This window comes from Heterodontus francisci, chromosome 34 (genome assembly GCF_036365525.1).
Source record: "Heterodontus francisci isolate sHetFra1 chromosome 34, sHetFra1.hap1, whole genome shotgun sequence".
Taxonomy (NCBI): Eukaryota; Metazoa; Chordata; class Chondrichthyes; order Heterodontiformes; family Heterodontidae; genus Heterodontus; species Heterodontus francisci.
Genome location: NC_090404.1, coordinates 47,107,316 through 47,167,718, shown reverse-complemented (window position 1 = coordinate 47,167,718; position 60,403 = coordinate 47,107,316). Strand labels below are relative to the sequence as shown.

At 47.4% G+C, this 60,403-nt stretch overlaps 7 non-coding genes across 7 annotated transcripts; all 7 read right to left on the bottom strand.

The window, feature by feature from the left end:
- Nucleotides 1-6,650: 6,650 nt before the first annotated feature.
- Nucleotides 6,651-6,722, bottom strand: trnad-guc (transfer RNA aspartic acid (anticodon GUC)). Its single transcript has one exon. It is a non-coding gene; the product is annotated as a tRNA-Asp (tRNA).
- An 18,240-nt stretch (nt 6,723-24,962) lies between these two features.
- Nucleotides 24,963-25,034, bottom strand: trnad-guc (transfer RNA aspartic acid (anticodon GUC)). Its single transcript has one exon. It is a non-coding gene; the product is annotated as a tRNA-Asp (tRNA).
- A 3,255-nt stretch (nt 25,035-28,289) lies between these two features.
- trnad-guc (transfer RNA aspartic acid (anticodon GUC)) lies at nt 28,290-28,361 on the bottom strand. Its single transcript has one exon. It is a non-coding gene; the product is annotated as a tRNA-Asp (tRNA).
- Nucleotides 28,362-38,270: 9,909 nt separating this feature from the next.
- trnad-guc (transfer RNA aspartic acid (anticodon GUC)) lies at nt 38,271-38,342 on the bottom strand. Its single transcript has one exon. It is a non-coding gene; the product is annotated as a tRNA-Asp (tRNA).
- A 4,920-nt stretch (nt 38,343-43,262) lies between these two features.
- On the bottom strand, nt 43,263-43,334 carry trnad-guc (transfer RNA aspartic acid (anticodon GUC)). Its single transcript has one exon. It is a non-coding gene; the product is annotated as a tRNA-Asp (tRNA).
- Nucleotides 43,335-48,257: 4,923 nt separating this feature from the next.
- trnad-guc (transfer RNA aspartic acid (anticodon GUC)) lies at nt 48,258-48,329 on the bottom strand. Its single transcript has one exon. It is a non-coding gene; the product is annotated as a tRNA-Asp (tRNA).
- Nucleotides 48,330-51,578: 3,249 nt separating this feature from the next.
- Nucleotides 51,579-51,650, bottom strand: trnad-guc (transfer RNA aspartic acid (anticodon GUC)). The gene has a single exon. It is a non-coding gene; the product is annotated as a tRNA-Asp (tRNA).
- Nucleotides 51,651-60,403: the final 8,753 nt, after the last annotated feature.

Below are 60,403 nucleotides of genomic sequence, written 5' to 3'. Positions count from 1 at the left end.
CGGTGAATTGAACCCCGCTTTCCCGAATGACAGGCGGGAGCACTCACCACTATACTAACGAGGAAGCACACGGAAAATCTTCCTACAGTTTGCCAGAGATTGCCAGCCCCCTTTGGGCTTCAGAGATGTTGTGTCAGCTTGGAGGGGGCACGTTTCCATCACCATTTAGGCTTCTACTTTGGAGCCAGGCAGCCGACGCAGTACCACCGCTAAAGCTCTTGACTCAATCAATTCAATTTTATCCCTCATCCCACATCATTGATGTTACATCGCACAGTGATTTGCCTCCTCTCTGTGATGGCATACATTCAACACTTTCATCCAGTTCAGTCCTGTGACAGCTGCAGAGATCTGGACGGCGGATTCGAACTTTTGCGGGCTTGATATTGCACATCATCGGCCACTACAGGCAAGCAGGAAACGCATATGGTTTTTTATTTGCTTGTTTGCTTGTTTCTTTCTTTCTTTCTTTACTTGTTTGTTTTTCTCTCTTTTCCTGGCTTTGCAACAGAAGCAAGCACGATATGCAAAATACTTGGAGTTCAATGTTTTGGCCCACGCTGCATTATTCTTTTCCCCTTTCCCGACACCACACTTTAGAAAGAAATCCTTCGTGTGGGTATCGAGAAGGATTGGCACCATGGGCTCGCCGTGGATGACTTCAGGTACACGGTGTGCAAAAGTGCAAGGTGGGCGTTGTTCTCTCGTGCTCACGGAAGTTTTGATCTTGGTGTTCCAAACAAGGACTGTTTTGAGCGAGAAAGCTTTTTTGTGGCAGGAGGGAAGGGTTAGCCAGAGGACAAGAAGATAAGGTGATTCGCATTCGAAGCAGACGGACAAGGAAAGAAGGATTAGTTTAGGCAGCATGTTGTTGTGTGAGCTGACTGAAAGTCGTGTGCTTTCAGATTGAATGTTAACATTCAAGAGAGAATGGCACGATGCTGCAAGGGAATTAAAAAAAAAAATCAGGGCCGAGGGCTGATCACTCGAATACGTTGAGTAGCTCTTGCAAAGGGATCGCACAGGCTATGTGTATTGGGCATGTGGCATTCCCAACACTTTCTTCAGTGCCTCTGAGCACCTTGTCTCGTTGCGCTTGTTACTGAGCCATTCGAGGTTATTAACCTTTGCCACCTTTCACTTCTTTCCGTCCAGGTGGCCCTTGCTGAAGTTTGATGGCGTACTAGGTGTGTGACCTTCCTCCTCAGATTGTCTATCTGCCTTGAACAGGTGGTGGTGTGTGGCTGCTAGAGGGTCATTTTGCTGTCAGACTATGAACGCAATGGTGTTGCTGCCGCGTGAAAGATGTAGTGAAATGTGTTGCGTCGTGGCTTATAAAGCATGTTGGTTGTAGAAAGCGTCGCGGTTTAATGAAGCAATGAAATGTGCCAAGGAAAATGTGTTTAGTGCATTTTGAATGAGCCGCTTTGTGAATGCAAAGAAGAGAAAGTGGCCAGTCTGATGAGTAAAGAGCGGATGTTGTGCGGTGATTGTGATAGGCGGATGTGTGGAACATGTTTGCTGTTGATAGTTTTGATAAAACGGGTGGGGGGCCAAGTACGTGTTGTGGATGAGATTCTCCATGCGGCAGTGCAAAGCGACTTGGAATTCAGAAAGTTTCCCCTGACTGCTCTCGGGTGGCCTCAGCAAGGCTCACGCCTCCCCATTGGGGAATTGAACCCCCGTCGCCCGCGTGGCAGGCGGAGACACTCACCACTATACTAACGAGGAGGCACACAGAAAGGCTTCCTACAGTTTGCCAGAGATTGCCAGCCACCTTTGGGCTTCAGAGATGTTGTGTCAGCTTGGAGGGGGCACGTTTCCATCACCATTTAGGCTTCTACTTTGGAGCCAGGCAGCCGACGCAGTACCACCGCTAAAGCTCTTGACTCAATCAATTCAATTTTATCCCTCATCCCACATCATTGATGTTACATCGCACAGTGATTTGCCTCCTCTCTGTGATGGCATACATTCAACACTTTCATCCAGTTCAGTCCTGTGACAGCTGCAGAGATCTGGACGGCGGATTCGCACTTTTGTGGGCTTGATATTGCACATCATCGGCCACTGCAGGCAAGCAGGAAACGCATATGGTTTTTTTTTGCTTGTTTGCTTGTTTGTTTCTTTCTTTCTTTACTTGTTTGTTTTTCTCTCTTTTCCTGGCTTTGCAACAGAAGCAAGCACGATATGCAAAATACTTGGAGTTCAATGTTTTGGCCCACGCTGCATTATTCTTTTCCCCTTTCCCGACACCACACTTTAGAAAGAAATCCTTCGTGTGGGTATCGAGAAGGATTGGCACCATGGGCTCGCCGTGGATGACTTCAGGGACACGGTGTGCAAAAGTGCAAGGTGGGCGTTGTTCTCTCGTGCTCACAGAAGTTTTGATCTTGGTGTTCCAAACAAGGACTGTTTTGAGCGAGAAAGCTTTTTTGTGGCAGGAGGGAAGGGTTAACCAGAGGACAAGAAGATAAGGTGATTCGCATTCGAAGCAGACGTACAAGGAAAGAAGGATTAGTTTAGGCAGCACGTTGTTGTGTGAGCTGACTGAAAGTCGTGTGCTTTCAGATTGAATGTTAACATTCAAGAGAGAATGGCAGGATGCTGCAAGGGAATTAAAAAAAAATCAGGGCCGAGGGCTGATCACTCGAATACGTTGAGTAGCTCTTGCAAAGGGATCGCACAGGCTATGTGTATTGGGCATGTAGCATTCCCAACACTTTCTTCAGTGCCTCTGAGCACCTTGTCTCGTTGCGCTTGTTACTGAGCCATTCGAGGTTATTAACCTTTGCCACCTTTCACTTCTTTCCGTCCAGGTGGCCCTTGCTGAAGTTTGATGGCGTACAAGGTGTGTGACCTTCCTCCTCAGATTGTCTATCTGCCTTGAACAGGTGGTGGTGTGTGGCTGCTAGAGGGTCATTTTGCTGTCAGACTATGAGCGCAATGGTGTTGCTGCCGCGTGAAAGATGTAGTGAAATGCGTTGCGTCGTGGCTTATAAAGCATGTTGATTGTAGAAAGCGTCGCGGTTTAATGAAGCAATGAAATGTGCCAAGGAAAATGTGTTTAGTGCATTTTGAATGAGCCGCTTTGAGAATGCAAAGAAGAGAAAGTGGCCAGTCTGATGAGTAAAGAGCGGATGTTGTGCGGTGATTGTGATAGGCGGATGTGTGGAACATGTTTGCTGTTGATAGTTTTGATAAAACGGGTGGCGGGCCGCGTACGTGTTGTGGATGAGAGTCTCCATGCGGCAGTGCAAAGCGATTTGGAATTCAAAAAGTTTCCCCTAACAGCTCTCGGGTGGCCTCAGCAACGCACACGCCTCCCCGTCGGGGAATTGAACCCCGGTCTCCCGCGAGACAGGCGGGGACACTCACCACTATACTAACGAGGAAGCACACAGAAGGTCTTCCTACAGTTTGCCAGAGATTGCCAGCCAACTTTGGGCTTCAGAGATGTTGTGTCAGCTTGGAGGGGGCACGTTTCCATCACCATTTAGGCTTCTACTTTGGAGCCAGGCAGCCGACGCAGTACCACCGCTAAAGCTCTTGACTCAATCAATTCAATTTTATCCCTCATCCCACATCATTGATGTTACAGCGCACAGTGATTTGCCTCCTCTCTGTGATGGCATACATTCAACACTTTCATCCAGTTCAGTCCTGTGACAGCTGCAGAGATCTGGACGGCGGATTCGCACTTTTGCGGGCTTGATATTGCACATCATCGGCCACTGCAGGCAAGCAGGAAACGCATATGGTTTTTTTTTGCTTGTTTGCTTGTTTGTTTCTTTCTTTCTTTCCTTGTTTGTTTTTCTCTCTTTTCCTGGCTTTGCAACAGAAGCAAGCACGATATGCCAAAATATTTGGAGTTCAATGTTTTGGCCCACGCTGCATTATTCTTTTCCCCTTTCCCGACACCACACTTTAGAAAGAAATCCTTCGTGTGGGTATCGAGAAGGATTGGCACCATGGGCTCGCCGTGGATGACTTCAGGTTCACGGTATGCAAAAGTGCAAGATGGGCGTTGTTCTATCGTGCTCACAGAAGTTTTGATCTTGGTGTTCCAAACAAGGACTGTTTTGAGCGAGAAAGCTTTTTTGTAGCAGGAGGGAAGGGTCAACCAGAGGACAAGAAGATAAGGTGATTCGCATTCGAAGCAGACGTACAAGGAAAGAAGGATTAGTTTAGGCAGCATGTTGTTGTGTGAGCTTACTGAAAGTCGTGTGCTTTCAGATTGAATGTTAACATTCAAGAGAGAATGGCAGGATGCTGCAAGGGAATTTTAAAAAATCAGGGCCGAGGGCTGATCACTCGAATACGTTGAGTAGCTCTTGCAAAGGGATCGCACAGGCTATGTGTATTGGGCATGTCGCATTCCCAACACTTTCTTCAGTGCCTCTGAGCACCTTGTCTCGTTGCGCTTGTTACTGAGCCATTCGAGGTTATTAACCTTTGCCACCTTTCACTTCTTTCCGTCCAGGTGGCCCTTGCTGAAGTTTGATGGCGTACAAGGTGTGTGACCTTCCTCCTCAGATTGTCTATCTGCCTTGAACAGGTGGTGGTGTGTGGCTGCTAGAGGGTCATTTTGCTGTCAGACTATGAACGCAATGGTGTTGCTGCCGCGTGAAAGATGTAGTGAAATGTGTTGCGTCGTGGCTTATAAAGCATGTTGGTTGTAGAAAGCGTCGCGGTTTAATGAAGCAATGAAATGTGCCAAGGAAAATGTGTTTAGTGCATTTTGAATGAGCCGCTTTGTGAATGCAAAGAAGAGAAAGTGGCCAGTCTGATGAGTAAAGAGCGGATGTTGTGCGGTGATTGTGATAGGCGGATGTGTGGAACATGTTTGCTGTTGATAGTTTTGATAAAACGGGTGGCGGGCCGCGTACGTGTTGTGGATGAGAGTCTCCATGCGGCAGTGCAAAGCGATTTGGAATTCAAAAAGTTTTCTCTTTCCGCTCTCGGGTGGCCTCAGCAACGCTCACGCCTCCCCGTCGGGGAATTAAACCCCGGTCTCCCGCGTGACAGGCGGGGATACTCACCACTCTGCTAACGAGGAAGCACATGGATCCTCTTCCTCCAGTTTTCCAGAGATTGCCAGCCACCTTTGGGCTTCATAGATGTTGTGTCAGCTTGCAGGGGGGCACGTTTCCATCACCATTTAGGCTTCTACTTTGGAGCCAGGCAGCCGACGCAGTACCACCGCTAAAGCTCTTGACTCAATCAATTAAATTTTATCCCTCATCCCACATCATTGATGTTACATCGCACAGTGATTTGCCTCCTCTCTGTGATGGCATACATTCAACACTTTCATCCAGTTCAGTACTGTGACAGCTGCAGAGATCTGGACGGCGGATTCGCACTTTTGCGGGCTTGATATTGCACATCATCGGCCACTACAGGCAAGCAGGAAACGCATATGTTTTTTTTTGCTTGTTTGTTTGTTTGTTTCTTTCTTTCTTTACTTGTTTGTTTTTCTCTCTTTTCCTGGCTTTGCAACAGAAGCAAGCACGATATGCAAAATACTTGGAGTTCAATGTTTTGGCCCACGCTGCATTATTCCTTTCCCCTTTCCCGACACCACACTTTAGAAAGAAATCCTTCGTGTGGGTATCGAGAAGGATTGGCACCATGGGCTCGCCGTGGATGAGTTCAGGTACACGGTGTGCAAAAGTGCAAGATGGGCGTTGCTCTCTCGTGCTCACAGATGTTTTGATCTTGGTGTTCCAAACAAGGACTGTTTTGAGCGAGAAAGCTTTTTTGTGGCAGGAGGGAAGGGTTAACCAGAGGACAAGAAGATAAGGTGATTCGCATTCGAAGCAGACGTACAAGGAAAGAAGGATTAGTTTAGGCAGCATGTTGTTGTGTGAGCTGACTGAAAGTCGTGTGCTTTCAGATTGAATGTTAACATTCAAGAGAGAATGGCAGGATGCTGCAAGGGAATTTAAAAAAATCAGGGCCGTGGGCTGATCACTCGAATACGTTGAGTAGCTCTTGCAAAGGGATCGCACAGGCTATGTGTATTGGGCATGTAGCATTCCCAAAACTTTCTTCAGTGCCTCTGAGCATCTTGTCTCGTTGCGCTTGTTACTGAGCCATTCGACGTTATTAACCTTTGCCACCTTTCACTTCTTTCCGTCCAGGTGGCCCTTGCTGACGTTTGATGGCGTACAAGGTGTGTGACCTTCCTCCTCAGATTGTCTATCTGCCTTGAACAGGTGGTGGTGTGTGGCTGCTAGAGGGCTATTTTGCTGTCAGACTATGAACGCAATGGTGTTGCTGCCGCGTGAAAGATGTAGTGAAATGTGTTGCGTCGTGGCTTATAAAGCATGTTGGTTGTAGAAAGCGTCGCGGTTTAATGAAGCAATGAAATGTGCCAAGGAAAATGTGTTTAGTGCATTTTGAATGAGCCGCTTTGTGAATGCAAAGAAGAGAAAGTGGCCAGTCTGATGAGTAAAGAGCGGATGTTGTGCGGTGATTGTGATAGGCGGATGTGTGGAACATGTTTGCTGTTGATAGTTTTGATAAAACGGGTGGTGGGCCGCGTACGTGTTGTGGATGAGAGTCTCCATGCGGCAGTGCAAAGCGATTTGGAATTCAAAAAGTTTTCCCTTCCCGCTCTTGGGTGGCCTCAGCAATACTCACGCCTCCCCGTCGGGGAATTGAACCCCGGTCGCTCGCGTGACAGGCGGGGATACTCACCACTATACTAACGAGGAAGCACGCAGAAAGGCTTCCTACAGTTTGCCAGAGATTGCCAGCCACCTTTGGGCTTCAGAGATGTTGTGTCAGCTTGGAGGGGGCACGTTTCCATCACCATTTAGGCTTCTACTTTGGAGCCAGGCAGCCGACGCAGTACCACCGCTAAAGCTCTTGACTCAATCAATTCAATTTTATCCCTCATCCCACATCATTGATGTTACATCGCACAGTGATTTGCCTCCTCTCTGTGATGGCATACATTCAACACTTTCATCCAGTTCAGTCCTGTGACAGCTGCAGAGATCTGGACGGCGGATTCGCACTTTTGCGGGCTTGATATTGCACATCATCGGCCACTGCAGGCAAGCAGGAAACGCATATGATTTTTTTTTGCTTGTTTGCTTGTTTGTTTATTTCTTTCTTTACTTGTTTGTTTTTCTCTCTTTTCCTGGCTTTGCAACAGAAGCAAGCACGATATGCAAAATACTTGGAGTTCAATGTTTTGGCCCACGCTGCATTATTCTTTTCCCCTTTCCCGACACCACACTTTAGAAAGAAATCCTTCGTGTGGGTATCGAGAAGGATTGGCACCATGGGCTCGCCGTGGATGACTTCAGGTACACGGTGTGCAAAAGTGCAAGATGGGCGTTGTTCTCTCGTGCTCACAGAAGTTTTGATCTTGGTGTTCCAAACAAGGACTGTTTTGAGCGAGAAAGCTTTCTTGTGGCAGGAGGGAAGGGTTAACCAGGGGACAAGAAGATAAGGTGATTCGCATTCGAAGCAGACGTACAAGGAAAGAAGGATTAGTTCAGGCAGCATGTTGTTGTGTGAGCTGACTGAAAGTCGTGTCCTTTCAGATTGAATGTTAACATTCAAGAGAGAATGGCAGGATGCTGCAAGGGAATTAAAAAAAAATCAGGGCCGAGGGCTGATCACTCGAATACGTTGAGTAGCTCTTTCAAAGGGATCGCACACGCTATGTGTATTGGGCATGTAGCATTCCCAACACTTTCTTCAGTGCCTCTGAGCACCTTGTCTCATTGCGCTTGTTACTGAGCCATTCAAGGTTATTGACCTTTGCCACCTTTCACTTCTTTCCGTCCAGGTGGCCCTTGCTGAAGTTTGATGGCGTACAAGGTGTGTGACCTTCCTCCTCAGATTATCTATCTGCCTTGAACAGGTGGTGGTGTGTGGCTGCTAGAGGGCTATTTTGCTGTCTGACTATGAACGCAATGGTGTTGCTGCCGTGTGAAAGATGTAGTGAAATGTGTTGCGTCGTGGCTTATAAAGCATGTTGGTTGTAGAAAGCGTCGCGGTTTAATGAAGCAATGAAATGTGCCAAGGAAAATGTGTTTAGTGCGTTTTGAATGAGCCGCTTTGTGAATGCAAAGAAGAGAAAGTGGCCAGTCTGATGAGTAAAGAGCGGATGTTGTTCGGTGATTGTGATAGGCGGATGTGTGGAACATGTTTGCTGTTGATAGTTTTGATAAAACGGGTGGCGGGCCGCGCACGTGTTGTGTATGAGAGTCTCCATGCGGCAGTGCAAAGCGATTTGGAATTCAAAAAGTTTCCCCTAACAGCTCTCGGGTGGCCTCAGCAACGCTCACGCCACCCCGTCGGGGAAATGAACCCCGGTCTCCCGCGTGACAGGCGGGGATACTCACCACTATACTAACGAGGAAGCACACAGAAAGTCTTCCTACAGTTTGCCAGAGATTGCCAGCCAACTTTGGGCTTCAGAGCTGTTGTGTCAGCTTGGAGGGGGCACGTTTCCATCACCATTTAGGCTTCTACTTTGGAGCCAGGCAGCCGACGCAGTACCACCGCTAAAGCTCTTGACTCAATCAATTCAATTTTATCCCTCATCCCACATCATTGATGTTACAGCGCACAGTGATTTGCCTCCTCTCTGTGATGGCATACATTCAACACTTTCATCCAGTTCAGTCCTGTGACAGCTGCAGAGATCTGGACGGCGGATTCGCACTTTTGCGTGCTTGATATTGCACATCATCGGCCACTGCAGGCAAGCAGGAAACGCATATGGTTTTTTTTTGCTTGTTTGCTTGTTTGTTTCTTTCTTTCTTTCCTTGTTTGTTTTTCTCTCTTTTCCTGGCTTTGCAACAGAAGCAAGCACGATATGCCAAAATATTTGGAGTTCAATGTTTTGGCCCACGCTGCATTATTCTTTTCCCCTTTCCCGACACCACACTTTAGAAAGAAATCCTTCGTGTCGGTATCGAGAAGGATTGGCACCATGGGCTCGCCGTGGATGACTTCAGGTACACGGTATGCAAAAGTGCAAGATGGGCGTTGTTCTATCGTGCTCACAGACGTTTTGATCTTGGTGTTCCAAACAAGGACTGTTTTGAGCGAGAAAGCTTTTTTGTAGCAGGAGGGAAGGGTCAACCAGAGGACAAGAAGATAAGGTGATTCGCATTCGAAGCAGACGTACAAGGAAAGAAGGATTAGTTTAGGCAGCATGTTGTTGTGTGAGCTGACTGAAAGTCGTGTGCTTTCAGATTGAATGTTAACATTCAAGAGAGAATGGCAGGATGCTGCAAGGGAATTTAAAAAAAAATCAGGGCCGAGGGCTGATCACTCGAATACGTTGAGTAGCTCTTGCAAAGGGATCGCACAGGCTATGTGTATTGGGCATGTCGCATTCCCAACACTTTCTTCAGTGCCTCTGAGCACCTTGTCTCGTTGCGCTTGTTACTGAGCCATTCGAGGTTATTAACCTTTGCCACCTTTCACTTCTTTCCGTCCAGGTGGCCCTTGCTGAAGTTTGATGGCGTACAAGGTGTGTGACCTTCCTCCTCAGATTGTCTATCTGCCTTGAACAGGTGGTGGTGTGTGGCTGCTAGAGGGTCATTTTGCTGTCAGACTATGAACGCAATGGTGTTGCTGCCGCGTGAAAGATGTAGTGAAATGTGTTGCGTCGTGGCTCATAAAGCATGTTGGTTATAGAAAGCGTCGCGGTTTAATGAAGCAATGAAATGTGCCAAGGAAAATGTGTTTAGTGCATTTTGAATGAGCCGCTTTGTGAATGCAAAGAAGAGAAAGTGGCCAGTCTGATGAGTAAAGAGCGGATGTTGTGCGGTGATTGTGATAGGCGGATGTGTGGAACATGTTTGCTGTTGATAGTTTTGATAAAACGGGTGGCGGGCCGCGTACGTGTTGTGGATGAGAGTCTCCATGCGGCAATGCAAAGCGATTTGGAATTCAAAAAGTTTTCTCTTTCCGCTCTCGGGTGGCCTCAGCAACGCTCACGCCTCCCCGTCGGGGAATTAAACCCCGGTCTCACGCGTGACAGGCGGGGATACTCACCACTCTGCTAACGAGGAAGCACATGGATCCTCTTCCTCCAGTTTTCCAGAGATTTCCAGCCACCTTTGGGCTTCATAGATGTTGTGTCAGCTTGCAGGGGGGCACGTTTCCATCACCATTTAGGCTTCTACTTTGGAGCCAGGCAGCCGACGCAGTACCACCGCTAAAGCTCTTGACTCAATCAATTCAATTTTATCCCTCATCCCACATCATTGATGTTACATCGCACAGTGATTTGCCTCCTCTCTGTGATGGCATACATTCAACACTTTCATCCAGTTCAGTACTGTGACAGCTGCAGAGATCTGGACGGCGGATTCGCACTTTTGCGGGCTTGATATTGCACATCATCGGCCACTACAGGCAAGCAGGAAACGCATATGGTTTTTTTTGCTTGTTTGTTTGTTTGTTTCTTTCTTTCTTTACTTGTTTGTTTTTCTCTCTTTTCCTGGCTTTGCAACAGAAGCAAGCACGATATGCAAAATACTTGGAGTTCAATGTTTTGGCCCACGCTGCATTATTCTTTTCCCCTTTCCCGACACCACACTTTAGAAAGAAATCCTTCGTGTGGGTATCGAGAAGGATTGGCACCATGGGCTCGCCGTGGATGACTTCAGGTGCACGGTGTGCAAAAGTGCAAGATGGGCGTTGTTCTCTCGTGCTCACAGATGTTTTGATCTTGGTGTTCTAAACAAGGACTGTTTTGAGCGAGAAAGCTTTTTTGTGGCAGGAGGGAAGGGTTAACCAGAGGAAAAGAAGATAAGGTGATTCGCATTCGAAGCAGACGTACAAGGAAAGAAGGATTAGTTTAGGCAGCATGTTGTTGTGTGAGCTGACTGAAAGTCGTGTGCTTTCAGATTGAATGTTAACATTCAAGAGAGAATGGCAGGATGCTGCAAGGGAATTTAAATAAATCAGGGCCGAGGGCTGATCACTCGAATACGTTGAGTAGCTCTTGCAAAGGGATCGCACAGGCTATGTGTATTGGGCATGTAGCATTCCCAAAACTTTCTTCAGTGCCTCTGAGCACATTGTCTAGTTGCGCTTGTTACTGAGCCATTCGAGGTTATTAACCTTTGCCACCTTTCACTTCTTTCCGTCCAGGTGGCCCTTGCTGAAGTTTGATGGCGTACAAGGTGTGTGACCTTCCTCCTCAGATTGTCTATCTGCCTTGAACAGGTGGTGGTGTGTGGCTGCTAGAGGGCTATTTTGCTGTCAGACTATGAACGCAATGGTGTTGCTGCCGCGTGAAAGATGTAGTGAAATGTGTTGCGTCATGGCTTATAAAGCATGTTGGTTGTAGAAAGCGTCGCGGTTTAATGAAGCAATGAAATGTGCCAAGGAAAATGTGTTTAGTGCATTTTGAATGAGCCGCTCTGTGAATGCAAAGAAGAGAAAGTGGCCAGTCTGATGATGAAAGAGCGGATGTTGTGCGGTGATTGTGATAGGCGGATGTGTGGAACATGTTTGCTGTTGATCGTTTTGATAAAACGGGTGGCGGGCCGCGTACGTGTTGTGGATGAGAGTCTCCATGCGGCAGTGCAAAGCGATTTGGAATTCAAAAAGTTTCCCCTAACAGCTCTCGGGTGGCCTCAGCAACGCTCACGCCTCCCCGTCGTGGAATTGAACAGCGGTCCCCCGCGTGACAGACGGGGATACTCACCACTATATTAACGAGGAAGCACACAGAAAGACTTCCGACAGTTTTCCAGAGATTGCCAGCCACCTTTGGGCTTCAGAGATGTTGTGTCAGCTTGGAGGGGGCACGTTTCCATCACCATTTAGGCTTCTACTTTGGAGCCAGGCAGCCGACGCAGTACCACCGCTAAAGCTCTGGACTCAATCAATTCAATTTTATCCCTCATCCCACATCATTGATGTTACATCGCACAGTGATTTGCCTCCTCTCTGTGATGGCATACATTCAACACTTTCATCCAGTTCAGTCCTGTGACAGCTGCAGAGATCTGGACGGCGGATTCGCACTATTGCGGGCTTGATATTGCACATCATCGGCCACTACAGGCAAGCAGGAAACGCATATGGTTTTTTTTTGCTTGTTTGCTTGTTTGTTTCTTTCTTTCTTTACTTGTTTGTTTTTCTCTCTTTTCCTGGCTTTGCAACAGAAGCAAGCACGATATGCAAAATACTTGGAGTTCAATGTTTTGGCCCACGCTGCATTATTCTTTTCCCCTTTCCCGACACCACACTTTAGAAAGAAATCCTTCGTGTGGGTATCGAGAAGTATTGGCACCATGGGCTCGCCGTGGATGACTTCAGGTACACGGTGTGCAAAAGTGCAAGATGGGCGTTGTTCTCTCGTGCTCACATAAGTTTTGAACTTGGTGTTCCAAACAAGGACTGTTTTGAGCGAGAAAGCTTTTTTGTGGCAGGAGGGAAGGGTTAACCAGAGGACAAGAAGATAAGGTGATTCGCATTCGAAGCAGACGTACAAGGAAAGAAGGATTAGTTTAGGCAGCATGTTGTTGTGTGAGCTGACTGAAAGTCGTGTGCTTTCAGATTGAATGTTAACATTCAAGAGAGAATGGCAGGATGCTGCAAGGGAATTTAAAAAAAATCAGGGCCGAGGGCTGATCACTCGAATACGTTGAGTAGCTCTTGCAAAGGGATCGCACAGGCTATGTGTATTGGGCATGTAGCATTCCCAACACTTTCTTCAGTGCCTCTGAGCACCTTGTCTCGTTGCGCTTGTTACTGAGCCATTCGAGGTTATTAACCTTTGCCACCTTTCACTTCTTTCCGTCCAGGTGCCTTTGCTGAAGTTTGATGGCGTACAAGGTGTGTGACCTTCCTCCTCAGATTGTCTATCTGCCTTGAACAGGTGGTGGTGTGTGGCTGCTAGAGGGCTATTTTGCTGTCAGACTATGAACGCAATGGTGTTGCTGCCGCGTGAAAGATGTAGTGAAATGTGTTGCATCGTGGCTTAGAAAGCATGTTGGTTGTAGAAAGCGTCGCGGTTTAATGAAGCAATGAATGTGCCAAGGAAAATGTGTTTAGTGCATTTTGAATGAGCCGCTTTGTGAATGCAAAGAAGAGAAAGTGGCCAGTCTGATGATTATAGAGCGGATGTTGTGCGGTGATTGTGATAGGCGGATGTGTGGAACATGTTTGCTGTTGATAGTTTTGATAAAACGGGTGGCGGGCCGCGTACGTGTTGTGGATGAGAGTCTCCATGCGGCACTGCTAAGCGATTTGGAATTCAAAAAGTTTCCCCTAACAGCTCTCGGGTGGCCTCAGCAACGCTCACGCCTCCCCGTCGGGGAATTAAACAGCGGTCTCCCGCGTGACAGGTGGGGATACTCACCACTATATTAACGAGGAAGCACACAGTAAGTCTTCCGACAGTTTTCTAGAGATTGCCAGCCACCTTTGGGCTTCATAGATGTTGTGTCAGCTTGGAGGGGGCACGTTTCCATCACCATTTAGGGTTCTACTTTGGAGCCAGGCAGCCGACGCAGTACCACCGCTAAAGCTCTGACTCAATCAATTCAATTTTCCCCTCATCCCACATCATTGATGTTACATCGCACAGTGATTTGCCTCCTCTCTGTGATGGCATACATTCAACACTTTCATCCAGTTCAGTCCTGTGACAGCTGCAGAGATCTGGACGGCGGATTCGCACTTTTGCGGGCTTGATATTGCACATCATCGGACACTACAGGCAAGCAGGAAACGCATATGGTTTTTTTTTGCTTGTTTGCTTGTTTGTTTCTTTCTTTCTTTACTTGTTTGTTTTTCTCTCTTTTCCTGGCTTTGCAACAGAAGCAAGCATGATATTCAAAATACTTGGAGTTCAATGTTTTGGCCCACGCTGCATTATTCTTTTCCCCTTTCCCGACACCACACTTTAGAAAGAAATCCTTCGTGTGGGTATCGAGAAGGATTGGCACCATGGGCTCGCCGTGGATGACTTCAGGTACACGGTGTGCAAAAGTGCAAGATCGGCGTTGTTCTCTCGTGCTCACAGAAGCTTTGATCTTGGTGTTCCAAACAAGGACTGTTTTGAGTGAGAAAGCTTTTTTGTGGCAGGAGGGAAGGGTTAACCAGAGGACATGAAGATAAGGTGATTCGCATTCGAAGCAGAGGTACAAGGAAAGAAGGATTAGTTTAGGCAGCATGTTGTTGTGTGAGCTGACTGAAAGTCGTGTGCTTTCAGATTGAATGTTAACATTCAAGAGAGAATGGCAGGATGCTGCAAGGGAATTTTAAAAAAAATCAGGGCCGAGGGCTGATCACTCGAATACGTTGAGTAGCTCTTGCAAAGGGATCGCACAGGCTATGTGTATTGGGCATGTAGCATTCCCAACACTTTCTTCAGTGCCTCTGAGCACCTTGTCTTGTTGCGCTTGTTACTGAGCCATTCGAGGTTATTAACCTTTGCCACCTTTCACTTCTTTCCGTCCAGGTGGCCCTTGCTGAAGTTTGATGGCGTACAAGGTGTGTGACCTTCCTCCTCAGATTGTCTATCTGCCTTGAACAGGTGGTGGTATGTGGCTGCTAGAGGGCTATTTTGCTGTCAGACTATGAACGCAATGGTGTTGCTGCCGCGTGAAAGATGTAGTGAAATGTGTTGCGTCGTGGCTTATAAAGCATGTTGGTTGTAGAAAGCGTCGCGGTTTAATGAAGCAATGAAATGTGCCAAGGAAAATGTGTTTAGTGCATTTTGAATGAGCCGCTTTGTGAATGCAAAGAAGGGAAAGTGGCCAGTCTGATGAGTAAAGAGCGGATGTTGTGCGGTGATTGTGATAGGCGGATGTGTGGAACATGTTTGCTGTTGATAGTTTTGATAAAACGGGTGGCGGGCCGCGTACGTGTTGTGGATGAGAGTCTCCATGCGGCAGTGCAAAACGATTTGAAATTCAAAAAGTTTCCCCTAACAGCTCTCGGGTGGCCTCAGCAACGCTCACGCCTCTCCGTCGGGGATCTGAAGCCCGGTCTCCCGCGTGACAGGCGGGGATACTCACCACTATACTAACGAGGAAGCACACAGAAAGGCTTCCTACAGTTTGCCAGAGATTGCCAGCCACCTTTTGGCTTCAGAGATGTTGTGTCAGCTTGGAGGGGGCACGTTTCCATCACCATTTCGGCTTCTACTTTGGAGCCAGGCAGTCGACGCAGTATCTCCGCTAAAGCTCTTGACTCAATCAATTCAATTTTATCCCTCATCCCACATCATTGATGTTACATCGCACAGTGATTTGCCTCCTCTCTGTGATGGCATACATTCAACACTTTCATCCAGTTCAGTCCTGTGACAGCTGCAGAGATCTGGACGGCGGATTCGCACTTTTGCGGGCTTGATATTGCACATCATCGGCCACTACAGGCAAGCAGGAAACGCATATGGTTTTTTTTTGCTTGTTTGCTTGTTTGTTTCTTTCTTTCTTTACTTGTTTGTTTTTCTCTCTTTTCCTGGCTTTGCAACAGAAGCAAGCACGATATGCAAGATACTTGGAGTTCAATGTTTTGGCCCACGCTGCATTATTCTTTTCCCCTTTCCCGACACCACACTTTAGAAAGAAATCCTTCGTGTGGGTATCGAGAAGGATTGGCACCATGGGCTCGCCGTGGATGACTTCAGGGACACGGTGTGCAAAAGAGCAAGATGGGCGTTGTTCTCTCGTGCTCACAGAAGTATTGATCTTGGTGTTCCAAACAAGGACTGTTTTGAGCGAGAAAGCTTTTTTGTGGCACGAGGGAAGGGTTAACCAGAGGACAAGAAGATAAGGTGATTCGCATTCGAAGCAGACGTACAAGGAAAGAAGGATTAGTTTAGGCAGCATGTTGTTGTGTGAGCTGACTGAAAGTCGTGTGCTTTCAGATTGAATGTTAACATTCAAGAGAGAATGGCAGGATGCTGCAAGGGAATTAAAAAAAAAAATCAGGGCCGAGGGCTGATCACTCGAATACGTTGAGTAGCTCTTGCAAAGGGATCGCACAGGCTATGTGTATTGGGCATGTAGCATTCCCAACACTTTCTTCAGTGCCTCTGAGCACCTTGTCTCGTTGCGCTTGTTACTGAGCCATTCGAGGTTATTAACCTTTGCCACCTTTCACTTCTTTCCGTCCAGGTGGCCCTTGCTGAAGTTTGATGGCGTACAAGGTGTGTGACCTTCCTCCTCAGATTGTCTATCTGCCTTGAACAGGTGGTGGTGTGTGGCTGCTAGAGGGTCATTTTGCTGTCAGACTATGAACGCAATGGTGTTGCTGCCGCGTGAAAGATGTAGTGAAATGTGTTGCGTCATGGCTTATAAAGCATGTTGGTTGTAGAAAGCGTCGCGGTTTAATGAAGCAATGAAATGTGCCAAGGAAAATGTGTTTAGTGCATTTTGAATGAGCCGCTTTGAGAATGCAAAGAAGAGAAAGTGGCCAGTCTGATGAGTAAAGAGCGGATGTTGTGCGGTGATTGTGATAGGCGGATGTGTGGAACATGTTTGCTGTTGATAGTTTTGATAAAATGGGTGGCGGGCCGCGTACGTGTTGTGGATGAGAGTCTCCATGCGGCAGTGCAAAGCGATTTGGAATTCAAAACGTTTCCCCGAACAGCTCTCAGGTGTCTTCAGCAACTCTCCCGACTCCCCGTCGGGGAATTGAACCCCGGTCTTCCGCGTGACAGGCGGGGATACTCACCACTATACTAACGAGAAAGCACACAAAGACGCTTCCAGCAGTTTGCCAGAGATTGCCAGCCACCTTTGGGCTTCATAGATGTTGTGTCAGCTTGGAGGGGGGCACGTTTCCATCACCATTTAGGCTTCTACTTTGGAGCCAGGCAGCCGACGCATTACCACCGCTAAAGGTCTTGACTCAATCAATTCAATTTTATCCCTCATCCCACATCATTGATGTTAAATCGCACAGTGATTTCCCTCCTCTCTGTGATGGCATACATTCAACACTTTCATCCAGTTCAGTCCTGTGACAGCTGCAGAGATCTGGACGGCGGATTCGCACTTTTGCGGGCTTGATATTGCACATCATCGGCCACTACAGGCAAGCAGGAAACGCATACGATTTTTTTTTGCTTGTTTGTTTGTTTGTTTGTTTCTTTCTTTACTTGTTTGTTTTTCTCTCTTTTCCTGGCTTTGCAACAGAAGCAAGCACGATATGCAAAATACTTGGAGTTCAATGTTTTGGCCCACGCTGCATTATTCTTTTCCCCTTTCCCGACACCACACTTTAGAAAGAAATCCTTCGAGTGGGTATCGAGAAGGATTGGCACCATGGGCTCGCCGTGGATGACTTCAGGTACACGGTGTGCAAAAGTGCAAGATGGGCGTTGTTCTCTCGTGCTCACAGAAGTTTTGATCTTGGTGTTCCAAACAAGGACTGTTTTGATTGAAAAAGCTTTTTTGTGGCAGGAGGGAAGGGTTAACCAGAGGACAAGAAGATAAGGTGATTCGCATTCGAAGCAGACGTACAAGGAAAGAAGGATTAGTTTAGGCAGCATGTTGTTGTGTGAGCTGACTGAAAGTCGTGTGCTTTCAGATTGAATGTTAACATTCAAGAGAGAATGGCAGGATGCTGCAAGGGAATTTAAAAAAAAATCAGGGCCGAGGGCTGATCACTCGAATACTTTGAGTAGCTCTTGCAAAGGGATCGCACAGGCTATGTGTATTGGGCATGTAGCATTCCCAACACTTTCTTCAGTGCCTCTGAGCACCTTGTCTCGTTGCGCTTGTTACTGAGCCATTCGAGGTTATTAACCTTTGCCACCTTTCACTTCTTTCCGTCCAGGAGGCCCTTGCTGAAGTTTGATGGCGTACAAGGTGTGTGACCTTCCTCCTCAGATTGTCTATTTGCCTTGAACAGGTGGTGGTGTGTGGCTGCTTGAGGGCTATTTTGCTGTCAGACTATGAACGCAATGGTGTTGCTGCCGCGTGAAAGATGTAGTGAAATGTGTTGCGTCGTGGCTTATAAAGCATGTTGGTTGTAGAAAGCGTCGCGGTTTAATGAAGCAATGAAATGTGCCAAGGAAAATGTGTTTAGTGCATTTTGAATGAGCCGCTTTGAGAATGCAAAGAAGAGAAAGTGGCCAGTCTGATGAGTAAAGAGCGGATGTTGTGCGGTGATTGTGATAGGCGGATGTGTGGAACATGTTTGCTGTTGATAGTTTTGATAAAACGGGTGGCGGGCCGCGTACGTGTTGTGGATGAGAGTCTCCATGCGGCAGTGCAAAGCGATTTGGAATTCAAAAAGTTTCCCCTAACAGCTCTCGGGTGGTCTCAGCAACGCTCACGCCTCCCCATCGGGGAATAGAACCCCGGTCTCCCGCATGACAGGCAGGGATACTCACCACTATACTAACGAAGAAGCACACTGAGCGTCTTCCTACAGTTTGCCAGAGATTGCCAGCCACCTTTGGGCTTCAGAGATGTTGTGTCAGCTTGGAGGGGGCACGTTTCCATCACCATTTCGGCTTCTACTTTGGAGCCAGGCAGCCGACGCAGTACCACCGCTAAAGCTCTTGACTCAATCAATTCAATTTTATCCCTCATCCCACATCATTGATGTTACATCGCACAGTGATTTGCCTCCTCTCTGTGATGGCATACATTCAACACTTTCATCCAGTTCAGTCCTGTGACAGCTGCAGAGATCTGGACGGCGGATTCGCACTTTTGCGGGCTTGATATTGCACATCATCGGCCACTACAGGCAAGCAGGAAACGCATACGGTTTTTTTTTGCTTGTTTGCTTGTTTGTTTCTTTCTTTCTTTACTTGTTTGTTTTTCTCTCTTTTCCTGGCTTTGCAACAGAAGCAAGCACGATATGCAAAATACTTGGAGTTCAATGTTTTGGCCCACGCTGCATTATTCTTTTCCCCTTTCCCGACACCACACTTTAGAAAGAAATCCTTCGTGTGGGTATCGAGAAGGATTGGCACCATGGGCTCACCGTGGATGACTTCAGGTACACGGTGTGCAAAAGAGCAAGATGGGCGTTGTTCTCTCGTGCTCACAGAAGTTTTGATCTTGGTGTTCCAAACAAGGACTGTTTTGAGCGAGAAAGCTTTTTTGTGGCAGGAGGGAAGGGTTAACCAGAGGACAAGAAGATAAGGTGATTCGCATTCGAAGCAGACGTACAAGGAAAGAAGGATTAGTTTAGGCAGCATGTTGTTGTGTGAGCTGACTGAAAGTCGTGTGCTTTCAGATTGAATGGTAACATTCAAGAGAGAATGGCAGGATGCTGCAAGGGAATTAAAAAGAAATCAGGGCCGAGGGCTGATCACTCGAATACGTTGAGTAGCTCTTGCAAAGGGATCGCACAGGCTATGTGTATTGGGCATGTAGCATTCCCAACACTTTCTTCAGTGCCTCTGAGCACCATGTAACGTTGCGCTTGTTACTGATCCATTCGAGGTTATTAACCTTTGCCACCTTTCACTTCTTTCCGTCCAGGTGGCCCTTGCTGAAGTTTGATGGCGTACAAGGTGTGTGACCTTCCTCCTCAGATTATCTATCTGCCTTGAACAGGTGGTGGTGTGTGGCTGCTGGAGGGTCATTTTGCTGTCAGACTATGAACGCAATGGTGTTGCTGCCGCGTGAAAGATGTAGTGAAATGTGTTGCGTCGTGGCTTATAAAGCATGTTGGTTGTAGAAAGCGTCGCGGTTTAATGAAGCAATGAAATGTGCCAAGGAAAATGTGTTTAGTGCATTTTGAATGAGCCGCTTTGAGAATGCAAAGAAGAGAAAGTGGCCAGTCTGATGAGTAAAGAGCGGATGTTGTGCGGTGATTGTGATAGGCGGATGTGTGGAACATGTTTGCTGTTGATAGTTTTGATAAAACGGGTGGCGGGCCGCGGACGTGTTGTGGATGAGAGTCTCCATGCGGCAGTGCAAAGCGATTTGGAATTCAAAAAGTTTCCCCTAACAGCTCTCGGGAGGCCACATCAACGCTCACGCTTCCCCGTCGGGGAATTGAACCCCGGTCTCCCGCGTGACATGCGGGGATGCTCACTACTATACTAACGAGGAAGCACACAGAAAGGCTTCCGACAGTTTGCCAGAAATTGCCAGCCACCTTTGGGCTTCAGAGCTGTTGTGTCAGCTTGGAGGGGGCACGTTTCCATCACCATTTAGGCTTCTCCTTTGGAGCCAGGCAGCCGACGCAGTACCACCGCTAAAGCTCTTGACTCAATCAATTCAATTTTATCCCTCATCCCACATCATTGATGTTACATCGCACAGTGATTTGCCTCCTCTCTGTGATGGCATACATTCAACACTTTCATCCAGTTCAGTCCTGTGACAGCTGCAGAGATCTGGACGGCGGATTCGCACTTTTGCGGGCTTCATATTGCACATCATCGGCCACTGCAGGCAAGCAGGAAACGCATATGGTTTTTTTTTGCTTGTTTGCTTGTTTGTTTATTTCTTTCTTTACTTGTTTGTTTTTCTCTCTTTTCCTGACTTTGCAATAGAAGCAAGCACGATATGCAAAATACTTGGAGTTCAATGTTTTGGCCCACGCTGCATTATTCTTTTCCCCTTTCCCGACACCACACTTTAGAAAGAAATCCTTCGTGTGGGTATCGAGAAGGATTGGCACCATGGGCTCGCCGTGGATGACTTCAGGTACAAGGTGTGCAAAAGAGCAAGATGGGCGTTGTTCTCTCGTGCTCACAGAAGTATTGATCTTGGTGTTCCAAACAAGGACTGTTTTGAGCGAGAAAGCTTTTTTGTGGCACGAGGGAAGGGTTAACCAGAGGACAAGAAGATAAGGTGATTCGCATTCGAAGCAGACGTACAAGGAAAGAAGGATTAGTTTAGGCAGCATGTTGTTGTGTGAGCTGACTGAAAGTCGTGTGCTTTCAGATTGAATGTTAACATTCAAGAGAGAATGGCAGGATGCTGCAAGGGAATTAAAAAAAAAAATCAGGGCCGAGGGCTGATCACTCGAATACGTTGAGTAGCTCTTGCAAAGGGATCGCACAGGCTATGTGTATTGGGCATGTAGCATTCCCAACACTTTCTTCAGTGCCTCTGAGCACCTTGTCTCGTTGCGCTTGTTACTGAGCCATTCGAGGTTATTAACCTTTGCCACCTTTCACTTCTTTCCGTCCAGGTGGCCCTTGCTGAAGTTTGATGGCGTACAAGGTGTGTGACCTTCCTCCTCAGATTGTCTATCTGCCTTGAACAGGTGGTGGTGTGTGGCTGCTAGAGGGTCATTTTGCTGTCAGACTATGAACGCAATGGTGTTGCTGCCGCGTGAAAGATGTAGTGAAATGTGTTGCGTCATGGCTTATAAAGCATGTTGGTTGTAGAAAGCGTCGCGGTTTAATGAAGCAATGAAATGTGCCAAGGAAAATGTGTTTAGTGCATTTTGAATGAGCCGCTTTGAGAATGCAAAGAAGAGAAAGTGGCCAGTCTGATGAGTAAAGAGCGGATGTTGTGCGGTGATTCTGATAGGCGGATGTGTGGAACATGTTTGCTGTTGATAGTTTTGATAAAATGGGTGGCGGGCCGCGTACGTGTTGTGGATGAGAGTCTCCATGCGGCAGTGCAAAGCGATTTGGAATTCAAAACGTTCCCCCGAACAGCTCTCAGGTGTCCTCAGCAACTCTCCCGCCTCCCCGTAAGGGGAATTGAACCCCGGTGTCCCGCGTGACAAGCGGGGATACTCACCACTATACTAACGCGGAAGCACACAGAGACGCTTCCAGCAGTTTGCCAGAGATTGCCAGCCACCTTTGGGCTTCATAGATGTTGTGTCAGCTTGGAGGGGGGCACGTTTCCATCACCATTTAGGCTTCTACTTTGGAGCCAGGCAGCCGACGCATTACCACCGCTAAAGGTCTTGACTCAATCAATTCAATTTTATCCCTCATCCCACATCATTGATGTTACATCGCACAGTGATTTCCCTCCTCTCTGTGATGGCATACATTCAACACTTTCATCCAGTTCAGTCCTGTGACAGCTGCAGAGATCTGGACGGCGGATTCGCACTTTTGCGGGCTTGATATTGCACATCATCGGCCACTACAGGCAAGCAGGAAACGCATATGATTTTTTTTTGCTTGTTTGTTTGTTTGTTTGTTTCTTTCTTTACTTGTTTGTTTTTCTCTCTTTTCCTGGCTTTGCAACAGAAGCAAGCACGATATGCAAAATACTTGGAGTTCAATGTTTTGGCCCACGCTGCATTATTCTTTTCCCCTTTCCCGACACCACACTTTAGAAAGAAATCCTTCGTGTGGGTATCGAGAAGGATTGGCACCATGGGCTCGCCGTGGATGACTTCAGGTACACGGTGTGCAAAAGTGCAAGATGGGCGTTGTTCTCTCGTGCTCACAGAAGTTTTGATCTTGGTGTTCCAAACAAGGACTGTTTTGATTGAGAAAGCTTTTTTGTGGCAGGAGGGAAGGGTTAACCAGAGGACAAGAAGATAAGGTGATTCGCATTCGAAGCAGACGTACAAGGAAAGAAGGATTAGTTTAGGCAGCATGTTGTTGTGTGAGCTGACTGAAAGTTGTGTGCTTTCAGATTGAATGTTAACATTCAAGAGAGAATGGCAGGATGCTGCAAGGGAATTTAAAAAAAAATCAGGGCCGAGGGCTGATCACTCGAATACTTTGAGTAGCTCTTGCAAAGGGATCGCACAGGCTATGTGTATTGGGCATGTAGCATTCCCAACACTTTCTTCAGTGCCTCTGAGCACCTTGTCTCGTTGCGCTTGTTACTGAGCCATTCGAGGTTATTAACCTTTGCCACCTTTCACTTCTTTCCGTCCAGGAGACCGTTGCTGAAGTTTGATGGCGTACAAGGTGTGTGACCTTCCTCCTCAGATTGTCTATCTGCCTTGAACAGGTGGTGGTGTGTGGCTGCTAGAGGGCTATTTTGCTGTCAGACTATGAACGCAATGGTGTTGCTGCCGCGTGAAAGATGTAGTGAAATGTGTTGCGTCGTGGCTTATAAAGCATGTTGGTTGTAGAAAGCGTCGCGGTTTAATGAAGCAATGAAATGTGCCAAGGAAAATGTGTTTCGTTCATTTTGAATAAGCCGCTTTGTGAATGCAAAGAAGGGAAAGTGGCCAGTCTGATGAGTAAAGAGCGGATGTTGTGCGGTGATTGTGATAGGCGGATGTGTGGAACATGTTTGCTGTTGATAGTTTTGATAAAACGGGTGGCGGGCCGCGTACGTGTTGTGGATGAGAGTCTCCATGCGGCAGTGCAAAGCGATTTGGAATTCAAAAAGTTTTCCCTAATAGCCCTCAGGTGGTTTCAGCAGCGCTCACGCCTCCCCGTCGGGGAATTGAATCCCCAGTCTCCCGCGTGACAGGCGGGGATACCCACCACTATACTAACGAGGAAGCACACAGGAAGGCTTCCGACAGTTTGCCAGAGATTGCCAGCCACCTTTGGGCTTCAGAGATGTTGTGTCAGCTTGGAGGGGGCACGTTTCCATCACCATTTAGGCTTCTCCTTTGGAGCCAGGCAGCCGACGCAGTACCACCGCTAAAGCTCTTGACTCAATCAATTCAATTTTATCCCTCATCCCACATCATTGATGTTACATCGCACAGTGATTTGCCTCCTCTCTGTGATGGCATACATTCAACACTTTCATCCAGTTCAGTCCTGTGACAGCTGCAGAGATCTGGACGGCGGATTCGCACTTTTGCGGGCTTGATATTGCACATCATCGGCCACTGCAGGCAAGCAGGAAACGCATATGGTTTTTTTTTGCTTGTTTGCTTGTTTGTTTCTTTCTTTCTTTACTTGTTTGTTTTTCTCTCTTTTCCTGACTTTGCAACAGAAGCAAGCACGATATGCAAAATACTTGGAGTTCAATGTTTTGGCCCACGCTGCATTATTCTTTTCCCCTTTCCCGACACCACACTTTAGAAAGAAATCCTTCGTGTGGGTATCGAGAAGGATTGGCACCATGGGCTCGCCGTGGATGACTTCAGGTACACGGTGTGCAAAAGTGCAAGATGGGCGTTGTTCTCTCGTGCTCACAGAAGTTTTGATCTCGGTGTTCCAAACAAGGACTGTTTTGAGCGAGAAAGGTTTTTTGTGGCAGGAGGGAAGGGTTAACCAGAGGACAAGAAGATAAGGTGATTCGCATTCGAAGCAGACGTACAAGGAAAGAAGGATTAGTTTAGGCAGCATGTTGTTGTGTGAGCTGACTGAAAGTCGTGTGCTTTCAGATTGAATGTTAACATTCAAGAGAGAATGGCAGGATGCTGCAAGGGAATTAAAAAGAAATCAGGGCCGAGGGCTGATCACTCGAATACGTTGAGTAGCTCTTGCAAAGGGATCGCACAGGCTATGTGTATTGGGCATGTAGCATTCCCAACACTTTCTTCAGTGCCTCTGAGCACCTTGTCTCGTTGCGCTTGTTACTGAGCCATTCGAGGTTACTAACCTTTGCCACCTTTCACTTCTTTCCGTCCAGGTGGCCCTTGCTGAAGTTTGATGGCGTACAAGGTGTGTGACCTTCCTCCTCAGATTGTCTATCTGCCATGAACAGGTGGTGGTGTGTGGCTGCTGGAGGGTCATTTTGCTGTCAGACTATGAACGCAATGGTGTTGCTGCCGCGTGAAAGATGTAGTGAAATGTGTTGCGTCGTGGCTTATAAAGCATGTTGGTTGTAGAAAGCGTCGCGGTTTAATGAAGCAATGAAATGTGCCAAGGAAAATGTGTTTCGTGCATTTTGAATGAGCCGCTTTGAGAATGCAAAGAAGAGAAAGTGGCCAGTCTGATGAGTCAAGAGCGGATGTTGTGCGGTGATTGTGATAGGCGGATGTGTGGAACATGTTTGCTGTTGATAGTTTTGATAAAACGGGTGGCGGGCCGCGTCCGTGTTGTGGATGAGAGTCTCCATGCGGCAGTGCAAAGCGATTTGGAATTCAAAAAGTTTCCCCTAACAGCTCTCGGGTGGCCTCAGCAACGCTCACGCCTCCCCGTCGGGGAATTGAACCCCGGTCTCCCGCGTGACAGGCGGGGATACTCACCACTATACTAACGAGGAAGCACACAGAAAAGCTTCCGACAGTTTGCCAGAGATTGCCAGCCACCTTTGGGCTTCAGAGATGTTGTGTCAGCTTGGAGGGGGCACGTTTCCATCACCATTTAGGCTTCTCCTTTGGAGCCAGGCAGCCGACGCAGTACCACCGCTAAAGCTCTTGACTCAATCAATTCAATTTTATCCCTCATCCCACATCATTGATGTTACATCGCACAGTGATTTGCCTCCTCTCTGTGATGGCATACATTCAACATTTTCATCCAGTTCAGTCCTGTGACAGCTGCAGAGATCTGGACGGCGGATTCGCACTTTTGCGGGCTTGATATTGCACATCATCGGCCACGACAGGCAAACAGGAAACGCATATGATTTTTTTTCTGCTTGTTTATTTGTTTGTTTCTTTCTTTCTTTACTTGTTTGTTTTTCTCTCTTTTCCTGGCTTTGCAACAGAAGCAAGCACGATATGCCAAAATACTTGGAGTTCAATGTTTTGGCCCATGCTGCATTATTCTTTTCCCCTTTCCCGACACCACACTTTAGAAAGAAATCCTTCGTGTGGGTATCGAGAAGGATTGGCACCATGGGCTCGCCGTGGATGTCTTCAGGTACACGGTGTGCAAAAGTGCAAGATGGGCGTTGTTCTATCATGCTCACAGAAGGTTTGATCTTGGTGTTCCAAACAAGGACTGTTTTGAGCGAGCAAGCTTTTTTGTGGCAGGAGGGAAGGGTTAACCAGAGGACAAGAAGATAAGGTGATTCGCATTCGAAGCAGACGTACAAGGCAAGAAGGATTAGTTTAGGCAGCATGTTGTTGTGTGAGCTGACTGAAAGTCGTGTGCTTTCAGACTGAATGTTAACATTCAAGAGAGAATGGCAGGATGCTGCAAGGGAATTAAAAAAAAAATCAGGGCCGAGGGCTGATCACTCGAATACGTTGAGTAGCTCTTGCAAAGGGATCGCACAGGCTATGTGTATTGGGCATGTAGCATTCCCAACACTTTCTTCAGTGCCTCTGAGCACCTTGTCTCGTTGCGCTTGTTACTGAGCCATTCGAGGTTATTAACCTTTGCCACCTTTCACTTCTTTCCGTCCAGGCGGCCCTTACTGAAGTTTGATGGCGTACAAGGTGTGTGACCTTCCTCCTCAGATTGTCTATCTGCCTTGAACAGGTGGTGGTGTGTGGCTGCTAGAGGGTCATTTTGCTGTCAGACTATGAACGCAATGGTGTTACTGCCGCGTGAAAGATGTAGTGAAATGTGTTGCGTCGTGGCTTATAAAGCATGTTGGTTGTAGAAAGCGTCGCGGTTTAATGAAGCAATGAAATGTGCCAAGGAAAATGTGTTTAGTGCATTTTGAATGAACCGCTTTGAGAATGCAAAGAAGAGAAAGTGGCCAGTCTGATGAGTAAAGAGCGGATGTTGTGCGGTGATTGTGATAGGCGGATGTGTGGAACATGTTTGCTGTTGATAGTTTTGATAAAACGGGTGGCGGGCCGCGTACGTGTTGTGGATGAGAGTCTCCATGCGGCAGTGCAAAGCGATTTGGAATTCAAAAAGTTTCCCCTAACAACTCTCTGGTGGCCTCAGCAACGCTCACGCCTCCCCGTCGGGGAATTGAACCCCGGTCTCTCGCGTGACAGGCGATCATACTCACCACTATACTAAAGAAGCACACAGAAATGCTTTTTACAGTTTGCCAGAGATTGCAGCCACCATTGGGCTTCAGAGATGTTGTGTCAGCTTGGAGGGGGCACGTTTCCATCACCATTTAGACTTCTACTTTGGAGCCAGGCAGCCGACGCAGTACCACCGCTAAAGCTCTTGACTCAATCAATTCAGTTTTATCCCTCATCCCACATCATTGATGTTTCATCGCACAGTGATTTTCCTCCTCTCTGTGATGGCAAACATTCAACACTTTCATCCAGTTCAGTCCTGTGACGGCTGCAGAGATCTGGACGGCGGATTCGCACTTTTGCGGGCTTGATATTGCACATCATCGGCCACTACAGGCAAACAGGAAACGCATATGATTTTTTTTTGCTTGTTTGTTTGTTTGTTTCTTTCTTTCTTTACTTGTTTGTTTTTCTCTCTTTTCCTGGCTTTGCAACAGAAGCAAGCACGATATGCAAAATACTTGGAGTTCAATGTTTTGGCCCACGCTGCATTATTCTTTTCCCCTTTCCCGACACCACACTTTAGAAAGAAATCCTTCGTGTGGGTATCGAGAAGGATTGGCACCATGGGCTCGACGTGGATGTCTTCAGGTACACGGTGTGCAAAAGTGCAAGATGGGCGTTGTTCTATCATGCTCACAGAAGGTTTGATCTTGGTGTTCCAAACAAGGACTGTTTTGAGCGAGCAAGCTTTTTTGTGGCAGGAGGGAAGGGTTAACCAGAGGACAAGAAGATAAGGTGATTCGCATTCGAAGCAGACGTACAAGGAAAGAAGGATTAGTTTAGGCAGCATGTTGTTGTGTGAGTTGACTGAAAGTCGTGTGCTTTCAGACTGAATGTTAACATTCAAGAGAGAATGGCAGGATGCTGCAAGGGAATTAAAAAAAAAATCAGGGCCGAGGGCTGATCACTCGAATACGTTGAGTAGCTCTTGCAAAGGGATCGCACAGGCGATGTGTATTGGGCATGTAGCATTCCCAACACTTTCTTCAGTGCCTCTGAGCACCTTGTCTCGTTGCGCTTGTTACTGAGCCATTCGAGGTTATTAACCTTTGCCACCTTTCACTTCTTTCCGTCCAGGTGGCCCTTACTGAAGTTTGATGGCGTACAAGGTGTGTGACCTTCCTCCTCAGATTGTCTATCTGCCTTGAACAGGTGGTGGTGTGTGGCTGCTAGAGGCTCATTTTGTTGTCAGACTATGAACACAATGGTGTTACTGCCGCGTGAAAGATGTAGTGAAATGTGTTGCGTCGTGGCTTATAAAGCATGTTGGTTGTAGAAAGCGTCGCGGTTTAATGAAGCAATGAAATGTGCCAAGGAAAATGTGTTTAGTGCATTTTGAATGAGCGCTTTGAGAATGCAAAGAAGAGAAAGTGGCCAGTCTGATGAGTAAAGAGCGGATGTTGTGCGGTGATTGTGATAGGCGGATGTGTGGAACATGTTTGCTGTTGATAGTTTTGATAAAACGGGTGGCGGGCCGCGTACGTGTTGTGGATGAGAGTCTCCATGCGGCAGTGCAAAGCGATTTGGAATTGAAAAAGTTTCCCCTAATAGCTCTCGGGTGTCCTCAGCAACGCTCACGCCTCCCCGTCGGGGAATTGAACCCCGGTCTCCCGCGTGACAGGGGGGGATACTCACCACTATACTAACGAGGAAGTACACAGAACAGTTTCCGACAATTTGCCAGCGATTGCCAGCCACCTTTGGGCTTCAGAGATGTTGTGTCAGCTTGGAGGGGGCACGTTTCCATCACCATTTAGGCTTCTACTTTGGAGCCAGGCAGCCGACACAGTATCTCCGCTAAAGCTCTTGACTCAATCAATTCAATTTTATCCCTCATCCCACATCATTGATGTTACATCGCACAGTGATTTGCCTCCTCTCTGTGATGGCATACATTCAACACTTTCATCCAGTTCAGTCCTGTGACAGCTGCAGAGATCTGGACGGCGGATTCGCACTTTTGCGGGCTTGATATTGCACATCATCGGCCACTACAGGCAAGCAGGAAACGCATATGGTTTTTTTTTGCTTGTTTGCTTGTTTGTTTCTTTCTTTCTTTACTTGTTTGTTTTTCTCTCTTTTCCTCCCTTTGCAACAGAAGCAAGCACGATATGCAAAATACTTGGAGTTCAATGTTTTGGCCCACGCTGCATTATTCTTTTCCCCTTTCCCGACACCACACTTTAGAAAGAAATCCTTCGTGTGTGTATCGAGAAGGATTGGCACCATGGGCTCGCCGTGGATGACTTCAGGTACACGGTGTGCAAAAGTGCAAGATGGGCGTTGTTCTCTCGTGCTCACAGAAGTTTTGATCTTGGTGTTCCAAACAAGGACTGTTTTGAGCGAGAAAGCTTTTTTGTGGCAGGAGGGAAGGGTTAACCAGAGGACAAGAAGATAAGGTGATTCGCATTCGAAGCAGACGTACAAGGAAAGAAGGATTAGTTTAGGCAGCATGTTGTTGTGTGAGCTGACTGAAAGTCGTGTGCTTTCAGATTGAATGTTAACATTCAAGAGAGAATGGCAGGATGCTGCAAGGGAATTTAAAAAAATCAGGGCCGAGGGCTGATCACTCGAATACGTTGAGTAGCTCTTGCAAAGGGATCGCACAGGCTATGTGTATTGGGCATGTAGCATTCCCAACACTTTCTTCAGTGCCTCTGAGCACCTTGTCTCGTTGCGCTTGTTACTGAGCCATTCGAGGTTATTAACCTTTGCCACCTTTCACTTCTTTCCGTCCAGGTGGCCCTTGCTGAAGTTTGATGGCGTACAAGGTGTGTGACCTTCCTCCTCAGATTGTCTATCTGCCTTGAACAGGTGGTGGTGTGTGACTGCTAGAGGGTCATTTTGCAGTCAGACTATGAACGCAATGGTGTTGCTGCCGCGAGAAAGATGTAGTGAAATGTGTTGCGTCGTGGCTTATAAAGCATGTTGGTTGTAGAAAGCGTCGCGGTTTAATGAAGCAATGAAATGTGCCAAGGAAAATGTGTTTAGTGCATTTTGAATGAGCCGCTTTGAGAATGCAAAGAAGAGAAAGTGGCCAGTCTGATGAGTAAAGAGCGGATGTTGTGCGGTGATTGTGATAGGCGGATGTGTGGAACATGTTTGCTGTTGATAGTTTTGATAAAACGGGTGGCGGGCCGCGTACGTGTTGTGGATGAGAGTCTCCATGCGGCAGTGCAAAGCGATTTGGAATTCAAAAAGTTTCCCCTAACAGCTCTCGGGTGGCCTCAGCACCTCTCACGCCTCCCCGTCGGGGAACTGAACACCGGTCTCCCGCGTGACAGGCGAGGATACTCACCACTATACTAACGAGGAAGCACACAGAAAGGCTTCCTACAGTTTGCCAGAGATTGCCAGTCACCTTTGGGCTTCAGAGATGTTGTGTCAGCTTGGAGGGGGCACGTTTCCATCACCATTTAGGCTTCTACTTTGGAGTCAGGCAGCCGACGCAGGATCTCCGCTAAAGCTCTTGACTCAATCAATTCAATTTTATCCCTCATCCCACATCATTGATGTTACATCGCACAGTGATTTGCCTCCTCTCTGTGATGGCATACATTCAACACTTTCATCCAGTTCAGTCCTGTGACAGCTGCAGAGATCTGGACGGCGGATTCGCACTTTTGCGGGCTTGATATTGCACATCATCGGCCACTACAGGCAAGCAGGAAACGCATATGGTTTTTTTTGCTTGTTTGCTTGTTTGTTTCTTTCTATCTTTACTTGTTTGTTTTTCTCTCTTTTCCTGGCTTTGCAACAGAAGCAAGCACGATATGCAAAATACTTGGAGCTCAATGTTTTGGCCCACGCTGCATTATTCTTTTCCCCTTTCCCGAAACCACACTTTAGAAAGAAATCCTTCGTGTGGGTATCGAGAAGGATTGGCACCATGGGCCCGCCGTGGATGACTTCAGGTACACGGTGTGCAAAAGAGCAAGATGGGCGTTGTTCTCTCGTGCTCACAGAAGTTTTGATCTTGGTGTTCCAAACAAGGACTGTTTTGAGCGAGAAAGTTTTTTTGTGGCAGGAGGGAAGGGTTAACCAGAGGAAAAGAAGATAAGGTGATTCGCATTCGAAGCAGACGTACAAGGAAAGAAGGATTAGTTTAGGCAGCATGTTGTTGTGTGAGCTGACTGAAAGTCGTGTGCTTTCAGATTGAATGTTAACATTCAAGAGAGAATGGCAGGATGCTGCAAGGGAATTAAAAAGAAATCAGGGCCGAGGGCTGATCACTCGAATACGTTGAGTAGCTCTTGCAAAGGGATCGCACAGGCTATGTGTATTGGGCATGTAGCATTCCCAACACTTTCTTCAGTGCCTCTGAGCACCTTGTCTCGTTGCGCTTGTTACTGAGCCATTCGAGGTTATTAACCTTTGCCACCTTTCACTTCTTTCCTTCCAGGTGGCCCTTGCTGAAGTTTGATGGCGTACAAGGTGTGTGACCTTCCTCCTCAGATTGTCTATCTGCCTTGAACAGGTGGTGGTGTGTGGCTGCTGGAGGGTCATTTTGCTGTCAGACTATGAACGCAATGGTGTTGCTGCCGCGTGAAAGATGTAGTGAAATGTGTTGCGTCGTGGCTTATAAAGCATGTTGGTTGTAGAAAGCGTCGCGGTTTAATGAAGCAATGAAATGTGCCAAGGAAAATGTGTTTAGTGCATTTTGAATGAGCCGCTTTGAGAATGCAAAGAAGAGAAAGTGGCCAGTCTGATGAGTCAAGAGCGGATGTTGTGCGGTGATTGTGATAGGCGGATGTGTGGAACATGTTTGCTGTTGATAGTTTTGATAAAACGGGTGGCGGGCCGCGTCCGTGTTGTGGATGAGAGTCTCCATGCGGCAGTGCAAAGCGATTTGGAATTCAAAAAGCTTCCCCTAACAGCTCTCGGGAGGCCTCAGCAACGCTCACGCCTCCCTGTCGGCGAATTGAACCCCGGTCTCCCGCGTGACAGGCGGGGACACTCACCACTATACTAACGAGGAACCACACAGAGAAGCTTCCTACAGTTTGCCAGAGATTGCCAGCCACCTTTGGGCTTCAGAGATGTTGTGTCAGCTTGGAGGGGGCACGTTTCCATCACCATTTAGGCTTCTACTTTGGAGCCAGGCAGCCGACGCAGTACCACCGCTAAAGCTCTTGACTCAATCAATTCAATTTTATCCCTCATCCCACATCATTGATGTTACATCGCACAGTGATTTGCCTCCTCTCTGTGATGGCATACATTCAACACTTTCATCCAGTTCAGTCCTGTGACAGCTGCAGAGATCTGGACGGCGGATTCGCACTTTTGCGGGCTTGATATTGCACATCATCGGCCACTACAGGCAAGCAGGAAACGCATATGGTTTTTTTTTGCTTGTTTGCTTGTTTGTTTCTTTCTTTCTTGACTTGTTTGTTTTTCTCTCTTTTCCTGGCTTTGCAACAGAAGCAAGCACGATGTGCAAAATACTTGGAGTTCAATGTTTTGGCCCACGCTGCATTATTCTTTTCCCCTTTCCCGACACCACACTTTAGAAAGAAATCCTTCGTGTGGGTATCGAGAAGGATTGGCACCATGGGCTCGCCGTGGATGACTTCAGGTACACGGTGTGCAAAAGAGCAAGATGGGCGTTGTTCTCTCGTGCTCACAGAAGTTTTGATCTTGGTGTTCCAAACAAGGACTGTTTTGAGCGAGAAAGCTTTTTTGTGGCAGGAGGGAAGGGTTAACCAGAGGAAAAGAAGATAAGGTGATTCGCATTCGAAGCAGACGTACAAGGAAAGAAGGATTAGTTTAGGCAGCATGTTGTTGTGTGAGCTGACTGAAAGTCGCGTGCTTTCGGATTGAATGTTAACATTCAAGAGAGAATGGCAGGATGCTGCAAGGGAATTAAAAAGAAATCAGGGCCGAGGGCTGATCACTCGAATACGTTGAGTAGCTCTTGCAAAGGGATCGCACAGGCTATGTGTATTGGGCATGTAGCATTCCCAACACTTTCTTCAGTGCCTCTGAGCACCTTGTCTCGTTGCGCTTGTTACTGAGCCATTCGAGGTTATTAACCTTTGCCACCTTTCACTTCTTTCCGTCCAGGTGGCCCTTGCTGAAGTTTGATGGCGTACAAGGTGTGTGACCTTCCTCCTCAGATTGTCTATCTGCCTTGAACAGGTGGTGGTGTGTGGCTGCTGGAGGGTCATTTTGCTGTCAGACTATGAACGCAATGGTGTTGCTGCCGCGTGAAAGATGTAGTGAAATGTGTTGCGTCGTGGCTTATAAAGCATGTTGGTTGTAGAAAGCGTCGCGGTTTAATGAAGCAATGAAATGTGCCAAGGAAAATGTGTTTAGTGCATTTTGAATGAGCCGCTTTGAGAATGCAAAGAAGAGAAAGTGGCCAGTCTGATGAGTCAAGAGCGGATGTTGTGCGGTGATTGTGATAGGCGGATGTGTGGAACATGTTTGCTGTTGATAGTTTTGATAAAACGGGTGGCGGGCCGCGTCCGTGTTGTGGATGAGAGTCTCCATGCGGCAGTGCAAAGCGATTTGGAATTCAAAAAGCTTCCCCTAACAGCTCTCTGGAGGCCTCAGCAACGCTCACGCCTCCCTGTCGGCGAATTGAACCCCGGTCTCCCGCGTGACAGGCGGCGACACTCACCACTATACTAACGAGGAAGCACACAGAAAAGCTTCCTACAGTTTGCCAGAGATTGCCAGCCACCTTTGGGCTTCACTGATGTTGTGTCAGCTTGGAGGGGGCACGTTTCCATCACCATTTAGGCTTCTACTTTGGAGTCAGGCAGCCGACGCAGTACCACCGCTAAAGCTCTTGACTCAATCAATTCAATTTTATCCCTCATCCCACATCATTGATGTTACATCGCACAGTGATTTGCCTCCTCTCTGTGATGGCATACATTCAACACTTTCATCCAGTTCAGTCCTGTGACAGCTGCAGAGATCTGGACGGCGGATTCGCACTTTTGCGGGCTTGATATTGCACATCATCGGCCACTACAGGCAAGCAGGAAACGCATATGGTTTTTTTTTGCTTGTTTGCTTGTTTGTTTCTTTCTTTCTTGACTTGTTTGTTTTTCTCTCTTTTCCTGGCTTTGCAACAGAAGCAAGCACGATGTGCAAAATACTTGGAGTTCAATGTTTTGGCCCACGCTGCATTATTCTTTTCCCCTTTCCCGACACCACACTTTAGAAAGAAATCCTTCGTGTGGGTATCGAGAAGGATTGGCACCATGGGCTCGCCGTGGATGACTTCAGGTACACGGTGTGCAAAAGAGCAAGATGGGCGTTGTTCTCTCGTGCTCACAGAAGTTTTGATCTTGGTGTTCCAAACAAGGACTGTTTTGAGCGAGAAAGCTTTTTTGTGGCAGGAGGGAAGGGTTAACCAGAGGAAAAGAAGATAAGGTGATTCGCATTCGAAGCAGACGTACAAGGAAAGAAGGATTAGTTTAGGCAGCATGTTGTTGTGTGAGCTGACTGAAAGTCGTGTGCTTTCGGATTGAATGTTAACATTCAAGAGAGAATGGCAGGATGCTGCAAGGGAATTAAAAAGAAATCAGGGCCGAGGGCTGATCACTCGAATACGTTGAGTAGCTCTTGCAAAGGGATCGCACAGGCTATGTGTATTGGGCATGTAGCATTCCCAACACTTTCTTCAGTGCCTCTGAGCACCTTGTCTCGTTGCGCTTGTTACTGAGCCATTCGAGGTTATTAACCTTTGCCACCTTTCACTTCTTTCCGTCCAGGTGGCCCTTGCTGAAGTTTGATGGCGTACAAGGTGTGTGACCTTCCTCCTCAGATTATCTATCTGCCTTGAACAGGTGGTGGTGTGTGGCTGCTGGAGGGTCATTTTGCTGTCAGACTATGAACGCAATGGTGTTGCTGCCGCGTGAAAGATGTAGTGAAATGTGTTGCGTCGTGGCTTATAAAGCATGTTGGTTGTAGAAAGCGTCGCGGTTTAATGAAGCAATGAAATGTGCCAAGGAAAATGTGTTTAGTGCATTTTGAATGAGCCGCTTTGAGAATGCAAAGAAGAGAAAGTGGCCAGTCTGATGAGTAAAGAGCGGATGTTGTGCGGTGATTGTGATAGGCGGATGTGTGGAACATGTTTGCTGTTGATAGTTTTGATAAAACGGGTGGCGGGCCGCGTCCGTGTTGTGGATGAGAGTCTCCATGCGGCAGTGCAAAGCGATTTGGAATTCAAAAAGTTTCCCCTACCAGCTCTCGGGTGGCCTCAGCAACTCTCACGCCTCCCCGTCGGGGAACTGAACACCGGTCTCCCGCGTGACAGGCGAGGATACTCACCACTATACTAACGAGGAAACACACAAAAAGGCTTCCTACAGTTTGCCAGAGATTGCCAGTCACCTTTGGGCTTCAGAGATGTTGTGTCAGCTTGGAGGGGGCACGTTTCCATCACCATTTAGGCTTCTACTTTGGAGTCAGGCAGCCGACGCAGGATCTCCGCTAAAGCTCTTGACTCAATCAATTCAATTTTATCCCTCATCCCACATCATTGATGTTACATCGCACAGTGATTTGCCTCCTCTCTGTGATGGCATACATTCAACACTTTCATCCAGTTCAGTCCTGTGACAGCTGCAGAGATCTGGACGGCGGATTCGCACTTTTGCGGGCTTGATATTGCACATCATCGGCCACTACAGGCAAGCAGGAAACGCATATGGTTTTTTTTGCTTGTTTGCTTGTTTGTTTCTTTCTATCTTTACTTGTTTGTTTTTCTCTCTTTTCCTGGCTTTGCAACAGAAGCAAGCACGATATGCAAAATACTTGGAGCTCAATGTTTTGGCCCACGCTGCATTATTCTTTTCCCCTTTCCCGAAACCACACTTTAGAAAGAAATCCTTCGTGTGGGTATCGAGAAGGATTGGCACCATGGGCCCGCCGTGGATGACTTCAGGTACACGGTGTGCAAAAGAGCAAGATGGGCGTTGTTCTCTCGTGCTCACAGAAGTTTTGATCTTGGTGTTCCAAACAAGGACTGTTTTGAGCGAGAAAGCTTTTTTGTGGCAGGAGGGAAGGGTTAACCAGAGGAAAAGAAGATAAGGTGATTCGCATTCGAAGCAGACGTACAAGGAAAGAAGGATTAGTTTAGGCAGCATGTTGTTGTGTGAGCTGACTGAAAGTCGTGTGCTTTCAGATTGAATGTTAACATTCAAGAGAGAATGGCAGGATGCTGCAAGGGAATTAAAAAGAAATCAGGGCCGAGGGCTGATCACTCGAATACGGTGAGTAGCTCTTGCAAAGGGATCGCACAGGCTATGTGTATTGGGCATGTAGCATTCCCAACACTTTCTTCAGTGCCTCTGAGCACCTTGTCTCGTTGCGCTTGTTACTGAGCCATTCGAGGTTATTAACCTTTGCCACCTTTCACTTCTTTCCTTCCAGGTGGCCCTTGCTGAAGTTTGATGGCGTACAAGGTGTGTGACCTTCCTCCTCAGATTGTCTATCTGCCTTGAACAGGTGGTGGTGTGTGGCTGCTGGAGGGTCATTTTGCTGTCAGACTATGAACGCAATGGTGTTGCTGCCGCGTGAAAGATGTAGTGAAATGTGTTGCGTCGTGGCTTATAAAGCATGTTGGTTGTAGAAAGCGTCGCGGTTTAATGAAGCAATGAAATGTGCCAAGGAAAATGTGTTTAGTGCATTTTGAATGAGCCGCTTTGAGAATGCAAAGAAGAGAAAGTGGCCAGTCTGATGAGTCAAGAGCGGATGTTGTGCGGTGATTGTGATAGGCGGATGTGTGGAACATGTTTGCTGTTGATAGTTTTGATAAAACGGGTGGCGGGCCGCGTCCGTGTTGTGGATGAGAGTCTCCATGCGGCAGTGCAAAGCGATTTGGAATTCAAAAAGCTTCCCCTAACAGCTCTCGGGAGGCCTCAGCAACGCTCACGCCTCCCTGTCGGCGAATTGAACCCCGGTCTCCCGCGTGACAGGCGGGGACACTCACCACTACACTAACGAGGAAGCACACAGAAAAGCTTCCTACAGTTTGCCAGAGATTGCCAGCCACCTTTGGGCTTCACAGATGTTGTGTCAGCTTGGAGGGGGCACGTTTCCATCACCATTTAGGCTTCTACTTTGGAGCCAGGCAGCCGACGCAGTACCACCGCTAAAGCTCTTGACTCAATCAATTCAATTTTATCCCTCATCCCACATCATTGATGTTACATCGCACAGTGATTTGCCTCCTCTCTGTGATGGCATACATTCAACACTTTCATCCAGTTCAGTCCTGTGACAGCTGCAGAGATCTGGACGGCGGATTCGCACTTTTGCGGGCTTGATATTGCACATCATCGGCCACTACAGGCAAGCAGGAAACGCATATGGTTTTTTTTTGCTTGTTTGCTTGTTTGTTTCTTTCTTTCTTGACTTGTTTGTTTTTCTCTCTTTTCCTGGCTTTGCAACAGAAGCAAGCACGATGTGCAAAATACTTGGAGTTCAATGTTTTGGCCCACGCTGCATTATTCTTTTCCCCTTTCCCGACACCACACTTTAGAAAGAAATCCTTCGTGTGTGTATCGAGAAGGATTGGCACCATGGGCTCGCCGTGGATGACTTCAGGTACACGGTGTGCAAAAGAGCAAGATGGGCGTTGTTCTCTCGTGCTCACAGAAGTTTTGATCTTGGTGTTCCAAACAAGGACTGTTTTGAGCGAGAAAGCTTTTTTGTGGCAGGAGGGAAGGGTTAACCAGAGGAAAAGAAGATCAGGTGATTCGCATTCGAAGCAGACGTACAAGGAAAGAAGGATTAGTTTAGGCAGCATGTTGTTGTGTGAGCTGACTGAAAGTCGTGTGCTTTCAGATTGAATGTTAACATTCAAGAGAGAATGGCAGGATGCTGCAAGGGAATTAAAAAGAAATCAGGGCCGAGGGCTGATCACTCGAATACGTTGAGTAGCTCTTGCAAAGGGATCGCACAGGCTATGTGTATTGGGCATGTAGCATTCCCAACACTTTCTTCAGTGCCTCTGAGCACCTTGTCTCGTTGCGCTTGTTACTGAGCCATTCGAGGTTATTAACCTTTGCCACCTTTCACTTCTTTCCGTCCAGGTGGCCCTTGCTGAAGTTTGATGGCGTACAAGGTGTGTGACCTTCCTCCTCAGATTGTCTATCTGCCTTGAACAGGTGGTGGTGTGTGGCTGCTGGAGGGTCATTTTGCTGTCAGACTTTGAACGCAATGGTGTTGCTGCCGCGTGAAAGATGTAGTGAAATGTGTTGCGTCGTGGCTTATAAAGCATGTTGGTTGTAGAAAGCGTCGCGGTTTAATGAAGCAATGAAATGTGCCAAGGAAAATGTGTTTAGTGCATTTTGAATGAGCCGCTTTGAGAATGCAAAGAAGAGAAAGTGGCCAGTCTGATGAGTCAAGAGCGGATGTTGTGCGGTGATTGTGATAGGCGGATGTGTGGAACATGTTTGCTGTTGATAGTTTTGATAAAACGGGTGGCGGGCCGCGTCCGTGTTGTGGATGAGAGTCTCCATGCGGCAGTGCAAAGCGATTTGGAATTCAAAAAGTTTCCCCTAACAGCTCTCGGGTGGCCTCAGCAACGCTCACGCCTCCCCGTCGGGGAATTGAACCCCGGTCTCCCGCGTGACAGGCGGGGATACTCACCACTATACTAACGAGGAAGCACACAGAAAAGCTTCTGACAGTTTGCCAGAGATTGCCAGCCACCTTTGGGCTTCAGAGATGTTGTGTCAGCTTGGAGGGGGCACGTTTCCATCACCATTTAGGCTTCTACTTTGGAGCCAGGCAGCCGACGCAGTACCACCGCTAAAGCTCTTGACTCAATCAATTCAATTTTATCCCTCATCCCACATCATTGATGTTACATCGCACAGTGATTTGCCTCCTCTCTGTGATGGCATACATTCAACACTTTCATCCAGTTCAGTCCTGTGACAGCTGCAGAGATCTGGACGGCGGATTCGCACTTTTGCGGGCTTGATATTGCACATCATCGGCCACTCCAGGCAAACAGGAAACGCATATGATTTTTTTTCTGCTTGTTTATTTGTTTGTTTCTTTCTTTCTTTACTTGTTTGTTTTTCTCTCTTTTCCTGGCTTTGCAACAGAAGCAAGCACGATATGCAAAATACTTGGAGTTCAATGTTTTGGCCCACGCTGCATTATTCTTTTCCCCTTTCCCGACACCACACTTTAGAAAGAAATCCTTCGTGTGGGTATCGAGAAGGATTGGCACCATGGGCTCGCCGTGGATGTCTTCAGGTACACTGTGTGCAAAAGTGCAAGATGGGCGTTGTTCTATCATGCTCACAGAAGGTTTGATCTTGGTGTTCCAAACAAGGACTGTTTTGAACGAGCAAGCTTTTTTGTGGCAGGAGGGAAGGGTTAACCAGAGGACAAGAAGATAAGGTGATTCGCATTCGAAGCAGACGTACAAGGCAAGAATGATTAGTTCAGGCAGCATGTTGTTGTGTGAGCTGACTGAAAGTCGTGTGCTTTCAGATTGAATGTTAACATTCAAGAGAGAATGGCAGGATGCTGCAAGGGAATTTAAAAAAAATCAGGGCCGAGGGCTGATCACTCGAATACGTTGAGTAGCTCTTGCAAAGGGATCGCACAGGCTATGTGTATTGGGCATGTAGCATTCCCAACAATTTCTTCAGTGCCTCTGAGCACCTTGTCTCGTTGCGCTTGTTACTGAGCCATTCGAGGTTATTAACCTTTGCCACCTTTCACTTCTTTCCGTCCAGGTGGCCTTTGCTGAAGTTTGATGGCGTACAAGGTGTGTGACCTTCCTCCTCAGATTGTCTATCTGCCTTGAACAGGTGGTGGTGTGTGGCTGCGAGAGGGCTATTTTGCTGTCAGACTATGAACGCAATGGTGTTGCTGCCGCGTGAAAGATGTAGTGAAATGTGTTGCATCGTGGCTTAGAAAGCATGTTGGTTGTAGAAAGCGTCGCGGTTTAATGAAGCAATGAATGTGCCAAGGAAAATGTGTTTAGTGCATTTTGAATGAGCCGCTTTGTGAATGCAAAGAAGAGAAAGTGGCCAGTCTGATGATTAAAGAGCGGATGTTGTGCGGTGATTGTGATAGGCGGATGTGTGGAACATGTTTGCTGTTGATAGTTTTGATAAAACGGGTGGCGGGCCGCGTACGTGTTGTGGATGAGAGTCTCCATGCGGCACTGCTAAGCAATTTGGAATTCAAAAAGTTTCCCCTAACAGCTCTCGGGTGGCCTCAGCAACGCTCACGCCTCCCCGTCGGGGAATTGAACAGCGGTCTCCCGCGTGACAGGCGGGGATACTCACCACTATATTAACGAGGAAGCACACAGTAACACTTCCGACAGTTTTCTAGAGATTGCCAGCCACCTTTGGGCTTCATAGATGTTGTGTCAGCTTGGAGGGGGCACGTTTCCATCACCATTTAGGCTTCTACTTTGGAACCAGGCAGCCGACGCAGTACCACCGCGAAAGCTCTTGACTCAATCAATTCAATTTTATCCCTCATCCCACATCATTGATGTTACATCGCACAGTGATTTGCCTCCTCTCTGTGATGGCATACATTCAACACTTTCATCCAGTTCAGTCCTGTGACAGCTGCAGAGATCTGGACGGCGGATTCGCACTTTTGCGGGCTTGATATTGCACATCATCGGCCACTACAGGCAAGCAGGAAACGCATATGTTTTTTTTTTGCTTGTTTGCTTGTTTGTTTCTTTCTTTCTTTACTTGTTTGTTTTTCTCTCTTTTCCTGGCTTTGCAACAGAAGCAAGCATGATATGCAAAATACTTGGAGTTCAATGTTTTGGCCCACGCTGCATTATTCTTTTCCCCTTTCCCGACACCACACTTTAGAAAGAAATCCTTCGTGTGGGTATCGAGAAGGATTGGCACCATGGGCTCGCCGTGGATGACTTCAGGTACACGGTGTGCAAAAGTGCAAGATCGGCGTTGTTCTCTCGTGCTCACAGAAGCTTTGATCTTGGTGTTCCAAACAAGGACTGTTTTGAGTGAGAAAGCTTTTTTGTGGCAGGAGGGAAGGGTTAACCAGAGGACAAGAGGATAAGGTGATTCGCATTCGAAGCAGACGTACAAGGAAAGAAGGATTAGTTTAGGCAGCATGTTGTTGTGTGAGCTGACTGAAAGTCGTGTGCTTTCAGATTGAATGTTAACATTCAAGAGAGAATAGCAGGATGCTGCAAGGGAATTAAAAAAAAATCAGGGCCGAGGGCTGATCACTCGAATACGTTGAGTAGCTCTTGCAAAGGGATCGCACAGGCTATGTGTATTGGGCATGTAGCATTCCCAACACTTTCTTCAGTGCCTCTGAGCACCTTGTCTCGTTGCGCTTGTTACTGAGCCATTCGAGGTTACTAACCTTTGCCACCTTTCACTTCTTTCCGTCCAGGTGGCCCTTGCTGAAGTTTGATGGCGTACAAGGTGTGTGACCTTCCTCCTCAGATTGTCTATCTGCCTTGAACAGGTGGTGGTGTGTGGCTGCTAGAGGGTCATTTTGCTGTCAGACTATGAACGCAATGGTGTTGCTGCCGCGTGAAAGATGTAGTGAAATGTGTTGCGTCGTGGCTTATAAAGCATGTTGGTTGTGGAAAGCGTCGCGGTTTAATGAAGCAATGAAATGTGCCAAGGAAAATGTGTTTAGTGCATTTTGAATGAGCCGCTTTGAGAATGCAAAGAAGAGAAAGTGGCCAGTCTGATGAGTAAAGAGCGGATGTTGTGCGGTGATTGTGATAGGCGGATGTGTGGAACATGTTTGCTGTTGATAGTTTTGATAAAACGGGTGGCGGGCCGCGTACGTGTTGTGGATGAGAGTCTCCATGCGGCAGTGCAAAGCGATTTGGAATTCAAAAAGTTTCCTCTAACAGCTCTCGAGTGGCCTCAGCAACGCTCACGCCTCCCCGTCGGGGAATTGATCCCCGGTCGCCCGCGTGACATGCGGGGATACTCACCACTATACTAACGAAGAAGCACACAGGAAGGCTTCCTACAGTTTGCCAGAGATTGCCAGCCACCTTTGGGCTTCAGAGATGTTGTGTCAGCTTGGAGGGGGCACGTTTCCATCACCATTTCGGCTTCTACTTTGGAGCCAGGCAGCCGACGCAGTACCACCGCTAAAGCTCTTGACTGAATCAATTCAATTTTATCCCTCATCCCACATCATTGATGTTACATCGCACAGTGATTTGCCTCCTCTCTGTGATGGCATACATTCAACACTTTCATCCAGTTCAGTCCTGTGACAGCTGCAGAGATCTGGACGGCGGATTCGCACTTTTGCGGGCTTGATATTGCACATCATCGGCCACTGCAGGCAAGCAGGAAACGCATATGGTTTTTTTTTGCTTGTTTGCTTGTTTGTTTCTTTCTTTCTTTACTTGTTTGTTTTTCTCTCTTTTCCTGGCTTTGCAACAGAAGCAAGCACGATATGCAAAATACTTGGAGTTCAATGTTTTGGCCCACGCTGCATTATTCTTTTCCCCTTTCCCGACACCACACTTTAGAAAGAAATCCTTCTTGTGGGTATCGAGAAAGATTGGCACCATGGGCTCGCCGTGGATGACTTCAGGTACACGGTGTGCAAAAGTGCAAGATGGGCGTTGTTCTCTCGTGCTCACAGAAGTTTTGATCTTGGTGTTCCAAACAAGGACTGTTTTGAGCGAGAAAGCTATTTTGTGGCACGAGGGAAGGGTTAACCAGAGGACAAGAAGATAAGGTGATTCGCATTCGAAGCAGTCGTACAAGGAAAGAAGGATTAGTTTAGGCAGCATGTTGTTGTGTGAGCTGACTGAAAGTCGTGTGCTTTCAGATTGAATGTTAACATTCAAGAGAGAATGGCAGGATGCTGCAAGGGAATTAAAAAAAAATCAGGGCCGAGGGCTGATCACTCGAATACGTTGAGTAGCTCTTGCAAAGGGATCGCACAGGCTATGTGTATTGGGCTTGTAGCATTCCCAACACTTTCTTCAGTGCCTCTGAGCACCTTGTCTCGTTGCGCTTGTTACTGAGCCATTCGAGGTTACTAACCTTTGCCACCTTTCACTTCTTTCCGTCCAGGTGGCCCTTGCTGAAGTTTGATGGCGTACAAGGTGTGTGACCTTCCTCCTCACATTGTCTATCTGCCTTGAACAGGTGGTGGTGTGTGGCTGCTAGAGGGTCATTTTGCTGTCAGACTATGAACGCAATGGTGTTGCTGCCGCGTGAAAGATGTAGTGAAATGTGTTGCGTCGTGGCTTATAAAGCATGTTGGTTGTGGAAAGCGTCGCGGTTTAATGAAGCAATGAAATGTGCCAAGGAAAATGTGTTTAGCGCATTTTGAATGAGCCGCTTTGAGAATGCAAAGAAGAGAAAGTGGCCAGTCTGATGAGTAAAGAGCGGATGTTGTGCGGTGATTGTGATAGGCGGATGTGTGGAACATGTTTGCTTTTGATAGTTTTGATAAAGCGGGTGGCGGGCCGCGTACGTGTTGTGGATGAGAGTCTCCATGCGGCAGTGCAAAGCGATTTGGAATTCAAAAAGTTTTCCCTAACAGCTCTCGAGTGGCCTCAGCAACGCTCACGCCTCCCCGTCGGGGAATTGAACCCCGGTCTCCCGCGTGACAGGCGGGGATATTCACCACTATACTAACGAAGAAGCACACAGAAAGGCTTCCTACAGTTTGCCAGAGATTGCCAGCCACCTTTGGGCTTCAGAGATGTTGTGTCAGCTTGGAGGGGGAACGTTTCCATCACCATTTCGGCTTCTACTTTGGAGCCAGGCAGCCGACGCAGTACCACCGCTAAAGCTCTTGACTGAATCAATTCAATTTTATCCCTCATCCCACATCATTGATGTTACATCGCACAGTGATTTGCCTCCTCTCTGTGATGGCATACATTCAACACTTTCATCCAGTTCAGTCCTGTGACAGCTGCAGAGATCTGGACGGCGGATTCGCACTTTTGCGGGCTTGATATTGCACATCATCGGCCACTGCAGGCAAGCAGGAAACGCATATGGTTTTTTTTTGCTTGTTTGCTTGTTTGTTTCTTTCTTTCTTTACTTGTTTGTTTTTCTCTCTTTTCCTGGCTTTGCAACAGAAGCAAGCACGATATGCAAAATACTTGGAGTTCAATGTTTTGGCCCACGCTGCATTATTCTTTTCCCCTTTCCCGACACCACACTTTAGAAAGAAATCCTTCGTGTGGGTATCGAGAAGGATTGGCACCATGGGCTCGCCGTGGATGACTTCAGGTACACGGTGTGCAAAAGTGCAAGATGGGCGTTGTTTTCTCGTGCTCACAGAAGTTTTGATCTTGGTGTTCCGAACAAGGACTGTTTTGAGCGAAAAAGCTTTTTTGTGGCAGGAGGGAAGGGTTAACCAAAGGACAAGAAGATAAGGTGATTCGCATTCGAAGCAGACGTACAAGGAAAGAAGGATTAGTTTAGGCAGCATGTTGTTGTGTGAGCTGACTGAAAGTCGTGTGCTTTCAGATTGAATGTTAACATTCAAGAGAGAATGGCAGGATGCTGCAAGGGAATTAAAAAAAAATCAGGGCCGAGGGCTGATCACTCGAATACGTTGAGTAGCTCTTGCAAAGGGATCGCACAGGCTATGTGTATTGGGCATGTAGCATTCCCAACACTTTCTTCAGTGCCTCTGAGCACCTTGTCTCGTTGCGCTTGTTACTGAGCCATTCGAGGTTATTAACCTCTGCCACCTTTCACTTCTTTCCGTCCAGGTGGCCCTTGCTGAAGTTTGATGGCGGACAAGGTGTGTGACCTTCCTCCTCAGATTGTCTATCTGCCTTGAACAGGTGGTGGTGTGTGGCTGCTAGAGGGTTATTTTGCTGTCAGACTATGAACGCAATGGTGTTGCTGCCGCGTGAAAGATGTAGTGAAATGTGTTGCGTCGTGGCTTATAAAGCATGTTGGTTGTAGAAAGCGTCGCGGTTTAATGAAGCAATGAAATGTGCCAAGGAAAATGTGTTTAGTGCATTTTGAATGAGCCGCTTTGTGAATGCAAAGAAGAGAAAGTGGCCAGTCTGATGAGTAAAGAGCGGATGTTGTGCGGTGATTGTGATAGGCGGATGTGTGGAACATGTTTGCTGTTGATAGTTTTGATAAAACGGGTGGCGGGCCGCGTACGTGTTGTGGATGAGAGTCTCCATGCGGCAGTGCAAAGCGATTTGGAATTCAAAAAGTTTTCTCTTCCCGCTCTCGGGTGGCCTCAGCAACGCTCACGCCTCCCCGTCGGAGAATTGAACCCCAGTGTCCCGCGTGGCAGGCGGGGATACTCACCACTGTACTAACGAGGAAGCACACAGAGACGCTTTCTACAGTTTGCCAGAGATTGCCAGCCACCTTTGGGCTTCATAGATGTTGTGTCAGCTTGGAGGGGGTACGTTTCCATCACCATTTAGGCTTCTACTTTGGAGCCAGGCAGCCGACGCAGTACCACCGCTAAAGCTCTTGACTCAATCAATTCAATTTTATCCCTCATCCCACATCATTGATGTTACATCGCACAGTGATTTGCCTCCTCTCTGTGATGGCATACATTCAACACTTTCATCCAGTTCAGTCCTGTGACAGCTGCAGAGATCTGGACGGCGGATTCGCACTTTTGCGGGCTTGATATTGCACATCATCGGCCACTACAGGCAAGCAGGAAACGCATATGATTTTTTTTTTGCTTGTTTGCTTGTTTGTTTCTTTCTTTCTTTACTTGTTTGTTTTTCTCTCTTTTCCTTGCTTTGCAACAGAAGCAAGCACGATATGAAAAATACTTGGAGTTCAATGTTTTGGCCCACGCTGCATTATTCTTTTCCCCTTTCCCGACACCACACTTTAGAAAGAAATCCTTCGTGTGGGTATCGAGAAGGATTGGCACCATGGGCTCGCCGTGGATGACTTCAGGTACACGGTGTGCAAAAGTGCAAGATGGGCGTTGTTCTCTCGTGCTCACAGAAGGTTTGATCTTGGTGTTCCAAACAAGGACTGTTTTGAGCGATAAAGCCTTTTTGTGGCAGGAGGGAAGGGTTAACCAGAGGACAAGAAGATAAGGTGATTCGCATTCGAAGCAGACGGACAAGGAAAGAAGGATTAGTTTCGGCAGCATGTCGTTGTGTGAGCTGACTGAAAGTCGTGTGCTTTCAGATTGAATGTTAACATTCAAGAGAGAATGGCAGGATGCTGCAAGGGAATTAAAAAAAAATCAGGGCCGAGGGCTGATCACTCGAATACGTTGAGTAGCTCTTGCAAAGGGATCGCACAGGCTATGTGTATTGGGCATGTAGCATTCCCAACACTTTCTTCAGTGCCTCTGAGCACCTTGTCTCGTTGCGCTTGTTACTGAGCCATTCGAGGTTATTAACCTTTGCCACCTTTCACTTCTTTCCGTCCAGGTGGCCCTTGCTGAAGTTTGATGGCGTACAAGGTGTGTGACCTTCCTCCTCAGATTGTCTATCTGCCTTGAACAGGTGGTGGTGTGTGGCTGCTAGATGGTTATTTTGCTGTCAGACTATGAACGCAATGGTGTTGCTGCTGCGTGAAAGATGTAGTGAAATGTGTTGCGTCGTGGCTTATAAAGCATGTTGGTTGTGGAAAGCGTCGCGGTTTAATGAAGCAATGAAATGTGCCAAGGATAATGTGTTTAGTGCATTTTGAATGAGCCGCTTTGTGAATGCAAAGAAGAGAAAGTGGCCAGTCTGATGCGTAAAGAGCGGATGTTGTGCGGTGATTGTGATAGGCGGATGTGTGGAACATGTTTGCTGTTGATAGTTTTGATAAAACGGGTGGCGGGCCGCGTACGTGTTGTGGATGAGAGTCTCCATGCGGCAGTGCAAAGCGATTTGAAATTCAAAAAGTTTTCTCTTCCCGCTCTCGGGTGGCCTCAGCAACGCTCACGGTTCCCCGTCGGGAAATTGAAACCCCGTCTCCCGCGTGACAGGCGGGGATACTCACCACGATACTAACGAGGAAGCACACAGAGACACTTTCTACAGTTTGCCAGAGATTGCCAGCCATCTTTGGGCTTCATAGATGTTGTGTCAGCTTGGAGGGGGGCACGTTTCCATCACCATTTAGGCTTCTACTTTGGAGCCAGGCAGCCGACGCAGTACCACCGCTAAAGCTCTTGACTCAATCAATTCAATTTTATCCCAAATCCCACATCATTGATGTTACATCGCACAGTGATTTGCCTCCTCTCTGTGATGGCATACATTCAACACTTTCATCCAGTTCAGTCCTGTGACAGCTGCAGAGATCTGGACGGCGGATTCGCACTTTTGCGGGCTTGATATTGCACATCATCGGCCACTACAGGCAAGCAGGAAACGCATATGATTTTCTTTTGCTTGTTTGCTTGTTTGTTTCTTTCTTTCTTTACTTGTTTGTTTTTCTGTCTTTTCCTGGCTTTGCAACAGAAGCAAGCACGATATGCAAAATACTTGGTGTTCAATGTTTTGGCCCACGCTGCATTATTCTTTTCCCCTTTCCCGACACCACACTTTAGAAAGAAATCCTTCGTGTGGGTATCGAGAAGGATTGGCACCATGGGCTCGCTGTGGATGACTTCAGGTACACGGTGTGCAAAAGTGCAAGATTGGCGTTGTTCTCTCGTGCTCACAGAAGTTTTGATCTTGGTGTTCCAAACAAGGACTGTTTTGAGCGAGAAAGCTTTTTTGTGGCAGGAGGGAAGGGTTAACCAGAGGACAAGAAGATAAGGTGATTCGCATTCGAAGCAGACGTACAAGGAAAGAAGGATCAGTTTAGGCAGCATGTTGTTGTGTGAGCTGGCTGAAAGTCGTGTGCTTTCAGATTGAATGTTAACATTCAAGAGAGAATGGCAGGATGCTGCAAGGGAATTAAAAAAAAAATCAGGGCCGAGGGCTGATCACTCGAATACGTTGAGTAGCTCTTGCAAAGGGATCGCACAGGCTATGTGTATTGGGCATGTAGCATTCCCAACACTTTCTTCAGTGCCTCTGAGCACCTTGTCTCGTTGCGCTTGTTACTGAGCCATTCGAGGTTATTAACCTTTGCCACCTTTCACTTCTTTCCGTCCAGGTGGCCCTTGCTGAAGTTTGATGGCGTACAAGGTGTGTGACCTTCCTCCTCAGATTGTCTATCTGCCTTGAACAGGTGGTGGTGTGTGGCTGCTAGAGGGTCATTTTGCTGGCAGACTATGAACGCAATGGTGTTGCTGCCGCGTGAAAGATGTAGTGAAATGTGTTGCGTCGTGGCTTATAAAGCATGTTGGTTGTAGAAAGCGTCGCGGTTCAATGAAGCAATGAAATGTGCCAAGGATAATGTGTTTAGTGCATTTTGAATGAGCTGCTTTGTGAATGCAAAGAAGAGAAAGTGGCCAGTCTGATGAGTAAAGAGCGGATGTTGTGCGGTGATTGTGATAGGCGGATGTGTGGAACATGTTTGCTGTTGATAGTTTTGATAAAACGGGTGGCGGGCCGCGTACGTGTTGTTGATGAGAGTCTCCATGCGGCAGTGGAAAGCGATTTGGAATTCAAAAAGTTTTCTCTTCCCACTCTCGGGTGGCCTCAGCAACGCTCACGCCTCCCCGTCGAGGAATTGAACCACGGTCTCCCGCGTGACAGGCGGGGATATTCACCACTATACTAACGAGGAAGCACACAGATACGCTTTCTACAGTGTGCCAGAGATTGCCAGCCACCTTTGGGCTTCATGGATGTTGTGTCAGCTTGGAGGGGGCACATTTCCATCACCATTTAGGCTTGTACTTTGGAGCCAGGCAGTCAACGCAGTACCACCGCTAAAGCTCTTGACTCAATCAATTCAATTTTATCCCTCATCCCACATCATTGATGTTACATCGCACAGTGATTTGCCTCCTCTCTGTGATGGCATACATTCAACACTTTCATCCAGTTCAGTCCTGTGACAGCTGCAGAGATCTGGACGGCGGATTTGCACTTTTGCGGGCTTGATATTGCACATCATCGGCCACTCCAGGCAAGCAGGAAACGCATATGATTTTTTTTTGCTTGTTTGCTTGTTTGTTTCTTTCTTTCTTTACTTGTTCGTTTTTCTCTCTTTTCCTGGCTTTGCAACAGAAGCAAGCACGATATGCAAAATACTTGGAGTTCAATGTTTTGGCCCACGCTGCATTATTCATTTCCCCTTTCCCGACACCACACTTTAGAAAGAAATCCTTCGTGTGGGTATCGAGAAGGATTGGCACCATGGGCTCGCCGTGGATGACTTCAGGTACACGGTGTGCAAAAGTGCAAGATGGGCTTTGTTCTCTCGTGCTCACAGAAGTTTTGATCCTGGTGTTCCAAACAAGGACTGTTTTGAGCGAGAAAGCTTTTTTGTGGCAGGAGGGAAGGGTTAACCAGAGGACAAGAAGATAAGGTGATTCGCATTCGAAGCAGACGTACAAGGAAAGAAGGATTAGTTTAGGCAGCATGTTGTTGTGTGAGCTGACTGAAAGTCGTGTGCTTTCAGATTGAATGTTAACATTCAAGAGAGAATGGCAGGATGCTGCAAGGGAATTAAAAAAAATTCAGGGCCGAGGGCTGATCACTCGAATACGTTGAGTAGCTCTTGCAAAGGGATCGCACAGGCTATGTGTATTGGGCATGTAGCATTCCCAACACTTTCTTCAGTGCCTCTGAGCACCTTGTCTCGTTGCGCTTGTTACTGAGCCATTCGAGGTTATTAACCTTTGCCACCTTTCACTTCTTTCCGTCCAGGTGGCCCTTGCTGAAGTTTGATGGCGTACAAGGTGTGTGACCTTCCTCCTCAGATTGTCTATCTGCCTTGAACAGGTGGTGGTGTGTGGCTGCTAGAGGGTTATTTTGCTGTCAGACTATGAACGCAATGGTGTTGCTGCCGCGTGAAAGATGTAGTGAAATGTGTTGCGTCGTGGCTTATAAAGCATGTTGGTTGTAGAAAGCGTCGCGGTTTAATGAAGCAATGAAATGTGCCAAGGAAAATGTGTTTAGTGCATTTTGAATGAGCCGCTTTGTGAATGCAAAGAAGAGAAAGTGGCCAGTCTGATGACTAAAGAGCGGATGTTGTGCGGTGATTGTGATAGGCGGATGTGTGGAACATGTTTGCTGTTGATAGTTTTGATAAAGCGGGTGGCGGGCCGCGGACGTGTTGTGGATGAGAGTCTCCATGCGGCAGTGCAAAGCGATTTGGAATTCAAAAAGTTTTCCCTTCCCGCGTGGCCTCAGCAACACTCACGCCTCCCCGTCGGGGAATTGAACCCCGGTGTTCCGCATGACAGGCCGTGATACTCACCACTATACTAACGAGGAAGCACACAGAGACGCTTTCTACAGTTTGCCAGAGATTGCCAGCTATTTTTGGGCTTCATAGATGTTGTGTCAGCTTGGAGGGGGCACGTTTCCATCACCATTTAGGCTTCTACTTTGGAGCCAGGCAGCCGACGCAGTACCACCGCTAAAGCTCTTGACTCAATCAATTCAATTTTATCCCTCATCCCACATCATTGATGTTACATCGCACAGTGATTTGCCTCCTCTCTGTGATGGCATACATTCAACACTTTCATCCAGTTCAGTCCTGTGACAGCTGCAGAGATCTGGACGGTGGATTCGCACTTTTGCGGGCTTGATATTGCACATCATCGGCCACTACAGGCAAGCAGGAAACGCATATGATTTTTTTTGCTTGTTTGTTTGTTTGTTTCTTTCTTTCTTTACTTGTTTGTTTTTCTCTCTTTTCCTGGCTTTGCAACAGAAGCAAGCACGATATGCAAAATACTTGGAGTTCAATGTTTTGGCCCACGCTGCATTATTCTTTTCCCCTTTCCCGACACCACACTTTAGAAAGAAATCCTTCTTGTGGGTATCGAGAAGGATTGGCACCATGGGCTCGCCGTGGATGACTTCAGGTACACGGTGTGCAAAAGTGCAAGATGGGCGTTGTTCTCTCGTGCTCACAGAAGTTTTGATCTTGGTGTTCCAAACAAGGACTGTTTTGAGCGAGAAAGCTATTTTGTGGCACGAGGGAAGGGTTAACCAGAGGACAAGAAGATAAGGTGATTCGCATTCGAAGCAGACGTACAAGGAAAGAAGGATTAGTTTAGGCAGCATGCTGTTGTGTGAGCTGACTGAAAGTCGTGTGCTTTCAGATTGAATGTTAACATTCAAGAGAGAATGGCAGGATGCTGCAAGGGAATTAAAAAAAAATCAGGGCCGAGGGCTGATCACTCGAATACGTTGAGTAGCTCTTGCAAAGGGATCGCACAGGCTATGTGTATTGGGCATGTAGCATTCCCAACACTTTCTTCAGTGCCTCTGAGCACCTTGTCTCCTTGCGCTTGTTACTGAGCCATTCGAGGTTATTAACCTTTGCCACCTTTCACTTCTTTCCGTCCAGGTGGCCCTTGCTGAAGTTTGATGGCGTACAAGGTGTGTGACCTTCCTCCTCAGATTGTCTATCTGCCTTGAACAGGTGGTGGTGTGTGGCTGCTGGAGGGTTATTTTGCTGTCAGACTATGAACGCAATGGTGTTGCTGCCGCGTGAAAGATGTAGTGAAATGTGTTGTGTCGTGGCTTATAAAGCATGTTGGTTGTAGAAAGCGTCGCGGTTTAATGAAGCAATGAAATGTGCCAAGGAAAATGTGTTTAGTGCATTTTGAATGAGCCGCTTTGTGAATGCAAAGAGGAGAAAGTGGCCAGTCTGATGAGTAAAGAGCGGATGTTGTGCGGTGATTGTGATAGGCGGATGTGTGGAACATGTTTGCTGTTGATAGTTTTGATAAAACGGGTGGCGGGCCGCGTACGTGTTGTGGATGAGAGTCTCCATGCGGCAGTGCAAAGCGATTTGGAATTCAAAAAGTTTTCCCTTCCCGCTCTCGGGTGGCCTCAGCAATACTCACGCCTCCCCATCGGGGAATTGAACCCCGGTCGCCCGCGTGACAGGCGGGGATACTCACCACTATACTAACGAGGAAGCACACAGAAGCGATTTCTACAGTTTGCCAGAGATTGCCAGCTACCTTTGGGCTTCATAGATGTTGTGTCAGCTTGGAGGGGGGCACGTTTCCATCACCATTTAGGCTTCTACTTTGGAGCCAGGCAGCCGACGCAGTACCACCGCTAAAGCTCTTGACTCAATCAATTCAATTTTATCCCTCATCCCACATCATTGATGTTACATCGCACAGTGATTTGCCTCCTCTCTGTGATGACAAACATTCAACACTTTCATCCAGTTCAGTCCTGTGACAGCTGCAGAGATCTGGACGGCGGATTCGCACTTTTGCGGGCTTGATATTGCACATCATCGGCCACTACAGGCAAGCAGGAAACGCATATGATTTTTTTTTGCTTGTTTGCTTGTTTGTTTCTTTCTTTCTTTACTTGTTTGTTTTTCTCTCTTTTCCTGGCTTTGCAACAGAAGCAAGCACGATATGCAAAATACTTGGAGTTCAATGTTTTGGCCCACGCTGCATTATTCTTTTCCCCTTTCCCGACACCACACTTTAGAAAGAAATCCTTCGTGTGGGTATCGAGACGGATTGGCACCATGGGCTCGCCGTGGATGACTTCAGGTACACGGTGTGCAAAAGTGCAAGATGGGCGTTGTTCTCTCGTGCTCACAGAAGTTTTGATCTTGGTGTTCCAAACAAGGACTGTTTTGAGCGAGAAAGCTATTTTGTGGCAGGAGGGAAGGGTTAACCAGAGGACAAGAAGATAAGGTGATTCGCATTCGAAGCAGACGTGCAAGGAAAGAAGGATTAGTTTAGGCAGCATGTTGTTGAGTGAGCTGACTGAAAGTCGTGTGCTTTCAGATTGAATGTTAACATTCAAGAGAGAATGGCAGGATGCTGCAAGGGAATTAAAAAAAATCAGGGCCGAGGGCTGATCACTCGAATGCGTTGAGCAGCTCTTGCAAAGGAATCGCACAGGCTATGTGTATTGGGCATGTAGCATTCCCAACACTTTCTTCAGTGCCTCTGAGCACCTTGTCTCGTTGCGCTTGTTACTGAGCCATTCGAGGTTATTAACCTTTGCCACCTTTCACTTCTTTCCGTCCAGGTGGCCCTTGCTGAAGTTTGATGGCGTACAAGGTGTGTGACCTTCCTCCTCAGATTGTCTATCTGCCTTGAACAGGTGGTGGTGTGTGGCTGCTAGAGGGTCATTTTGCTGTCAGACTATGAACGCAATGGTGTTGCTGCCGCGTGAAAGATGTAGTGAAATGTGTTGCGTCGTGGCTTATAAAGCATGTTGGTTGTAGAAAGCGTCGCGGTTTAATGAAGCACTGAAATGTGCCAAGGTAAATGTGTTTAGTGCATTTTGAATGAGCCGCTTTGTGAATGCAAAGAAGAGAAAGTGGCCAGTCTGATGAGTAAAGAGCGGATGTTGTGCGGTGATTGTGATAGGCGGATGTGTGGAACATGTTTGCTGTTGATAGTTTTGATAAAACGGGTGGCGGGCGGCGGACGTGTTGTGGATGAGAGTCTCCATGCGGCAGTGCAAAGCGATTTGGAATTCAAAAAGTTTCCCCTACCAGCTCTCGGGTGGCCTCAGCAACGCTCACGCCTCCCCGTTGGAGAATTGAACCTCGGTCTCCCGCGTGACAGGCGGGGATAATAACCTCTATACTAACGATGAAGCACACAGAGACGCTTCCTACAGTTTGCCAGAGATTGCCAGCCACCTTTGGGCTTCATAGATGTTGTGTCAGCTTGGAGGGGGCACGTTTCCATCACCATTTCGGCTTCTACTTTGGAGCCAGGCAGCCGACGCAGTACCACCGCTAAAGCTCTTGACTCAATCAATTCAATTTTATCCCTCATCCCACATCATTGATGTTACATCGCACAGTGATTTGCCTCCTCTCTGTGATGGCATACATTCAACACTTTCATCCAGTTCAGTCCTGTGACAGCTGCAGAGATCTGGACGGCGGATTCGCACTTTTGCGGGCTTGATATTGCCCATCATCGGCCACTACAGGCAAGCAGGAAACGCATATGATTTTTTTTTGCTTGTTTGCTTGTTTGTTTCTTTCTTTCTTTACTTGTTTGTTTTTCTCTCTTTTCCTGGCTTTGCAACAGAAGCAAGCACGATATGCAAAATATTTGGAGTTCAATGTTTTGGCCCACGCTGCATTATTCTTTTCCCCTTTCCCGACACCACACTTTAGAAAGAAATCCTTCGTGTGGGTATCGAGAAGGATTGGCACCATGGGCTCGCCGTGGATGACTTCAGGTACACGGTGTGCAAAAGGGCAAGATGGGCGTTGTTCTCTCGTGCTCACAGAAGTTTTGATCTTGGTGTTCCAAACAAGGACTGTTTTGAGCGAGAAAGCTTTTTTGTGGCAGGAGGGAAGGGTTAACCAGAGGACAAGAAGATAAGGTGATTCGCATTCGAAGCAGACGTACAAGGAAAGAAGGATTAGTTTAGGCAGCATGTTGTTGTGTGAGCTGACTGAAAGTCGTGTGCTTTCAGATTGAATGTTAACATTCAAGAGAGAATGGCAGGATGCTGCAAGGGAATTAAAAAAAAATCAGGGCCGAGGGCTGATCATTCGAATACGTTGAGTTCCTCTTGCAAAGGGATCGCACAGGCTATGTGTATTGGGCATGTAGAATTCCCAACATTTTCTTCAGTGCCTCTGAGCACATTGTCTCGTTGCGATTGTTACTGAGCCATTCGAGGTTATTAACCTTTGCCACCTTTCACTTCTTTCCGTCCAGGTGGCCCTTGCTGAAGTTTGATGGCGTACAAGGTGTGTGACCTTCCTCCTCAGATTGTCTATCTGCCTTGAACAGGTGGTGGTGTGTGGCTGCTAGAGGGTTATTTTGCTGTCAGACTATGAACGCAATGGTGTTGCTGCCGCGTGAAAGATGTAGTGAAATGTGTTGCGTCGTGGCTTATAAAGCATGTTGGTTGTAGAAAGCGTCGCGGTTTAATGAAGCAATGAAATGTGCCAAGGAAAATGTGTTTAGTGCATTTCGAATGAGCCGCTTTGTGAATGCAAAGAAGAGAAAGTGGCCAGTCTGATGAGTAAAGAGCGGATGTTGTGCGGTGATTGTGATAGGCGGATGTGTGGAACATGTTTGCTGTTGATAGTTTTGATAAAACGGGTGGCGGGCCGCGTACGTGTTGTGGATGAGAGTCTCCATGCGGCAGTGCAAAGCGATTTGGAATTCAAAAAGTTTTCTCTTCCCGCTCTCGGGTGGCCTCAGCAACACTCACGGCTCTCCGTCGGGGAATTGACCCCCGGTCGCCCGCGTGACAGGTAGGGATACCCACCACTATACTAACGAGGAAGCACACAGAGACGCTTTCTACAGTTTGCTGGAGATTGCCAGCGACCTTTGGGCTTCATAGATGTTGTGTCAGCTTTTAGGGGGCACGTTTCCATCACCATTTAGGCTTCCACTTTGGAGCCAGGCAGCCAACGCAGTACCACCGCTAAAGCTCTTGACTCAATCAATTCAATTTTATCCCTCATCCCACATCATTGATGTTACATCGCACAGTGATTTGCCTCCTCTCTGTGATGACAAACATTCAACACTTTCATCCAGTTCAGTCCTGTGACAGCTGCAGAGATCTGGACGGCGGATTCGCACTTTTGCGGGCTTGATATTGCACATCATCGGCCACTACAGGCAAGCAGGAAACGCATATGATTTTTTTTTGCTTGTTTGCTTGTTTGTTTCTTTCTTTCTTTACTTGTTTGTTTTTCTCTCTTTTCCTGGCTTTGCAACAGAAGCAAGCACGATATGCAAAATACTTGGAGTTCAATGTTTTGGCCCACGCTGCATTATTCTTTTCCCCTTTCCCGACACCACACTTTAGAAAGAAATCCTTCGTGTGGGTATCGAGACGGATTGGCACCATGGGCTCGCCGTGGATGACTTCAGGTACACGGTGTGCAAAAGTGCAAGATGGGCGTTGTTCTCTCGTGCTCACAGAAGTTTTGATCTTGGTGTTCCAAACAAGGACTGTTTTGAGCGAGAAAGCTATTTTGTGGCAGGAGGGAAGGGTTAACCAGAGGACAAGAAGATAAGGTGATTCGCATTCGAAGCAGACGTGCAAGGAAAGAAGGATTAGTTTAGGCAGCATGTTGTTGAGTGAGCTGACTGAAAGTCGTGTGCTTTCAGATTGAATGTTAACATTCAAGAGAGAATGGCAGGATGCTGCAAGGGAATTAAAAAAAATCAGGGCCGAGGGCTGATCACTCGAATGCGTTGAGCAGCTCTTGCAAAGGGATCGCACAGGCTATGTGTATTGGGCATGTAGCATTCCCAACACTTTCTTCAGTGCCTCTGAGCACCTTGTCTCGTTGCGCTTGTTACTGAGCCATTCGAGGTTATTAACCTTTGCCACCTTTCACTTCTTTCCGTCCAGGTGGCCCTTGCTGAAGTTTGATGGCGTACAAGGTGTGTGACCTTCCTCCTAAGATTGTCTATCTGCCTTGAACAGGTGGTGGTGTGTGGCTGCTAGAGGGTCATTTTGCTGTCAGACTATGAACGCAATGGTGTTGCTGCCGCGTGAAAGATGTAGTGAAATGTGTTGCGTCGTGGCTTATAAAGCATGTTGGTTGTAGAAAGCGTCGCGGTTTAATGAAGCACTGAAATGTGCCAAGGTAAATGTGTTTAGTGCATTTTGAATGAGCCGCTTTGTGAATGCAAAGAAGAGAAAGTGGCCAGTCTGATGAGTAAAGAGCGGATGTTGTGCGGTGATTGTGATAGGCGGATGTGTGGAACATGTTTGCTGTTGATAGTTTTGATAAAACGGGTGGCAGGCGGCGGACGTGTTGTGGATGAGAGTCTCCATGCGGCAGTGCAAAGCGATTTGGAATTCAAAAAGTTTCCCCTACCAGCTCTCGGGTGGCCTCAGCAACGCTCACGCCTCCCCGTTGGAGAATTGAACCTCGGTCTCCCGCGTGACAGGCGGGGATAATAACCTCTATACTAACGATGAAGCACACAGAGACGCTTCCTACAGTTTGCCAGAGATTGCCAGCCACCTTTGGGCTTCATAGATGTTGTGTCAGCTTGGAGGGGGCACGTTTCCATCACCATTTCGGCTTCTACTTTGGAGCCAGGCAGCCGACGCAGTACCACCGCTAAAGCTCTTGACTCAATCAATTCAATTTTATCCCTCATCCCACATCATTGATGTTACATCGCACAGTGATTTGCCTCCTCTCTGTGATGGCATACATTCAACACTTTCATCCAGTTCAGTCCTGTGACAGCTGCAGAGATCTGGACGGCGGATTCGCACTTTTGCGGGCTTGATATTGCCCATCATCGGCCACTACAGGCAAGCAGGAAACGCATATGATTTTTTTTTGCTTGTTTGCTTGTTTGTTTCTTTCTTTCTTTACTTGTTTGTTTTTCTCTCTTTTCCTGGCTTTGCAACAGAAGCAAGCACGATATGCAAAATACTTGGAGTTCAATGTTTTGGCCCACGCTGCATTATTCTTTTCCCGTTTCCCGACACCACACTTTAGAAAGAAATCCTTCGTGTGGGTATCGAGAAGGATTGGCACCATGGGCTCGCCGTGGATGACTTCAGGTACACGGTGTGCAAAAGTGCAAGATGGGCGTTGTTCTCTCGTGCTCACAGAAGTTTTGATCTTGGTGTTCCAAACAAGGACTGTTTTGAGCGAGAAAGCTTTTTTGTGGCAGGAGGGAAGGGTTAACCAGAGGACAAGAAGATAAGGTGATTCGCATTCGAAGCAGACGTACAAGGAAAGAAGGATTAGTTTAGGCAGCATGTTGTTGTGTGAGCTGACTGAAAGTCGTGTGCTTTCAGATTGAATGTTAACATTCAAGAGAGAATGGCAGGATGCTGCAAGGGAATTTAAAAAAAATCAGGGCCGAGGGCTGATCACTCGAATACGTTGAGTAGCTCTTGCAAAGGGATCGCACAGGCTATGTGTATTGGGCATGTAGCATTCCCAACACTTTCTTCAGTGCCTCTGAGCACCTTGTCTCGTTGCGCTTGTTACTGAGCCATTCGAGGTTATTAACCTTTGCCACCTTTCACTTCTTTCCGTCCAGGTGGCCCTTACTGAAGTTTGATGGCGTCCAAGGTGTGTGACCTTCCTCCTCAGATTGTCTATCTGCCTTGAACAGGTGGTGGTGTGTGGCTGCTAGAGGGTCATTTTGCTGTCAGACTATGAACGCAATGGTGTTGCTGCCGCGTGATAGATGTAGTGAAATGTGTTGCGTCGTGGCTTATAAAGCATGTTGGTTGTAGAAAGCGTCGCGGTTTAATGAAGCAATGAAATGTGCCAAGGAAAATGTGTTTAGTGCATTTTGAATGAGCCGCTTTGTGAATGCAAAGAAGAGAAAGTGGCCAGTCTGATGAGCAAAGAGCGGTTGTTGTGCGGTGATTGTGATAGGCGGATGTGTGGAACATGTTTGCTGTTGATAGTTTTGATAAAACGGGTGGCGGGCCGCGTACCTGTTGTGGATGAGAGTCTCCATGCGGCAGTGCAAAGCGATTTGGAATTCAAAAAGTTTCCCCTACCAGCTCTCGAATGGCCTCAGCAACGCTCACGCTACCCCGTCGGGGAATTGAACCCCGGTCTCCCGCGTGATAAGCAGGGATACTCACCACTATACTAACGAAAAAGCACACAGTGACGCTTTCTACAGTTTGCCAGAGATTGCCAGCCACCTTTGGGCTTCATAGATGTTGTGTCAGCTTGGAGGGGGCACGTTTCCATCACCATTTCGGCTTCTACTTTGGAGCCAGGCAGCCGACGCAGTACCACCGCTAAAGCTCTTGACTCAATCAATTCAATTTTATCCCTCATCCCACATCATTGATGTTACATCGCACAGTGATTTGCCTCCTCTCTGTGATGGCATACATTCAAAACTTTCATCCAGTTCAGTCCTCTGACAGCTGCAGAGATCTGGACGGCGGATTCGCACTTTTGCGGGCTTGATATTGCACATCATCGGCCACTACAGGCAAGCAGGAAACGCATATGATTTTTTTTTGCTTGTTTGCTTGTTTGTTTCTTTCTTTCTTTACTTGTTTGTTTTTCTCTCTTTTCCTGGCTTTGCAACAGAAGCAAGCACGATATGCAAAATACTTGGAGTTCAATGTTTTGGCCCACGCTGCATTATTCTTTTCCCCTTTCCCGACACCACACTTTAGAAAGAAATCCTTCGTGTGGGTATCGAGAAGGATTGGCACCATGGGCTCGCCGTGGATGACTTCAGGTACACGGTGTGCAAAAGTGCAAGATGGGCGTTGTTCTCTCGTGCTCACAGAAGTTTTGATCTTGGTGTTCCAAACAAGGACTGTTTTGAGCGAGAAAGCTTTTTTGTGGCAGGAGGGAAGGGTTAACCAGAGGACAAGAAGATAAGGTGATTCGCATTCGAAGCAGACGTACAAGGAAAGAAGGATTAGTTTAGGCAGCATGTTGTTGTGTGAGCTGACTGAAAGTCGTGTGCTTTCAGATTGAATGTTAACATTCAAGAGAGAATGGCAGGATGCTGCAAGGGAATTAAAAAAAAATCAGGGCCGAGGGCTGATCACTCGAATACGTTGAGTAGCTCTTGCAAAGGGATCGCACAGGCTATGTGTATTGGGCATGTAGCATTCCCAACACTTTCTTCAGTGCCTCTGAGCACCTTGTCTCGTTGCGCTTGTTACTGAGCCATTCGAGGTTATTAACCTTTGCCACCTTTCACTTCTTTCCGTCCAGGTGGCCCTTACTGAAGTTTGATGGCGTCCAAGGTGTGTGACCTTCCTCCTCAGATTGTCTATCTGCCTTGAACAGGTGGTGGTGTGTGGCTGCTAGAGGGTCATTTTGCTGTCAGACTATGAACGCAATGGTGTTGCTGCCGCGTGATAGATGTAGTGAAATGTGTTGCGTCGTGGCTTATAAAGCATGTTGGTTGTAGAAAGCGTCGCGGTTTAATGAAGCAATGAAATGTGCCAAGGAAAATGTGTTTAGTGCATTTTGAATGAGCCGCTTTGTGAATGCAAAGAAGAGAAAGTGGCCAGTCTGATGAGCAAAGAGCGGTTGTTGTGCGGTGATTGTGATAGGCGGATGTGTGGAACATGTTTGCTGTTGATAGTTTTGATAAAACGGGTGGCGGGCCGCGTACCTGTTGTGGATGAGAGTCTCCATGCGGCAGTGCAAAGCGATTTGGAATTCAAAAAGTTTCCCCTACCAGCTCTCGAATGGCCTCAGCAACGCTCACGCTACCCCGTCGGGGAATTGAACCCCGGTCTCCCGCGTGATAAGCAGGGATACTCACCACTATACTAACGAAAAAGCACACAGTGACGCTTTCTACAGTTTGCCAGAGATTGCCAGCCACCTTTGGGCTTCATAGATGTTGTGTCAGCTTGGAGGGGGCACGTTTCCATCACCATTTCGGCTTCTACTTTGGAGCCAGGCAGCCGACGCAGTACCACCGCTAAAGCTCTTGACTCAATCAATTCAATTTTATCCCTCATCCCACATCATTGATGTTACATCGCACAGTGATTTGCCTCCTCTCTGTGATGGCATACATTCAAAACTTTCATCCAGTTCAGTCCTCTGACAGCTGCAGAGATCTGGACGGCGGATTCGCACTTTTGCGGGCTTGATATTGCACATCATCGGCCACTACAGGCAAGCAGGAAACGCATATGATTTTTTTTTGCTTGTTTGCTTGTTTGTTTCTTTCTTTCTTTACTTGTTTGTTTTTCTCTCTTTTCCTG